This window comes from Nuphar pumila, chromosome 6 (assembly GCF_984573655.1).
Source record: "Nuphar pumila chromosome 6, dmNupPumi1.hap1.1, whole genome shotgun sequence".
Lineage (NCBI taxonomy): Eukaryota > Viridiplantae > Streptophyta > Magnoliopsida > Nymphaeales > Nymphaeaceae > Nuphar > Nuphar pumila.
The window spans coordinates 42326784-42398872 of NC_143254.1; the positions used below are offsets into that span (position 1 = coordinate 42326784).

At 35.4% G+C, this 72089-nt stretch overlaps 2 protein-coding genes and 1 long non-coding RNA gene across 4 annotated transcripts; 2 read left to right on the forward strand and 1 right to left on the reverse strand.

The window, feature by feature from the left end:
* Positions 1 to 19442: 19442 nt before the first annotated feature.
* LOC149834726 (calcium/calmodulin-regulated receptor-like kinase 1) lies at positions 19443 to 45044 on the forward strand. 2 transcript variants are annotated; one of them, XM_090010279.1, is made up of 8 exons: positions 19443 to 19573; positions 35356 to 35719; positions 35981 to 36131; positions 36912 to 37038; positions 42696 to 42781; positions 42866 to 42937; positions 43579 to 43782; positions 44326 to 45044. In XM_090010279.1, the coding sequence occupies exons 2-8, from the start codon at positions 35406 to 35408 to the stop codon at positions 44731 to 44733; spliced, it is 1362 nt and encodes a 453-aa protein (XP_089866405.1). In that variant the 5' UTR covers positions 19443 to 19573; positions 35356 to 35405; the 3' UTR covers positions 44734 to 45044. The 2 variants fall into 2 exon arrangements, with proteins under 2 accessions (XP_089866405.1, XP_089866404.1); XM_090010278.1 differs by lacking the exon at positions 19443 to 19573 and having other exon boundaries at positions 35594 to 35719; positions 36022 to 36131.
* LOC149834727 (uncharacterized) lies at positions 24522 to 26035 on the forward strand. The gene is made up of 2 exons (XR_016432562.1): positions 24522 to 24637; positions 25184 to 26035. It is a non-coding gene; the product is annotated as an uncharacterized LOC149834727 (long non-coding RNA).
* A 1215-nt stretch (positions 45045 to 46259) lies between the features above and the next one.
* On the reverse strand, positions 46260 to 51656 carry LOC149834728 (anthocyanidin reductase ((2S)-flavan-3-ol-forming)-like). The gene is made up of 6 exons (XM_090009438.1): positions 51521 to 51656; positions 49463 to 49632; positions 48249 to 48449; positions 47148 to 47307; positions 46639 to 46852; positions 46260 to 46404 (listed from the first exon to the last, which is right to left on the reverse strand). The coding sequence occupies exons 1-6, from the start codon at positions 51654 to 51656 to the stop codon at positions 46260 to 46262; spliced, it is 1026 nt and encodes a 341-aa protein (XP_089865564.1).
* Between the last annotated feature and the right edge of the window lie 20433 nt (positions 51657 to 72089).

The window sequence follows — 72089 nt, forward strand, 5'->3', positions numbered from 1 at the left end:
TGTAAAATAGTATTTGAACTCTTGACCATCCCAATATAAAACAAAACATTAACCACTACATCAAATAATCATTAATAAAAAAATTTAAAAACCAAATTTTATATAATTAACCATGTTAAAATTCCAGCAAACCAATCAATCCATTAATAACCCAACCCACTATTAGCACAATGAGGTCCATGTTTGGTATGCATGAAATTTAAAGTTTCAGACTTAGTTGTGCCATCAATGAGACAGGCCATTGTTATGTTGATTGGCTTTATGACAGTCAATGGGTAAGTACCCGATCTATCAGGGTATACTCGAACCTGATCAAATAATAATTTTTTGAGTTTAGGCTCTGTTGGGTCATAAAAATGGCATCCCAAACTCAGACCCACATAAATTTATTTCCATTACAAAATATATCTAAAATACTCAAGTCAAAATACTCAAGTCAGGTTAGGTACCTAAATAGTCATGTCTCAAACACAGGATGCATATTGCTTAGGTCGAGCTTGGGTCGGCTTGAATATTTTTGGGTTGGGGCTTTTCATACCCATACCCAAGAATTTGGGTTTGGGTTGGGTCGAATACCTTATACAAAATAGCTACAAATTGACTTGCTAAAATTTAAATATGGTTATATAATGTTTTTTCTAAAAATTGTCAATGACTAGTGATTTAGTGTATTAGTTAGTATTTTGTTTTATACTGAGGCGGTCAAGAGTTCGAGCATCATTGCAATCAATAATTTTTTTTATATTAAATACATTTTGTTGATAACCCTGCAGTCATACTTTGTTCAAACTTCTATTTGTTCAAACTTCTAGATCAAGGTAAATTAGTAAATCATCTCATGAGTTAAAGGGTAAAATGATAACTTTAAAATATGAGTTAGTGTTAATCTAAAATAAACCCAACCTTAATTCATGATTGCCAGAATCTGATTAGGGATGGCAGTGGACCGGGGCAAAGTGGGACCCCGCCCCGCCTCGTTTGGACCGGGGATTAAGGGTATGAAACGGGGATGGAGGCAGGGACGAAGGTTAAAATCCATCCCCGTCCGAGGGTGGAGGCGGGGAGCCCCGACCACTTTTCCCCACAATATCCCCGCCTCATCCCCGTTTGAACCGGGGATGGAGGACATGAAACGGGGATGAAGGTAGGGGTGGAGGATAAAATCTTGAGGTGGGGCGGGGGTGGAGACCTTGTCCCGTGCCCCGCCCCGCCCCACTGCCATCCCTAAATCTGATTAACTCAAGTAACAACTTTGGTGTGAATTTGGGAACTCTTAAACTTTTGGTGCTGAGTTAGACCCAAAGGGTATCTGAAAATTTCACTTTTTTATTTAAGGGTACATGGGCTTTGTTACGACAATGAAGCCATACATGATACTTCAAGTACAAGGTTTTGATGATGAGCAAGTGGAATCAACTGCATTTCAGCTAAGGCTATGAAGAAATTGAAGAATTCAGTGAAGAATCTTTGAAGACTAGTGTGCAAATTTTTAATTCATTAAAAGTCTTAGATTCTTGTAAGAGCCTTACTTAGAGTGCATATTTAGGTTGCATTTCACCTTAAAAGTCTTTAGAAAAACTTTTCTAAAAAGAACCCTCATGAAAATCTTTTTATAAAACTCTTTTCTTAAATTTTCATGTTTATTAGTCGACCAATAGACTTACCAGTCGACTAATCCTTTCGCGCCATATTTTCTAAAAAGTCATTTCTGTCAAATTAGTCGACCGAAGGTTTTATCAGTCGACTGGACAGAATGTTTGTTTTCTGGAAAATTAGCAGCAGGCGACTAATGGTTTTATCAGTCGACTGAACAGAACATGTGTTTTCTGAAAATTTAGCAGCAGTCGACTAATGCTTTTTATCAGTCGACCGAACAGAATGTTTGTTTTTTAGAAGATTTTAGCAGCAGTCGACTAAAAGGTTTTTCAGTCTACTGATGATATTATCAGTCGACTAACTTTTCTCAAGTCGACTAAGTTTCAAAAGTTCATATTTTCAAACGGCTCGATTAACAGATCAGTCGACCGACGATAATTGTCAGTCTACTAATAACTAACTATTAGTCGACTAACTGATGTTTCAGTCGACTAATTTTGCCGTTTTCCTGAAACTTCAAAAAGGCATGTCTTTTCATGTTTCAAACGTTTTGATCGTTCAAAATGGACAGTTTTGATACCCTTTCATACCCTCAACGTATGGAAAACTTTAACTATAAATATGAGTGCATTGTACACTAAAAAACAACAAGAATTCAATCGATTTGAATCATTTACTTATTGCTTTTCACTCCTATTCATTCAAGTATTTGTTTTCTCACTCACGTGATATTTTCACTTCAGTTTTTCACTTAAATCACTTTGAGAGATAGTGAATTCGTGAGTAGCGTATTTCAACAACCTCAAAAGCCAATTGCATCTCATTTGCATTCAAAAGGAAGGCTCATAGGTTGTTTTGTAAGTTGTTACTTATTTTCTGTAAAAAGAAGGACTCCTTGGTGTAAAGGAGTTGTTTGCTTTCAGTATGGTTGTTACTGAAAGTGGGACCAGTTATGGTCTGTGTGATCTTGTAGTTTACAAGGTTGATAGTGAATATCTCAAACGGGATTTGCTTGGGGACTGGATGTAGGTCGGGTTAGACCGAACCAAAATAAAATCTTGTGTTCTTTGTGTGTTTGCTTTGAGATTTGCAAAATCATTAAATATTCCGCATACAATTTTTTAAAAGCACTATTCACCCCCCCTCTAGTGCTCGTTGCCTAGATCCTAGTGCACTTTCATTTGATATCAAAGCACAGGTTTGCTATTACTTTGATTTGACCATCATCTAGCATGGCAATTACAACATCTCAGCACAAAGAAGGAAGCTTCTATGTTCGTCCTCTTCTCTTCGACGAAACAAACTATGGATACTGGAAAGTAAGAATGACAATATTCTTGCAATCCATGGATCTCGATATCTGGAGAGTTGTTTCATAAAAGTACCAAACTCCATCAACTGATTTTAGCCGATGGACCGATGATTTAAAGAAGATTGCTTCACTGAATGTCAAAGCCATGAATGCATTATATTGTGGCGTTGACAAGGTATTATTCAATCACATCTCTCAATGCTCTACAGCAAATGAAATTTGGCATACTCTTCTAGTAACCCACAAAGGTACGTCAAAGGTAAAGGAATCTAAAATTGCTTCTTTAGTTCATAAATTTGAATTGTTCAAAATGAAGCAAAATGAATCTATATCGGACATGGTAACTAGAATGACCAATATAACTAACACTTTGAAATCCCTTGGAAAAGAATATTCACAAGTGGATTTAGTCAGAAAGATTCTAAGGTGTTTAACTCCTGAATGGGAGAGAAAAACCACTGCTATTGAAGAAGCAAATGATCTCAATACTCTCACTCTTGAAGACTTAGTTGGTAACCTAATGGCATATGAGGTCCAACTTCAAGACAGACAAGAAGAAGAGCCTAAGAAGAAATCTCTTGCTTTTAAGGCTACTTCTGACTCAGAAAATTCAGAAGAAGATGAAGATATTGCCCTCATCACAAGGCAATTCAGAAGATTCATCAAAAAGGGAAGGTTTCAAAGAAAGGCAAAGAAAGCAGATTCTTCCATTCCCAATGAAGTAAAGTGCTTTAACTGCAAAAAGGCAGGACTTATCAAGAAAGATTGCCCTCTTCTCAAAATCAAGCCCAAGGACCAATTCAAGAAGAAAAAGGCATTTCAAGCATGTTGGGATGATAGTGACTCCTCTTCCGATGAAGAATCAAATGAAGAAGTCGTCAACATGTGTTTTATAGCACAAGAAGATTCGGTAAGTCAATTTGACTATGATGAGTTATTTGAAGCATTTAATGATTTATATGCTAAATTTAAGAGTCTTAGTTCTAAAAATAAAGAGTTAAAAACTGAAAATTTAACTCTTGACTCTCAAAATAAAGTGTTACTTCAAGAAATAGAAGATCTCAAGAAGGAAAATTCTTGCCAAGCACTTGAGATAAAAGAAATTGGAGTTAAAACCAATCTCTTACAAAAAGAAATATCTAGTCTTAAAGAAAAGTCAAATGATCTTCTTTCTATAGTAACCAAATTCACAAATGGTCAAGAGAATCTAAAAAAACTTCTTGGTTCTCAAAGATGCTCGGTTAATAAAACCGGATTAGGATATAGCTTCTTTGATACTCAAAATAGACCAAACTATGTGGTGAAAAATCAAAGACATTATTCTCAACCTTTTGTTCATAAAACTAAACTTTCTAGTTCTAATAGAAATGCATCTAGATATGATTATTCTAGACATGTTTATTCTAAATCCTTTTATAGAAAGAATATTTATTATCAAAGAAAACCAAAATCCAAATGGATATGGGTTCCTAAGACTAACTCTCATGGACCCGAAAATAGAAAGGGGTCAAATGCTCTGTTTTCTGATTTTGTTGTAGGTACACAACATAAGGAGCAAATGGATATTGGACAGCGGCTGTTCCAAACATATGACTGGAAGGCCAGAGTTATTTTCCACCTTCCAAAATAAGGATGGAGGAACCGTCACCTTTGGTGACAATAACAAGGGGAAAGTGATAGGTATTGGTAATCCAAAATTTCCCTTGATAGAAAATGTTCTTTTAGTAGATGGTTTAATGCATAATTTAATATCTATCAGTCAATTATGTGATAAAGGTTTTCATGTTTCTTTTGAAAATGATTTATGCTTAATTTCTGATTTTCAATCTAAAAAGATCATTTTTAAAGGTAAAAGAAGAAACAATGTGTATGAACTATATCTAGATAAATTACCCTTTTTTAATGAAAAATGTCTTATTGTTTCAAATGAAATTCAATGGTTATGGCACAAGAGACTTGGACATGTTAACTTTAAAATTATTTCAAAGTTATCCAAGAATGATCTTGTAAGAGGCCTACCTAGAATACCATATAAAAAGGATCACTTATGTGATGCTTGTCAAAGGGGTAAACAAATCAAGAGTTCTTTTAAAGCAAAAGATATAGTTTCAACAAAACGTCCTCTTGAACTTTTACATTTAGATCTATTTGGACCATCTAGAATTCAAAGTTTGAATGGTAGCAAGTATGCTTTTGTTATAGTAGATGATTATTCTCGGTTTACATGGGTGATTTTTCTAAAAAGTAAAAATGATGCTTTTTCAGAATTTTCTAAACTTTGTAGAAGAATTACAAATGAAAAATCTACATCTATTATTAAAATTCGTAGTGATCATGGTGGTGAATTTGAAAATGAATCTTTTCTAAAGTTTTGTGATTTACATGGTATATCTCACAACTTTGCTTTTCCTAGAGCGACTCCACAAAATGGAGTTGTTGAAAGAAAGAATAGAACTTTGCAAGAATGTGCTAGAGCCATGCTTCAAGATAAAAATTTACTAAAATACTTTTGGGCTGAAGCAATTAATACATCATGTTATGTCTTAAATCGTGTTCTTATTCGACCAATTTTACATAAAACATGTTTTGAATTGTATTATGATCGTATACCAAAGATCTCATATTTCAAAATTTTTGGTAGTAAATGTTTCTTGTTAAATACCAAAGATAATCTTGATAAGTTTGATTCAAAATCAGATGAATCAATATTTCTTGAATATTCTTCTAGAAGTAAAGCATATCGTATTTTCAATAAAAGAACATCTTGTATTGAACAATCTTTACATGTTGCATTTGATGAGAATTGTGAGCAGGTTATACCTCTAAGCGAAGGAGAAGAAATAATACTTCAAGAAGAACCCTTGATAGAGAGTACTTCTCAAGAAAATATTCCTCTTCAACCGGTTTGGAAAGAAGTTCCTAATCATCCACATGAACAAGTTATTGGTGAAATAAAGAGTGGTGTCCAAACTAGAAGGCAGTTAGAAAAATATATTACAAATGTTGCTTTCATATCTAAATTAGAACCAAAGAATATCAATGAGGCTTGTGTTGATGAATTTTGGCTTTTGGCCATGTCTGAAGAACTTAACCAATTTACTAGGAATGATGTTTGGGATCTAGTTGATAGACCAAAGGATCATCCGGTAATTGGAACAAGATGGGTCTTTCGAAATAAGTTGGATGAAAATGGTGAAGTCATTCGTAACAATGTGGTGTCCAACTCAAGAAATGTTGAGATGGATGGTCATCAGCAGTGGAGCTGCATGGTAAGCATGCAGCGGCACTGCATAAAAAATGACCTCTTACTAAAAATGTCGAAACAAACCTTTTAATCTGTTCTTGATTTTCATTTTTTTTTCAACAAAAACATGTAGAAGAAGATTATGCATAAGAAACTTGCACATTATTCATATCCAACGGGTATATGATATTTAGATTCTATTAGGATGTTGGACTGAAATTTTTTCAAGAAAAAATGATAAAATATAAAACACACACACACACACACACACACAAGATAAATGCCTGCTACTCCCATACATCTAAACAGGACAAGACTACAATTGTTTTCTTTAATAGCTTTCATGTAAGTTACATAACTATGTCCAAAGCTATGAAATAACAAAACTAGAGACAAGGATCACCACCATTCGGGACTAGGGAACTCCATCAGTGGGCCAAGTCTAAAGGATGGTATGGCTCGATTAGAGTCAATTCGAATGATGCTTGCTTTTGCTAGTTACATGAACTTCAAGTTATATCAAATTGATGTTAAGAGTGCATTCTTAAATGGACACATCAATGAAGAAGTTTATGTAGAGCAACCTCCAGGCTTTGAAAATGAGAAATATCCAGAAAAAGTCTACAAATTGAAAAGAGCTTTGTATGGACTCAAACAAGCACCAAGAGCGTGGTATGAAAGACTACGAAATTTTCTAGAACAATATGGTTTTTCCATTGGTCGGGTAGACTCCACTTTATTTATTAAAAATCTTAATTCAGATATTCTTATTGTGTAAATTTATGTTGATGACATAATATTTGGTTCTACTAATGATTTTCTCTGTAAAGAATTTGCTAAAGCTATGCAGGAAGAGTTTGAAATGAGCTTGATGGGCGAATTAAACTACTTCCTTGGACTTCAAATAAAGCAAACTGAAGAAGGAATCTTCATCAATCAGGCTAAGTATACAAAAGAACTTCTCAAGAGATTTGGGATGGACTCATCGAAATCAAGAAGGAATCCTATGAGTACAACTACTTCTCTTGCTAAAGATGAAAATGGTAAAAGTGTAGATACTAAGCTCTACAGAGGTATGATTGGATCTCTATTATACTTAACTGCTAGTCGACCTGATATTATGTTTAGTGTTTGTATGTGTGCAAGATTTCAAGCTAATCCAAAGGAATCTCATTTAACTGCAGTAAAACAAATTTTTCGTTATTTGAAAGATACTTCAGATTTCGGATTGTTTTACCCAAAATCATCTTCATTTGATTTGGTTTCATATAGTGATGCAGATTTTGCAGAAAGTAAATCTGATCGCAAGAGTACTAGTGGAACTTGTCGTTTCTTAGGAAATTCCTTAGTCTCTTGGTTTAGTAAAAAGCAAAATTCAGTATCACTCTCAACAACTTGAGCAGAATATATAGCGGCTAGTTTAGCATGTTCACAAGTACTTTGGATGAAACAGACCTTAAAAGATTTTGGTTTGAATTACTCCACAACAACTATTTATTGTGATAACACTAGTGATATAAATCTTTCGAAAAATCATATTCAGCACTCAAGAACTAAGCATATTGAAGTTAAACATCATTTTTTAAGAGATCATGTGTTAAAAGGAGATATTTTGTTAAATTTTATTTCCACTAAAGAACAACATGCCGATATCTTCACTAAACCTCTTAAAAATGAAGATTTTATGAGAATTAGGAGAGAACTAGGTATTTGCTCATTTTTGGATTTATAAAAATGCTGATTTTTGAACAAAATCTTAAAATCGCACTATATTAGTCGATCGATAAAATTCTAGTCGACTGGTGTTTTAAATTTTGGAATGTATCGCACTATATTAGTCGACCGATATATTTCTAGTCGACTGATGATATTTTTAGAATGAGTCGCACATTCTTAGTCGACCGATAAAGATTTAGTCAACTAATTTTTTTTTTAATTTTTAAATAAAGGGACCCGATACCCTTGGATTTTTTTAAAACACCCGTTCTTTTTAAAATAAGCATCGTTTCACTTCGTTTTCGTATCTTTTCGTTTTTCTTAAAAACGAAACCCTTAAAACCGAAAACCCTCTTTCTCTTTTGCCTCTCTTTCTTCCGAAAAACCCTCGGAGTGTCATTCGATCCCATTTTCGCTGGGATTTTCTTACCGTAACAAGGAGACACCGAAGTCTTCTGGTCGTAATCTTGAAACGCCGGAATCCTCCTGCAGTAACTGGCGCATCTTCAAAACACGTCAGAACCCTCTTGTGTGATAGTGCATTGCCGGAATCTCCTTGTGGCCGACTTCTCACTCATCGTCAGCCATTGTATCCTCCTCTGGTTCTGTTTCACATCGCCGGACAGCGTTCTACTTCTGCCGGAAATCATTTGGAAGCCGTCATTGTTTTTGATAACTCTATTTTTTTTAACCATGCCTCGTACGAAGTCTGCATCTGCAAAAGGTTTAGGTTCTCCTCCTCCTACACCTTCTTCAAGACATGGTTTTTCACTAAGATTACTTCGCAATCCTCTTCTCTATGATACTTTTGGATCAATTTCTGCACTACCTATTTTATCAGGCCGAAATGTTCTATTTCACTTATTTTCTTGTTACAATATAAGAGAATTATTTCCTGGAATTTTACATCTTTTTGATGCTTGTGCAGATACCCTTCACTATCTGTTTCTTATTCACTTGTTTTACACGAATTTACAAATGGATCATGAAACTGGAGTTTTGTCCTCTCTTGTTCGTGATGTTGAAATCGAGTTTGATTCGAAATTACTTGGAGAAATTCTTGAAATTTCACCTTTAAACACTCTTTTCAACACTATTGAATTGAATGATGAAAGAGTTTTTGAACAAATTCTTCTTCCAGGAGCACCTCACTGCCCTCCTTTCAAAAATACTAATCTTCAAACTCGTGCACGCATTGCTGGACGAATCCTTGCCCACAATGTTCTACCCAAAACTGGTTCTTTTGATTATTATTCCACAGATCTATCTATGACTCTTTATGTTTTATTTGGAAATATTTCTGTCAACTGGGCCAATGTGTATTTTACAAACTTGTGGAAACAAAAACCATTTCTTCCTTATGGTTGTCTTTTAACCCGTATTTTTAGACATTTCAAAGTTCCTTTAACAAATGAAAAATACATTAAGCAAAAAGAGTTCTTTGATCAAACAATTTTTAAAAGAATGAAAATTAAATATCTGCCTCCTTTAAATGTTGATCAAACTGAACCATCTGATCCTAATGAACCATCAATTTCTGAACCTTCACCTTCTGCGACACCTTCATCTCATGCAAAAGAAAGAAATTTTCGACAAGGCAAGACCATGATGAAGTTATGCAAAAACTGGAAGCTTTAGAGCTGCATCAACATACTTTTCGTGAAGATGTGACTCAACAACTATCTTCGATTCAGAAAGAGATTACTTCAATCAAGGATTTGCTCAACTCACTTTTCTAATCTTTGTTGTCTGAACTTTCATACTTTATGGGTTGTAATATTTTAAACTTGTATCTCTATTTTGCTTATGCTATTTTTGCCCTTACTCTTTTTTATTCTAACAAAGGGGGAGAAAAAGATTATAGCAATTACAGTGAAATTGAAAAAGATCTTGCATGAGAAATGCAAAATTAAGAGAAAAAGAAAGCTTTGAATGAATGTATTTCTAAATGCATGAAGAAATGATGAATGGAAATGCAAACCAATCAATATGTGATATATGTGCTTTAAATGTGCTAACTTTTAATGTTTTGCAGCATATTGATAGGGGGAGTAAAATCTCCATCTATGCATCTAAATGCTTCATCTTTGATTAAGTTTGTCATCATAAAAAAGGGGGAGATTGTTACGACAATGAAGCCATACATTATACTTCAAGTATAAGGTTTTGATGATGAGCAAGTGGAATCAACTGCATTTCAGCTAAGGCTATGAAGAAATTGAAGAATTCAGTGAAGAATCTTTGAAGACTAGTGTGCAAATTTTTAATTCATTAAAAGTCTTAGATTCTTGTAAGAGCCTTACTTAGAGTGCATATTTAGGTTGTATTTCACCTTAAAAGTCTTTAGAAAAACTTTTCTAAAAAGAACCCTCATGAAAATCTTTTTATAAAACTCTTTTCTTAAATTTTCATGTTTATTAGTCGACCAATAGACTTACCAGTCGACTAATCCTTTCGCGCCATATTTTCTAAAAAGTCATTTTTGTCAAATTAGTCGACCGAAGGTTTTATCAGTCGACTGGACAGAATGTCTGTTTTCTGGAAAATTAGCAGCAGTCGACTAATGGTTTTATCAGTCGACTGAACAGAACATGTGTTTTCTGAAAATTTAGCAGCAGTCGACTAATGCTTTTTATCAGTCGACCAAACAGAATGTTTGTTTTTTAGAAGATTTTAGCAGCAGTCGACTAAAAGGTTTTTCAGTCTACTGATGATATTATCAGTCGACTAACTTTTCTCAAGTCGACTAAGTTTCAAAAGTTCATATTTTCAAACGGCTTGATTAACAGATCAATCGACCGACGATAATTGTCAGTCTACTAATAACTAACTATTAGTCGACTAACTGATGTTTCAGTCGACTAATTTTGCCGTTTTCCTGAAACTTCAAAAAGGCGTGTCTTTTCATTTTTCAAACGTTTTGATCATTCAAAATGGACAGTTTTGATACTCTTTCATACCCTCAACGTATGGAAAACTTTAACTATAAATATGAGTGCATTGTACACTAAAAAACAACAAGAATTCAATCGATTTGAATCATTTACTTATTGCTTTTCACTCCTATTCATTCAAGTATTTGTTTTCTCACTCACGTGATATTTTCACTTCAGTTTTTCACTCAAATCACTTTGAGAGATAGTGAATTCGTGAGTAGAGTATTTCAACAACCTCAAAAGCCAATTGCATCTCATTTGCATTCAAAAGGAAGGCTCATAGGTTGTTTTGTAAGTTGTTACTTATTTTCTGTAAAAAGAAGGACTCCTTGGTGTAAAGGAGTTGTTTGCTTTCAGTAGGGTTGTTACTGAAAGTGAGACCAGTTATGGTCTGTGTGATCTTGTAGTTTACAAGGTTGATAGTGAATATCTCAAGCGGGTTTTGCTTGGGGACTGAATGTAGGTCGGGTTAGACCGAATCAGGATAAAATCTTGTGTTCTTTGTATGTTTGCTTTGAGATTTGCAAAATCATTAAATATTCCGCAGACAATTTTTTAAAAGCACTATTCACCCTCCCCCCCTCTAGTGCTCGTTGCCTAGATCCTAGTGCACTTTTAGGCTTGATCTGTTCTACCATTTCTGTCAGATCAATAATAGGTGTAGTTTTTTTTTTAATTTATAACCTGAACTAACCACACCCCAAAGCTAAGACCCCTGCCCCCGGTGCCTATGCTACACATTGACTTGCGCGGAGGGACAATACCCATGCATGAGAATCGAACCTTGACTGCTGGCAAACCGCCCATGCCCCCACCCCACTTGGGGTTTAGAAATTTGAGATCCCTGTTTGCATGAAGGCCGAATCTAGAGTGGGCACCATGTCTGATTTACCTCATACGGCAAATCCTTGAATCTTTGGTGGTATTCCAATAGCCACAAGAAGTCTTGGAAGTCCTAACTTTGGACCATCACATCATATGCGTCCAATCTCATATCCTCCAAAGCAATTTCTACATTCTATCTAGCATTTCCACATCGGACAATGTGATCTTTGGTCATACGTGATGGCCATGATCTCACCTCAAGCAAAATAATTTTATTGTGGGTAATAACATAAAATAGTGACTGGCCCGTAACTATTTTGGGGGGAAGCAGATCACATGAGCGTTTTTGCTCGTGTCGTCATCGTGGCCATCCGATTTGCATTTTAAAAAGTTAAAAAGTCAACAAAACCACGTGGCATTCATCCAAAATGCAAACAGACGGCCACGATGTTGGCCAGAGCAAAAACGCTCATGTTCAGCTGATCTGCTTCCATTTTTTGGTTGGTAAGTAACTAGCCAAAAATGGCCAGTCTTTTTTTTTAGGGGGGTTTGTATGCTTTTTGTTTTTATTTTTGGACATTTTCAGGTCATTTTCCGACCAGAAAATGGCTGGGGTAGTGCCTTCAAACTAGGGAAACACCAACCAGACCATTTTTTCAGCCAGTAGCTAGCTGCAAGAAAATGACCCGTCTTATTTTATTTTATTTTCCTTTTTTTTTTGGAATTTTCACGGCATTTTTCAGCCAGCCATCCACGTAAAAATGTCTGGGCTGGTGCCTCTCGATCGGCCAGTGGCTAGCCGAAAAATGGCTGGTTTATTTTTATTTTATTTTTTTCAAAATTTTGCATTGTTTTTAGTTTTTGGCATTTTCAAGCCACTTTTCTCTAGCTATCAGTAGAAAAATGGTTGGCTGAAAATGGTTAGTGTATTTCTTTCTTTTATTTTTATGATTTTTTTATTTTTTTAAGATTTTGGCATTTCCAGCTAGACTGGTGCCTCTCGAATAGGGCGGCATCAGCCCTGCCGTTTTTCGACCAATGGCTTGTTGTAAATTGTGGGCCTATTTTTTTATTCTTTTTTTTTTTTTAGCATTTCCAGTCATCTTTCAGCCAGGCTGGGCTGGGGACTCTAGGTCAGGGCAGCACCAGCTTGGCTATTTTCTGACCAATGATTGGAAGGAAAATAGCTAATCTATTTTCTCTTTTATTTTTTCAATTTTTTTTCCTTTTAATTTTTGGCATGACTAGGTGGAAAATGGTTGGCCTAGTGCTTCCCGGGTAGGGTTGCACCCGTACTGTTGCCATTTCCATCCCGTAGCTGGCCAAAAACCGGCAGCCTTTTTTTTTTTTTTTGTTTCTTGTTTTGAAGTTTTTGAGGACCCAAAACCTAGTTTTTGATATTTTTGATCTTGCAAACACTAACAAAACCTAGTTTTTCGCAGACCAGGTTTGCCCAAAAATCAGGTTTCAAAGCAAAAATAGGTTTTTAAGAAACCTGGTTTTGCCACTGTTGTCCAGACAAGGTCTTTGTCCCCCACGGGATCACCCAGTTGGTTAGGGTGAGCATCACAATGTTAAGAAGACCTAGATCCCACAAGTTGGATTCTACATGAAACCAAATCTGTGATAGGTATGGAGCAGTACTATAGAGCCAGTCATTCCACTCTTTGCAGGTTTACACTATAGAGAGTGGCCAATTAGTTGAACAAATTTGTCCACTATTTAGGGAATGACAACACTGATGTCCATGCAACTTCTTGAGTATCTTGTCCATACATTTAAATATGCAGATATGTTTAAAAGTGAGTTGCTGCAATTTTTATTGTGCACATAGCTCACTCGGTTTGCTGGCATTTTTTTTAAATGTTTTATCACAAAGAAACGAGCACGACCCAACACATGATGCACGTTCGACATGGAAATTCAAAAGTTTTCTGAATAACAGCACACAATGACACTGATTTTTTATTTTTTTAATCAATAAAAAAATGTTTTTGATATTTTAACATTTAAAAATATATTTTTGTTGCTATTATTAAGTACTACAAAATTATTGAAGATATTAAAATAACATCCTTACATGTCAATGTCTGTATGAGTGTCTCCAATCATGCCAGCATGCAGCCAAATAGCGTGTCCGTATGAGACAGATTTTAAGTTAGAGAATGTAAACTTGGATGAGATTCCCTTGTGGTTAGAAAACTAGAAAAGTTCGTTACCAATCTTAGCTTCATTCTTTTGTCTAATACCTTTCTTAGATTGGAGGCAAATCTTGTCTTGAGTTTGAAGGTGAGTAGGGTTGATATGATTCCACTCCATGGTGAAGTGTCGTGTGACTGTAAGGGTCATGATATGAGTAGAGGTGGACAATTAATCGAGCTAATCGAGCTTGGCTCAGGCCCACTTTTCTATATAATCGAGTCAAGCTGGAGCATAAGTCTAGGGTTATCTGTGTAAACCAATGGAATTGAACAAGTTTGGACATGTATTACTGTGCATATATACATGACTACTATATCACCCGTTTGGAACTCAACTAGATAAGTTTTCAGTATGGCCAAGATCACAAAGTCTCAATTCTACTGCAAATATTGGACTTTATGAACTTGGCACATCAAGTTGGAGCCAAACAGGCACATTCTGTAAGAGAAGCAATGCTAATTGGCGTTACCCACATGGCTTCATATGGTTAATTTTCTTGCCAATAAAGATAATATAACTTCTATTTTATGTTTTAGCTATCCTACCGACTTAAGGGATTGACTTTAGCTTGTTGGATGATACACTAGAGGATAGTCTCAACAAAATCTTGAGCTTCACCCTAGGTATGCTTTTGCTATCACCAACTATCATTTGACTTTGATAACAAATGGCTGTTTCAAGAAAATGAGGTCACTTATGCATTCATCTCCACAGTGCAAGAGATGGACACCACACCCATCTCGAGAAATGCCAAGATGGGTGGCCAGGATATCCGGTGGGTGAAGGGGGCGACTGAGGGGTTTTAGTTGCTTGAGATTGGACCATATCGAAGGGTGTCCTTTTCGTCTAAGGCTCCACTACTTGAACCCGTGTTTTTCTTCGTTAAATATCGCAAAAAGTTAGGTTGCATTTATCTCTTCTCTCTTTTCTACCCTTTCTTAGGAAAACTTTTTGAACACACACATATATTGTTTTTTTTTCAGGATTTCGAAAGCAAGAAACATCAGTCATTTAGCACCGTGCCCATTATATATATATATATATATATATATATATATATATATATATATATATATATATATATATATATATATATATATATATATATATATATATATATATATATTAACTATTAATGAAGGTACGAAACTAATGAGTAGAAATCAATGTTTTTCAAAAAATTCATTTTTTTACATCAAATGTTACTGAAGCCATATTGGCATAATTAATTTTAATCCCCTCTGGGTACGAGGCTTGGATTGCTTTAGAACAATCCTACCCATCTCACTCAAGCCTCAAGATCCTTTAGTTGAGACGTGACCTCCAAATTGTCAAGATAGAAGATAAGAACTTCTCGCAGACCCCCTATATGTAGTGGATGAATCAGTCTTCGATCAAGACTCAGTTCAATATACATTAAATAGTTTAACTTCATAATATGAGAGTTTTTATCACAAACGGTTACTACGTCTAATCTCAATAAGCTCCCATAGTTTAATGAAGTTTTTAATCTCTTACTAAATCAAGAGAAGAGACTCCAAATGTTGAACTCAAAACCTCCACAACACGTTGAGTCTTCTACAATAACCTTCTTCTCTCAGAGAGGTCATGAAGGTTGTGAAAGAGAGGGTGGATGGTTTAATTAAGCCCTTCTAAAATTATCAGAATAATAGTACTAAAAAAAAATCAGAACCAACGAAGAATGTCCTAATGTGAAGGTGGCAAGAGGAACGACCAGGTTGTGTGTTAGTTCTATGGGTGCAGGAATCACACGATCCCTGAACCTACTACGATATCTCGAAGGCCTTCACAACTACGGCCTTGAACAACATGCATAACAACTCATGGTACCTAGACATATAAACCACACGTTATGTAGCCACAGATGATCATGAGTATGGTAAACAAGTCTAAGTATCATAAATGATATGACATCACGATAGGTAATGATGCAAAATTTTCAATTGCAAATATAGGTAATATTCCTTTGCCTTTGTTTAAAAAACAATATATTCTCTTATATGCTCTACATGTGCCTACCATAAAGAAAAATCATATATCATTTGCCAAATTTACTCGAGACAATAATTGTGTTTGAATTCAATGTCGACAATTTGTATGTTAAGGATCGGAGGAACGAGACTATTCTCTTAAGATGTCCGAGTAGAGGAAGATTGTACCCTTAGCTCAATTGTCTACATGAAGGGAAAGAAAATTGGGTAGAGATGGTTGATGAAAATTGTGTAAGTATCTCTCATAAGTATTCTAAGGATGTTTGGCATTGTCATTTGAGATATGTTAATTTTTTAACATTAAATTTGTTTGGTCAAAATAATTTAATTTCATATGAAAATCTTAAATCGTATGATGATCAACTATGTTCTAGTTGCATTATAAACAATATTCATAAACTCTCCTTTGAAGCGGTTGATTTTTGTACTTTCTTCCAATTAGAAGTCATGCATGCAGATTTTTTGGGGTCCTCACCCTCTCCTTCATGAGAAGGATACTCATATATGCTTCTAGTTGATAATTACTCACAATTTTCATGATTTTTTTCTCTATTTAGAAAATACAACACTTCATCATGTATTGAGAATTTCAAAACTATAGTTGAAAACCAACTTGAAAAGAAAATTAAGTTTTTTACAATGATGTAGGTGGAGAATTTGTTAATAGTGCCTTCTTTGATTTTTTTAATAAACATGGGTTGTTCATACACCTCAATAAAATAATATTATTGAGCAAAAGCATAGAAATGTCCACGAGATGTGAATGAGCTTCTTGACACATGCTTGTCTGGATGAGAAATTTTGGGTTGATGCTCTTCATATTGTTGTCCACGTACCATATGAGCTCCTATCAAAACATGTGTCAAAATGTAAACGCCTAATTTTTTTTTAGGTGTACGTTATTTGTATCTGGGACCATATGTTAATTCAAAACTGATACCCAAATTGAGAGCATGTGTATTTATTGGTTATGATGCAAACTATAAAGATTATGTTTGCTACAATCCTACTACTCAAAAAACTTTTATTTTTAGACATGTTATATTTGATGAATCTAAATTTTTGTACAAAAAAAAATATTGCGTTTTTATCATGAACTTCTGACCAAACCCAAGTTCCTTGGAATGTTTATAGTAGTGGACCTCTAGAAGAACCCTTATCTATGGTCCTACCTAGTCTCAATCAAACCACACTACAAGAGCTTGAAAACAAAAACCAAGAGAGTCCAAACATTATCGTTAGTCCACCTTCACCTCCTACTAAGTCTCTCAGTGTGCCTCCAAATTTGTCTAACCCTATTCCTAGTCCTGAACCAGTGGAACTAACCCTTGTGAGTCAAGGCCTTGTCAGATCTCATCCTATAATAAAGGTTGCAAGATGGGATACTAAAACCAAGCCTGATTTTTGCCATGAAGTATGGCATCCATGTTGGTTTCTTAATTAAAGTCCTAAAAAAAAAAGAGTCACTTGATTTTAGCCAAGCTACCATAGAACCCAAATAGAAAATGCCATGCAAGAATAGAGAGACTTTACATAGAAATAAAACTTGGACCCTAATTCCTCTTACAACACCCCACAATCTAATAGGTTTAAGTGGATATATATGATAAAACAACATGTTGATGGGGCCATTACCATGTACAAGGGGTACAATTGGCAAGAAGGAATAGATTATTGTGAGACTTTTAGTCTAGTTGTCTAAACCATATATGTTAGAACAATTCTCTTTATTGTTGTCTCTGGTGATGGTTGGCAGATTTTTCAACTAGATGTTAATAATGCTTTCCTACGTGAATTTTTGAAAGAAGAAGTCTATATGGTACAATTTTTAGGCTTTATAAATAAGAATCACTATGCAAACTTAAAGCAAGCTCCTCATGCATGGTTTGAGAAGTTAAAGGTGCACTTAAATTTTTTTAACTTTGTTAAGTCTAAAGCATACTCGTATCTAGATTAATTTTTTTTTTTTGCATATTTTGATATATGTAGATGACATGGCAAGAAACTCTCGTCATGAAGTAAAAAATATCATTAAATCCTTTGGTCAAGGATTATCGATTAAAGACTTGGGCACTTCACTATTTTTTGGGTATTGAATTACTCCAAGACCTGTTAAGTGTTGTATTGACTTAGAAAAAATACATTACAGATCTCCTACTCAAGTCAAGCATAATAGATTACAAAAGTGTAGCCACTCTCGCAACTTTCAAGGTATTATGAAGAACTACTGAAAAATCCTACTCAATACAAAAGTATCATTGGGCACTATGAAGTATGTTATATTCACACTTCTGGACATTGCCTTGGCATTAAATAAGGCATGTCAGTTCATGCATGAGCGAACACAGAAACATTGGACTCATGTTAAATGTATCAGCATTTTCATATGCAGATTTGGCAGGTCGTTCTGATGATCAAAAGTTATATCACACTCTTAGGGCCCAACTTCTTGTCACGGAGTTCTTATGAACAATATACTGTTACCCAATCAAGTACAGAAGTAGAGTATAAAGCTATTGTTGAGACAACTTCTGAATTATTGTAGCGTAAACAACTTTTGAAGGATTTGTATGTAAGTTCTACTAATGTTACAGTTTTGTGGTGTGATAACATATTTCACCGTCAATCCGATATTTTATGCTAAAACAAATCAAATCAAAATTGACTATCATTTTGTTAACGACATAGGGTGATATTGAAGTGACTTTTGTTCCAACTGAAGAATAAATAGTTGCCGTCCTCACTAAAGACAAGACCAACAAATTTTCATGATTTATCTGGATTTTGACAACAAGAAAATTTCTCGAGATCATGTTCTTCATGATAAGATCACAAAAAATTGAAAATATTGGTGATATTTGTGACTGGCATTTAATTAAGCTTTAGTGTGGGATGAATATGAAACTGTGAGTTGATTTGTTTAGTAGAATCAGTACTTAAGTGAACCAGATATATATCTTTGTCTATCTGGGCACTCATGGTACGATCCATAATGGAACCATTCCCTATGGATCTTAACGTGTGATTCTGTATGGATGAATATGGGCAAATCCTGCTTATCCAGGTCCATATTGGCTCTACTTTGTTTCACCCCAATATCCAGCTGTGGTTCCCCATCGTCCCATCTTTGAAACATCTGGGATATTTTTTTAAATATCTCGAATTTATCGCCATATTTCCCAAAGTTGAAATTAATGTAACCAACAACTTTGAAGAATGTGACAACTAGATTTAAAAATATCACGAATTTATACCGATATTGATGCGATGTCAACGGTTTTCAGTTTAATTTTGACCGCTTTTATATTTTCTGTTATTATTTACGCGGTTTTCTACTGGGAAAGATGTCCTTTTTTTAATTGATCGCGAGATTTCCTTGCGATAAAATCCAGATAAGAGATGCTGTTGGAGGGCGGTCCAGTTGTTATGTAAATTGATCGGGGCATTTTCGTACTTATGCGGGCCTCATCTCCATTTCCCGGGTAAAGCATTACCGCCGCTCCGCGTTAATTAAAATATTAAAATATAATCCGAACGGCGTGGATTTCTTTTCTTTTTTTCTTTTTCTCTTTAAAGGAAATTAAAAATTTGCTTCTCCTGCGTAAGCGACCATTCTCTCTCTCTCTCTGAGAAAACGACGTCTCCTTCTAGAGTTCATTCCGTCGGATCTTCCGCCGCTCTCACGCCCTTCTCTGTAACTCACGCAGCACGCTCTCCGGCGCCTTTTCGGGTAAGATTCTGAGATTCCTAACGGAGTCATCATCTCGCTTCTTCTTTTTCTTCTTATTGTGGGTTTTTTTAGAGTTTTTGAGTTCTTTTTTTATACAGATCTGTTTTTTTACTTTGTTTCGGTGGATTCAGCTCGCCGGATTTGGGTTTGACTTGATATATACATCTTTTTGTCGTTTAGCTTGTTTTTCTGAAGTGATTATCGAGAAATCTAGTGATTCACTGGTTGAATTTGGTATGCTTTTTGTTATTTTGTGTAAATTTGTGTGATTTTGGAGTTGCGATGGACTGATGATGCACTGAAATAGTTAGCATTTCTTTGCAAAAGTGTGTTTTTTGAACGATTTTCTATTCTATCGGGTTATAGAAAAAAAGTCAGAATTCAGTTTTCGGGTCTGACTTCATGCATTTTGCTTTTTCCCTTCACCGCTGGAGTGTTTACCGTGAAACTTGGTGTTCTTTTAATTTGGTCTGATTTTGTTAGTTTTTGTGCATGTATGTGGTTTTAGAGTTTTAGTAGACTGATAATGAACTTCGGCTCAGATAATGAAAATTTCTTTTCCAAATTAAACGTCTCTCTTTCTGATAGGTTCTTTGTCGAGTTAGCAAAAAAAAAAAAAGGATTCATGTTTCGGTTTGACGATATTTTTTAGTTTTTAGCTTGACCTGTGTAGTGATTATCGTAAAATTTGGTAATTTTTAGTTGAATGTGGTTTCATTTCATATTTTTGACCGATTGGTGTGGTTTTGGGGTTTCAGTAGTCTAATGACGAACTTCGGCTGAAATAGTGAGAATTTCTTTTCCAGCTTAGGCCTATCTCCTCCCTTTTTCCTCTAGAGCTATCAAAAATTTGAAGATTGAGAGCAAGGTGGATCGAATCTTCTGTTTGTGATGTTTGTAATTCTTACTATGGATCATTAGTTGGTTAATCGTTACAAGATCTTTTCTTCTTCTCTCTGTTTCAACCACTTGTCCATATTGGCTCTACTCTGTTTCAACTAACTTGTTTTGGTTTATTGGAGAATGAGGTTGAAGCTTATATCAAGTTTTTGTTTTGGCAAATGTAATGATTCTTTGTACCTTAATGGAGCCATAAGGATGGTAATCTCCTGAGGAATGAATGCCACATTCTTTGCACTTACTGAAATTATGTGGAATTGTTTCTCTTTTGGTTTGTGTTTGGTTTTATATAAATTATGTGAGGCCTTTCTTATTTTTAGCTTGCAAGGTGGGATTTAGCAGTTCTCTATGAGTTCTTTCCACATAAAACAAGATTTGCAATCACAACAAGGTCCAGTTGGTGGTGATGTGGTGTGCTTCCTGGTCTAATGAATCGCAGATGAAACAAAAAACAGGGACTTCATGCCATCCTACACAAGAAACATACTTCATATAAATGATCCTGATGGAGACTGAGATGGTAGTCTTTTGGCTAAAATAATTTCATGTTGGTATTATTGTCCATTTTTGTGTGCTATAATGGTGAACTTCCAAACCAACCCTCTTCTGATACCATCACTAAGTTTTTCATAACCATTTCTTGTTGTCGGATGATCATATATGAATATTCAACCCATCAGTCTTTCCCAAAAATTGCTTGTGACGTTCATAACAACTCTTTTTCGCCAAGCCCAGGCAAGTTCCTCAGATCCACCTAACTGCTTACCTGAATAAGTTAGCTCTAGGGATCAATAACACATGCTCACTTGAAAAAAAATGGCTTGTTGTTACCCTTTCTCTCATACATCTTGGGCTTGTTCTGGGAGCAGGAGAAAGCTAGTATCTACTTGAATAACAGCAGGGGCCAAACACTAGTGAAAAGCTCATGAAGGACTTCGTCAATTTTGGATGCGTGCATATCATCTTTTCAGTGCATAGCATTGCTGTCTTATTGTGCTAACTGTCCTTTTAAGAAGCTGGACCATAAAGAAAGGTGAGCAGATGCCCACTAAGACTAGGTACTCCTCATGTGAAGAAATCCTAGGGTTACTCAGCTGGTGTTGCACCCTCCCCAAGATCTGGTTTTGAAGGTTCAGAACTTGGACCTAAAGGGTGTGAAAGTGTCTTCAACAAGATACTATGATCAAGACTTTAATATTCTTGATAAAAAATGGCACACATGCACAAGAAGAACACTTAGAACACTTGTGCATAAAAGCACAATTTCACAAACTGTCACAAATGCACAAAAAGCATAAAAATAAATAATCAAACTTTATTAGGAACTTAGGCTTTGACCCAAAGCCATGAGAAAACAAGGAGGGGAATACCCCTTTTTATAGAGGAGTGGATGCCTTGGAGGGGCTCCACTTCTAGCCGTTGGAGCCCCTCCAACGGTCACAAATGTGACCGTTGGAAGGGGCCCAACGACTAGATGGTGGGCCCCTCCAAGGTGTACACCACATTTTATAAAAAAAGAAGAGAAAAATAAAATAAAAGAAAAAGAAAAGAAAAAGAAAAGAAATTACAAACATATTCGAAAAATGAATGTGTAAAAAGACTAAACTACCTCTATGGCTAACAATAGAAAAATATATATTTTATATATATAATAAGTAGATACATATACATATCGCCGACCCCAATTGTTTTGGGATGAAGGCGTAGTTGTTGTTGTTGTTGTTATAATAAGTAGATACATATACATATATATAATATATGTATATGTATTACCTTATATATATAAAATATATATTGGGTTACATGAGCCCTTCTATTGTGATCCCCATGTCTTCTAGCAACTGATGGATCTATACAATTTCTATGGTAGTAGTCGTCATGACATCTAAGAGCCAAGATGTCTTACCGGGAGGTGAGGGTGTAAACATAGCGGCTCCAGAAATGCCTCCCTTGAGAAGAGGTTGTAAAGCTTCTACGATTTGTTGAAGAGAAAGAGACCCATTTGATGATGATGGTCGTTTCTCCGGTTGAGATGTCATAGCCATTGCAAGTAATTTCTTCCATTTTGGGCAAATAGGTTTAATGTGCCCCGACTCTTTACAAAAGTGGCATGTAAGCTTGCTATAGTCCCTCTTTGTTTCTTGACCACTTGAGTTTTAATTCTTGAAGTGAGGAGGCTTGTAGGTCCTTAAGTTGCTCCCCGGTCTTGAGATGACATTAACACCTTCATTTTCTTCATTGTTGGAAGGTGTAGCTAGAACACTTGGGTTGTTCTTGCTTATACCCATCCCAGTCTCTTCCCCACTAAGTTTAGTAATTACATCTTCAAGAGAGGGGGAAGTGAAGGCGGATAAAAGGGAAGACTGGATTTGTTCAAATTCGGGCATAAGCCCATTCAAAAAATTAAAAAATCTATCTTCTTCCAATTGTTTATGGTGAAGCTTTCTCCACTCCACTTAGGTTCAAGCATAGCAAGCTCGTCTCAAATAGAAGAGAGCTTGACAAAGTACTCTCTTATAGTCATCTTCCCTTGTTGAAGTGTTAGCACCTTTTTTTGGAGATAGTACTTATGGGACAAGTCCCTAGAGGTGTACATCTTCTCAAGATATTCCCATGCTTGAGAAGCCTTCTTGAACTTGATGATATTTGCATTAATTCTCGTTTCTACGAATGAAAAAATCCAAGAGAGGATTTTAAAATTCTTCATTTCTCATTCTTCATGCTTTTTCGTATATTCTTCAAGAGCCTTTGTTCTTTCATCATCTTCACGAATTTTTATCTCTCATTTCTCTAGCAAGGTTATCTTGGGTTCCGGTTTGGGAATCGAGCCTTGGACATAGCTCCAAGGCCCTTTTTATTTGATGTGAGCTTCCACGTTTCCGACCCAAACATGATAGTTGGATCCATTGAGTTTGAAACCAAGAGAAAAATGAGAGTCTTTTCACCCATTAGAGAGGAGAGATGATGAAAAACAATACGTACCTCAGGGGCTTTTCAAGTCTTTCTTGATAAAGGCGGCTTCTAAAATATTGCCCGAAGTAGATGATCCACTCCAAAATTCAATATCTTGAAGGTACATTTTTTGAGGTACTCAAAAATGAAGAAACACACGACCCTCTTTCTTCAAACGAGGCTCTGATACCATGTGAAAGTATCTTCAACAAGATACTACGATCAAGACTTCAATATTCTTGATAAAGAATGGCACACATGCACAATAAGAACACTTAGAACACTTTGTGCATAAAAGCACAAATTCACAAACTCTCACAAATGCACAAAAAACATAAAAATAAATAATCAAACTTTATTAGGAACTTGGACTTTGACTCAAAGCCATGAAAAAACAAGGAGGGGAATACCCCTTTTTATAGAGTAGTGGATGCCTTGGAGGGGCTCCACTTCTAATCGTTGGAGCCCCTCCAACGGTCATAAATGTGACCGTTGGAAGGGGCCCAACGACTAGATGGTGGGCCCCTCCAAGGTGTACACCACCTTTTACAAAAAAGAAACAAGAGAAAAATAAAATAAAAGAAAAAGAAAAGAAATTACAAACATATTCGAAAAATGAATGTGTAAAAAAACTAAACTACCCCTACGACTAACAATAGAAAAATATATATTCTACATATATAATAAGTAGATACATATACATATATATAATATATGTATATATATTACCTTATATATATAAAATATATATTGGGTTACATGAGATTGATTACATAATTTAACAAGGGGATCCCTAGGTTGGCAACAAACGGGTATTCTAGTTGGAATTCGACGAAGGCGGGAGGATCATGCATGTGGTTACGGGCCCTTTGGACTTGTGGCTGACGTGTCTGGGGTGTTGTGCCCTGATTGACATGGTGTGGTAAGGGTCTGAAGCCTCTAATGGTGACAATTTAGGAGATACGAGAAGCTATAGGTCCAGAACAACAAAATCAGGTAGGTCAAATCTATGCTTGGTAAGCGATTCGGGAAGGGAGTTCGGTCCATATCTGAAGGGACTGAACACAAGGGTCCTAAGGTCATCTAGCGGCGAGGAATAGGGTCTGCTATAGGTGTTGGGGTTTAGTAAGTCTTGCTGACTTGTTGGATGGGTTGGTGGGGTCAAAGAGGCTAAACAATGTGTTCTGTCGGGTCGGCATGGTATAATTTTGGGTTTCAGGCTATGTCACATGGGTGCGGGTGCGACACGGGTGCGGCACAATTTTAAATTTTTTGGACACGGGGACTCGGCAAAAAAAAAAAATATATATATATATATATATATATAATTTTATTTTATTTTTAAAATGCCACAGCACAGTCAGAGTCTGTGACTGTGCACAGTCCACAACACTGTGACTGTGCACAGTCACACAGTCACAGACTGTGCACTGTGCACACTGCATAGACTGTGCACTGTGCACACTGCACAGACTGTGCACAGTCTGTGACTGCAGCACAGTCACAGTCTGTGACTGCAACAGTCACTCTTTTTATATATATTTTTTTAAATAAAAAATATAAAAAAATGGTTTTTTAGGGACATTTTTGGACTCGGTCAAAGTTGATCGAGTCCAAAATGTGGACGGACTCGGCCTAGACTTGTTGACCGAGTCCGACTCGGCATTGACCGAGTCTGGTCCGAGTCCGAAGCCGCACCCGTGTCGGGGCGTGTCGACTCGGGTGCGGCACCTCCTTAGCCGAGTCCGTGTGACATAGGTTTCAGGATTCTAAAAAGGAATAAGGGCTTGGTTAAGGTTGCAGTTAGGATCAAGGATAAAGTAAAAGGTCTAGGAACATAAAATACTTGGGATCTATGTCACATAGGTGTGGGTGCAAATGCGGCACTTTAAAAAAACTTGGGTGGGTGAGTGGGTGGAGGGTGTATATATATATATATAATTTTTAACAGTTTTAAGTTAACATTACATGTATGTGTGTGCATTTATGTATTTAAATATATATTATAGATAAAAGTGGACTTGATTAGGGTTAACTGAATCTACTTTTGGATAGAAATGGACTTCAGCGTGGTTCACTTCACTTAACACAAAGGAAGTTGTGTCCAAGTGTCGCACCCTCCTGGGTGCAGGTGTGATGCGGGTGCGGTGCCCTATTAGAAGAGTCTATGTTACTTAGACTGAGATTAGTCTGAAGAGGTTGATAAGTAGAACCATGGCTGACAGGGTCCCCATACGATTTTCCGGGTAAGGGTGAATTCAATACGATAAGAGGGGTTCGTGAAGGGCTTGAGCCCTTTGATGATTCTAGACCATCAGCCAGGGATGTGCCAAACGTGCACCTGAGAGAGAGATAAAGATAGAGACATTTGGGAGAGAGAGAAGAGAAAGTAAGGGAAAGAGAGGGAGAAATAAATCCAAGATGGCATAGATATTATTCAATAATCTCTCAAAGTGTTTTTCAGCCTTCTTTTATAGAGTGGATGCTTGACCTAATGAATAACCAATATAACTAATCAAGAAACCAACCGGGAACAAGAAATAAGAAATTGGATAAGAGAGAGACTTACACTAACCATAACTCCCTACCTACCAAGAAACAAGATTAAAATACCTTAAAGAAAATAACAACTAACTAATCTAATTGGATAGGCTCTCTATAAGAGAGGAACTTCTCAATTCACACCCCTCATGGGGCCCACCTGGTAACTCAGCTTACTCCTTATGGTGATATGTGTCAAGCACTCAAGCTTCTCGTCTCCCTATGAAAGAGCCACCTCAACTGTAATGTCAGCTGTTTGGATCCTACCTGGTCTTGGACGACCCTCTTTGCTTGTTGGGTTGGGCGTGTGGATTCTAGAGCCTAGATCTAGATCCTTTATTGAAAGTAGGATCATAACAACTGGTGTCCATTAGTCAATATGATCAATGGTGCCAGCACACTGAAGATATCACTGGTGGAATATCAAGGGTGGGTGAATTGGGAAAGGAGTTAATAATGATTGAAGTGAAAGATAGGGATGGAAGGAGTACGAAGGATGAGGCAAAAGATGACTTTCCCAGTTAAGCTTGTTGGAAAGATAGGGATGGAAGGAGTACGAAGGATGAGGCAAAAGATGACTTTCCCAGTTAAAATTCTAGTGATTGTACTTTAGATAGTGGGATGGATGATATAGCTTGAAGGTTCATATGAAGAGTAATCCATAAAATTTGAATGACGTGTTGGTAGGAAAGATTATAGGGAATGGGTGGTCACGACCAGAGTTACCGGAAGCGCGAAACGTCGCGCTTCCGAAGCGTGAGGGGAAGCGTCCCCCTTTTTTGGGAAGCACGCTTCCCTTTTATGGGAAGCGCGTCCCCCTTTTATGGGAAACGCGCTTCCCATAAATGGGAAGCGCGCTTCCCCCACGCTTCCCCACGTTTCCCCCTCGCTTCCCCATTTTTTTCATTTTTTTTCGCTTCCCCTCGCTTCCGGTTCGCTTCCTAGGTCGTTTCCGAGACGGTTCGGAATTTTCTTCTAAGTGGTCCCACGCTTCCCCGCTTCCTAAATTTTTGAAAGTGCCTCGCTTCCCGCTCCCGCTTCCCGTATCGCTTCCCGCTCCCGCTTCCTCGACTGGTAACTCTGGTCACGACAAAGCACTTGAATTTTGCATAGTCAACAAAGCCACCTAGGTGAGGCAAATATGTAAGAAAATAGGCGGATGTATAACCCAAGAAAGTCCAATAATGGACAAACACTATGGCATTCAAACAAGAAGTCCACAAAAGGACAATATGAAAGCCTAAAAAGGCTACAAAGACAAGAAAAATAACGGAATATTTATTGGAATGGGCCTTCAAAGGCATACCAATACAAGGGGGAATGACCCCTATTTATACAACAAAAGGGAGCAAAAAGGGAGAGCCATTTGGGGCTCCCCATAGAAACGTTGGGAGCCCCTAACGGTCACATTTGTGATCGTTGGGAGTCCCAACGACTCTATGTGGGACTCCCAATGCGTGTTCCAAAAAGGGAGAAAAAAGAAAAAATACAAAAAAATGAAAAAGGTAAAATAACCTAAAAAATAAATAGTTGTTTCTATAAACAATTATGTAAAAAGACAAAAATACTCCTATCAAGTATTACAAATGAATTACATATTTATATATATAGACATGAATACAAAGAACAATATTCTAGCCCAAGAGTTGCAAAACAATATATTGTAAAGCAAGAATAAAATGGTTTGAACAAAATAGTAACCACTTTTTGAATCATTAAATATTAAGAAAGACAAGAGGAGTATCCCTCGAAGATGGAATTAAATTATAATCAACTTATTTTTCATAAGAAGATTTGATTATTTAAAGGACATATGATTCATTAAGAAGAGATAAACAATTATGCATAAAAATTATCTTAAATGAAATGATGGTCTTCCAAAAAAACATACAAATCTCTCAAAAGAATGTCTAGTAAAGACACTTCAAACAAAACCCATAAAAGGGTATAAGTGGAAGAGCACAATAAAAATAAGTAAATATTTATTTATGACAAAAATGCTTAAGAAGCATTGAATATGCACCATGTGAAAATGTCTTCAAGACTAAAAAAACATCAAGTTCGAAAAATGACTTTAATGTGAAAACATCTTCAATAAAATCAAGTCCAAAGATGACTTGGTTAACCCACAAGAATCACAAAGAGGCTAAGTGCACAAAGGCACAAGAAGAACACTTGGAACAAGTGTGCATAAAGGCACAACACATTCAATAGATCACAAATGCACAAAGGCATAAAAATAATATAAAATCTTTATTTAGAGAACTCAAAATCTTTAGAAAGAGCTAATGAACTTTATGCATGCAATTATGTGAATCATGCACATGAAACAACAAATGAAAAAATAACAACTTTTATCAAAGATGAGTTAATTAAATTTATGCATACTACAATGTGGACACAATAATCAATTAAAAGCATAATTCATTCACCCATTCTAGAGTGATTTTAAGTATAGAGGACCAAATATACATATATATATATATATTTATCAATGAAATACAAATACATGAATTTTATCGATAAATATTTTTCCATACAAGGAATAAGTAGTAAAGAATTTTAAAAGATTCATTAAAGAATTTTAAAAGATCCTACATGACAAAGGGAATGATATAATAAGCAAGCCAAACCAATTTGCGAAAGGTGACAAATTAAAAAAATCCCATAATATCAAGAAATTGTATTTTGCAAACTTTAATAATGCAATACAAGATGCATGGAATGATTTCAATCAATCATTTCTCATAGAAGAGAAGATGAGTTTGACAATTTTGAAAAAATTCTCAAACATTTGAATAAGTAAATTAGAGCATCGGTTTAACCATCACAAACAATCACCTCCTAGTCTTCCAAACCTCAAATATCAAGTGTATCAACGGCTAAACCAAGAACATAAACAATATGCCACTAAAGGGCAAAAAACACACACGAACACGAAGGTGTGTAAAAACCTCTTGTCTACATAATGACACTTGAAACGAGTGTATCAATGACTAGAACAAGAGCACAAAGCCAACAAAGGGCTAAATATCACACACAAAAGTATGAACAAATGTCTCTTGTTTACATATAGTGACACTTAAAATCAAGTGTGTCAATTACTAGAGCAAGAGTACAAAGCCAACAATGGGCTAAAAACACACACGAAGGTGTGAATCAACATCTCTTGTCTACATATAATGACACTTAAAATAAGTGTATCAGCTACTAGAGCAAGAGTACAAAACCAACAATGGACTAAAAACCACACACGAAGATGTGAATAAACATCTCTTGTTTACATATAATGAGACTTAGATAAGAGGCATAAAAAAGAGAAGACACCCGAGGTAAGAAGGCTTGTAATGAAAACACTAATGCAATTTAAAAAATATCAATTTAGAACACATTTCGAAACACTATGGTTTCAAAAAATAGATAGTCATCACAGATATACATAATTAAAAGCATCCATAATAAAGTCAATGGCCAAAGAACAAAGGAGTGATATAACACACTCACAATCAGAGATCTCATAACTGTCAGTTAAAGTCAAACTACAAGTTGACAATCTAAAATGACATAAAACCAACTCACCTCAACAAACATCTCCGATTCAACAATAATAAGGCCAAGAAGATTGATGCAACATATAAAAGTTTGTGATAGACAACGCAAATGTCATAAGAAGGCAATAAATACTCACGGAAATCATTTTCCAAATAGGTTAGTTCATAAAAGGAACCGATATGAAAAAATAATTTCAAATCGAAAAAACCAATAATGGTAGAAGACCAATCTTAGAAAAAGTGCAATTATATGCATAACAATACATCTCATGACAACCTTTTGAATAAACAAGAATCATGCTTAACATAATCAATTCTTCAAGATGAAGTCATAAATTCACCGATCAAGTAATAGATGCACTAAGGCTCGTTACATATAAAAGATTTAATAATTTTTAAAGAGAAGACAAGGACATATTGTCTTAAAAAGAAGTCTTTTAAAAAACAAAAGTCTACTATGAGACAAACAAAACATGTAATATTTAATGAAAAAATGCATATAAAGTTTTTAGGAGAACTTTTTATAATCTCAAAAGTAAGCATAATTACTACCAATCATGCAAATGATCTAATAATTCATAGTTATATAGAAGCTATGAAATTATACCAATCATTATTCATAATGCAATATATTTTGTGTGATTATGACACATTTTTAGAGAAAAATGAGTTAACATTATAAAATGTATTCAAAGCATCCAATGCAAGATTTATTTTCTATATAAAGGTCGAATAGAGATGAGCAGAAATATCGAAGATCATTCTCAAGCATAATCAATCGAGAATGTTTTTCAAGGAATTAGTTTTGCATAATGAGGAAAACATCTTAAAGTTAACCATTGTAATGAGATATACAAAAATACAAATTACAAGGGATAACACAAGAAGATTCAATAAAAAACCAAATATCACAAGCATATAAAGTGCAAAATAGACAAAAACCTACTAACGGTTAAATGCCAAAAAACAAAAGAATAATATTATTGAAGGGAAAAAGTGAGAGAAACGTTGAAATCACATGAGTATGCAAAAATACCCACGATATTACCAAAGAGTTAAGGAAAACATGATGGCATAAGATGTACATCATATAAGTTTCTAAAATTTTCATAAAATTCATATAATATTCCTAAAAATCATATTTTAACCTATGTCACAGGGATTCAGCCAGACAGGTGTCGCACCCACGTCGACGTGACGCGATGCGGGTGCGCGTGCGGCACCGGGTGCGGTCAACCCGACCTTGGGTGCGTTGACCGCACCCAGGGTCATTTTAGTCCAATTTTTTGATTTTTTTTTTTAAATTTTGCCCTGTGAAATGGGGTGTGGAATTTAAAAAAAAAATTCTGCTGACAGCTGACCGTGCAGCGGGACCCGCCTCTTGCTGGATTTTGATTTTGATTTTGGCCTTGATAGCTTCGGTCTCTTTAAAGTTGCCTATTCCCTGACGAGGACTTCCAGATTCTTCACCTCTCCCCACCCCTTGCTGGATCTCTGCAGGTAGTGATGAGAGAATGAAAGGATGGAACAACCGATGCTTGCTTGCTTGCTGCTGCTCTTGTTTTATAAAGGGGGCACTTGTGTCCACAACATCTGACGAACTTTGTTGGCATCCCATGCTATTCCTGCCTCCAAACAATGAATTCACCGCGTTGGAAAACATACTGTTAACTTGGAAATGATGATCCATCTTCCTCAAAAATTAAAACCAAAATTCAAGAGCCTTTTGAAGTCTTTATCCTTCAACCATCCAGATCTTTCTTCGTCAAGGATTTTCTCTCTCCATAATAAATGATAATGGTGGTGGTAGCTTTTGTGGCTATTAGTATTCACTTTTCTCCTGACGAGATGGGTGCTCTAGTCGTAGCATGGTGTAGACCTCTCTTTTCCACATGTCAAATCCAATAAATTTCTTTTAGCTGTCATCCAGAGTCCAGACTGAAGATCTGTGTGCAACTGTATATAAAATGAAATTTGAAGAACCCTAGGCAGTGGCGTGGCAGTGGCAGTGGAGCTGTAGGCCTCGTGAAGACTCTCTCTCCAACAAACCACATCAAACCTTTCGCTTATATTTTTTTGTGTGAAGACCAGGGAGTTTCAGACATGATTGAATCATGACAGTCAGCAGAATGCAGCAGGCTGGGTCAATCAGATTGCCAATCCTTTCAGTTCATCAATTTTGTCCCGTTGCGCCAAAGTATACAATAAGCAGAATGTGGGTAACAAGTCTTCAAACAAACACACCAGCAAAAAAAACTGGTTATAAGTCATATATATATATATATATATATTGGCGCATCCCCGCACCCGGGTTTTTTGGAAGTGTCGCATCCCCGCACCCGCACCCACACCCATGTGACATAGATTTTAACATATGCCTAGAACTATCAATTTCGATAAAAATCAAATGCATACAACAAAGGAATTAACCATATGAAAAGCACAATATTTAAGATTTTTAAAGGAAAATCATCTATTCTTATAAAATATAAATTTTTTTATGATGATATGTAAAATTAAAACCAATATTTTATGGAAATATGCTTATGTACGAGATTTAACAATTACTTTAAAAAACCTATTCATTTTTAACATATTTAGCAAGAAAAGTATCCATATATGTATATATATATATAATGATCAAGAAAATAAGTGTTTTCTCATGCATGAGATAAATAATACACGAGACACCTTTTAAAAAGTATGTGATACATACCGGATAACTTCTTTCTTTGAATCCAAACCTTGAGTGACACACTTTTCGAGGCAACCACCATGATTACGCAACACACGAGCTATTCTTCTAGAGACCTCGCTCTGATACCATGTAAGAAAATAGGCGGAAGTGTAACCTAAGAATGCTCAAGCATTCACAAAGTCTAATAATGGACAAGCACTATGGCATTCAAACGAGAAGTCCATAAAGGGGCAATATGAAAGCCTAAAAAGGCTACACAAACATGAAAAATAATGAAATATTTATTGGAATGGGCCTTCAAAGGCATACCAATACAAGGGGGAATGACCCCTATTTATACAACAAAAGGGAGCAAAAAGGGCGAGCCATTGGGGGCTCCCTATAGAAACGTTGGGAGCCCCCAACGACTCTATGTGGGACCCCCAACGCGTGTTCCAAAAAGGGAGAAAAAAAATACAAAAAAATGGAAAAGGTAAAATAACCTAAAAAATAAATAGTTGTTTCTATAAACAACTATGTAAAAAGACAAAAATACCCCTATCGGGTATTACAAATGAATTATATATATATATATATACATATGTATATATATTTTTAACAAAATCTAGCAAAGCTTGCCCAAGATGGTGCTTGTGTGGCTTTGTCATAATCATTTGATGGCTCAGATAAGCAAGACATTGTTACCATCTACAAGACCTTCATCTCATACAATGAACTATTGGTCATTAAACACTTGTTCTGTTGTTAAGGACTTGCTCGAGGTGAAGCATCAGTGTGCTTGACTGTGAGCCTCACTCAACAGAAAACCACTAGAGAATTAATTGTGACACTCATCTATTGGACTTGGTATTTTTTATTGAAGTTTTGTCAATACATGCATGTTAATGGTTGCTCTTAACTCCAATCTTTATGTGATGCAGTGAGTTTTCGCTGTATCAGATATTTGGCAAAATCGGGTCAGCTGGTTGTCGTTGTGGATCAAATCGGACCTTGGAGCGTCTCATGACCAGTGGCAACATAGTTATTTCAAATTTTGAAATAATGTAAATTCTGAAAAATTAATTTTCTAGAATGAAGTGATGTTTTGTATTTGCTTAGATTAGGATTATTTAAGTATTTTAATTGAGTATTTGTTTGATTATGGTTAGCTATTTACTATGTTAGTTGCTAGTTAATACAATTAGTTGGGTAAGTCTTAGGTAGTCAAAGTAGACGTTGGAAGCTTCTTGAAATAGGTTTAAAAGCATGCGGTTGGGAAGGTTTTAGTTAGGGTAGACATTGAATAAGGGAGACTCTTGAGGTGGGTTTTAAAGCAAGTACTTGGGTGGTCTTAAAAGTTAGTTGGGTGGTCTTAGGGAAGAGTCAAGTTGGAAGTAGGTAGGGTTTTTTAAATAGGTTTTTTATGAGGCTCACGCCTTTATGTCTCTTCTTCTATTTAAACCAACTCATGTAACATTCTAAAGTAGAGTGAGTTTACTGAAATCTCAATTTTTTTGGAATCCTCTTCTTTGGTGCGTGTTTTCTGTGTGAGAGATGCCTAAGAGAGAGAGCATTGATAAACCGAGGGTTGAGGTTCAGCCGTTTTGTTCTCGCTACCATGTGCTATGAGTGACGCCCGTCTTGGCTGGGCCCATGTTGGAGCTAAGTTGATGCGGAACCCCTGGTCGGTCTCCATCAAGCCGTGCACTGACAGGTTGCTGCGACAACCTGTTGACCGGTGTTTTGGCTGACGAAGGACCTTTGGGTGTTGATCAAGTTACGATCAGCATAGTCTTGCTGTGCGCTCTAACTCTGTCCGTCATGAGCTCCCGGCATCGCCATCATTATGTTGAAGAAACTGTTTACTTCAGGCATAGCTGAAGGGATTCAAACTTGGTTTCCTCTATTGGCATTCAGGAGCTACTCAGGGCTAGCACTTGATTTTTTGCTGGTTGTTTGAAATTTTGTTGTGTTGGACTTATATGCTTGAAACCTTCTACTAGTCGGACTCTTCTGATTGACCATCTTTCAGCTTTAGACCACTACAATGCTCAGAGTTTTGTGTCTATTTGTCTAGTGTGACTTATTTTCACCCGCGCAGTGTCCTGAAACTCAAGGGTTAATTATGACTTATGAGACTGTGCTAGCACCCTTATCTTTACTAGTAACTGATTAAGTCATAAAAATGTCCGGAAGCTTCATGAACAACCTGACATATCAGGTGTCTTCTAAATCTTTGACATCATCTGGCATTGGACTGGGAGGCCTTACATTAGGAATGCTGGTGTTTGTGGCGAAAGTATAATATTTATATCTTCATGAGGTGTTCATCATCATCCATGTCAATTCTAAATGATCCTTTTGAAACCTTGGAGGTTCACTTGCAAATCATTCTTGATGTCTGTTGGTGGACTAAGGGCAATTGAATTATATTAGCCGGCTTAATTTGCATTTGAATGTTTGGTTGCTGGGATTTAAGAACTTGTACCTGTCTGAACTGTTCTAAATTTTAAAAAATACTATGAAAATGAAAAAACACAAATCTACAAAAACAAGTGGAGAAATGTCAAAAACAACATGCCAATGTATGGGGAAAAACTTATGAAAATTTTCAGGGCCAGAATGAGTTGCATTAATTGCTGGGATTGGAGAAACCATATATGCTTATGTGGTGTGGAATCTTTTAATTTTAGTTTGTCTTTTGGAGGTTGTGGTTCCATCACCTTGAGCTTGTGTTACGGTAACTGGGTTCTTTCTCTTTTATATCTTGCCTATCATTTCTAATATTTGACTTCTTGCCAGAGATAAAGCTTTTCCTTTCCTGGTTTTGTTGCCACCACATTAGTATCTGACTCAAGTTAAAGCTTCAATACTGCATGTTACCACTTATCTGATTATAAACTATCATCCAAGGATTATCTCCCGTTGATTCTAAACTAGAAGAAAGCAGGATCACCAACTTGTGGAACTGTGATCAAGAAAAAACATTTGTTGGTTAACTTTCACCTTGTATTTTCCCTGTAAATGCGCGTTTATTGTTTAAATTTTAACCTTCTCTTAACTGTTTGCGACATAAAGATATTATTTAAGTTTTAAATGGTTTCGTTTGTGTATGGTCTTAATGCTTCAGGTTCTTGACTCATGATGGTTTTTGTCTGCAGGAATTTATATGGAGTAGAAGATATAACCAGAGTACTTCTCATGCATAGAGATGAAAGGTGCATCATGGGGATTGATAATTGGGATCTCCATAGGAGTTATAATTGGAGTGTTTTTGGCTGTGTTTGCTTTCGTTTGTATTCGCTTTCGCAAGAGACATGCAAAAATTGGTAGCAGCATTTCACGAAGGACTTCCAACATCCCGATTCGTGGCAATGGCCTGGATGCCAGTACAGTATTGTCTGATTCAACCATCAGTCAGGATTCACCAAAACATTCAGACGCAAATGTCTTGTCCTTTTGGTTTGATGGACCTAGAAGAAAGAGTATAGCTTCGATGTCTGGAATACCTAAATATTCTTACAAGTACACACTCAAACTACTATTGTTGTATAACTTACTTTACCTCAAAAACAAGTTATATAGCTGACTTACATCTAAAAACTATAAGAGTTTAATTTATTATTTTTTATGTATTTGCATTATCTAGTGCACAAGCACTTGGAACTATGCATTTGATTCTATTCATGCATCCATTTAGATATTCTTTCTATTAGGAACTTTTCATATATTTTAATTGTTCATTTCATTTCTTTAATTGATCCTCTCTGGGTAACATATTTACAGGGATCTTCAGAAATTCACTGATAATTTCACAATGTTAATAGGACAGGGGGCTTTTGGTCCTGTTTACAAAGCACAAATGCCAACAGGTGAAACAGTTGCTGTTAAAGTTGCAGAAAATTCCAAGCAGGGGGAAAAGGAGTTCCTGACAGAGGTAAGATGGTTAAAAGTTTCTGAATTTGAGTCTCACAATTTTTAGCAATAACTGTAATGTGTCTGTCATGATGTTTCAATGTCATTGTTCAAACATCTGCATGTTCGCCAATTTATGGCGCCCTATCCTCCCTTTTGTGGATCTTTATGCAGAATGTGTGATTCAACTATTCAAGTTTACTAGTCTCTCCTAAATGCCAGTTTTTGTGCATGAGTTCGTTGTGTGGTGCCCTATTTTTTGATAGCCAAGCTGGGGAATAGTTACTTTGGGTCTCAGACCTTGGATTCATCTGTTAAGATACTGCAGCCATACCTGGCCCTTATTTATTTACCCATTCTTCTCTACACAACAAATTCAATTCCTAGGAATTTAATAGCATGAAAGTATTTCATCAGATTGAAGTATCAAAATAGTGTCATGTTATTGTTGTGATAATGTTGGAATATACTCGATTAGGTGATATTTGAAATATCAAAATATTTTCCGGATTTCTTTTTTGTGTGGAAAATTCTTTCAGAAAATATGAAGATATTTATATAAAGGGATCATATGAGAAATATGAATTTTTACTGTTTTTATTTCTTTGATTTATTGCATTGTTATGCAAAATTCTTTAGGATTTAGTTCCAACTACTTACAAGGTAAATAGTCTTGGGAGATGATCTTAATGAGTTAAGCACACATTTATCTCTTTTTCCTTAATCTTGTTCTTATTTACTCTTGTTCATTACATGAGTACAAAGGTTTGGTATGAAAAGTCATTGAACCTTCTATTGGCAGGTTCGGCTCCTTGGGAGGTTGCATCATAGAAACCTTGTAAATTTGGTGGGATATTGTACTGAGAAGGGCCAGAACATGCTTGTATATGTCTACATGAGTAACGGCAGTCTTGCTTCTCATCTGTATGGTGAGTAGATCTATCCACCTGTAGATGTAGAATTATGAGAAATCTGGTCTCATCATGAAATCTACCTGTAGAACTTCTCTCTGGTCTCAATCATCTCATTATGAAATCTCTCTCTCTCTCTCTCTCTCTGAGGACTGAACTTCTGAAAGCAGAATGCTGCGATTTTACAGCCTTTCCATCATACAGCAAACTTACATATTGGTTTTAAGTTGAGTTTGCATGAACTCTTGCAGGTTTGTCTTTTCACCATTATTTGCCATTGTTTTGTGAACCAGGATACTTGATTCCAGTTCTTTTGTGTCCTTGTGGATTAGTCCATTCTATGAATGTTGGAACACCATGATCTAGTTCAGACACTGGATGCCATTTTTTTCATCTTAATTTACATTTCCCCTTTTATTTGTCTTTCATCATCAGTTCATATATTGTTGTCTTAATTCTGATTGTAGCATTTGGGTACCTGCACAATATGGAACATTAATTTGAGAAGGCCCTTTTGAACACTTGGCAAACAATCCCAGTGATCCTCAGTGAATAAGATAACAGCAAGATCACTTTTTTCCTTCTATAGGGTGTTCTAAGAACTTTTGAGCCAATGACACATTTAAGTAAATTGCTGGGTGATTTTAAAATGTCACCTCATTGTCATGATGACACATTTACTCCTCGATGATAACTCTGTTAAAAATATATATACATATCTATATATATACATACATATATATATATATAGAGAGAGAGAGAGATACATGTCTCTCTATATATAAATATGTAATTCATTTGTAATACCCGATAGGGGTATTTTTGTTTTTTTACATTTTTGTTTATAGAAACAACTATTTATTAATTAGGCTATTTTATCTTTTTTATTTTTTTGTAATTTTTCTTTTTAATCCCTTTTTTTGAACACGCATTGGGGGTCCTACATAGAGTCGTTGGGACCCCCAACGGTCACAAATGTGACCGTTGGGGGCTCCCAAGACCTATGAGGAGCCCCCAATGGCTCTCCCTTTTGCTCTTTTTTTTGTATAAATAGGGGTCATTCCTCCTTGTATTTGTAAGCCTTTTTCAAGGTTCATCTCAATAAATATTCCATTATATTTTTCATGCTTGTTAAGCCTTTTTAGGCTTTTATGTTGTCTCTTTGTAGACTTCTTGTTTGGTTGCCTTAGTGTGGACTTTGTGAATGCTTGCACATTCATGGGTTACACTTTCGCCTATTTCCTTACATGGTATTAGAGCTTGGTCTCTAGGAAAATAGATCGTGTGTTGCGATGGTTGTCTCAAAAAACGTGTCACTCAAAATTGTGTAGCTTGGATTCAAGAAAGGTTCTTATCGGGTATGTATTTCATATCTTCTTAATGTGTCTTTATGTATCTCATTTACGTATGTGTATCTCTATTTTAAATAGTAGCCTTTTGTTAAATAGGTTTAAAAAAAAGTAATTGTTAAAAATCGTACGTAAGCATATTTTCATAAAATATTTGTTTTAATTTTGCATATCGTCATAAAAATTATATTTTATAAGAATAGATGATTTTCCTTTAAAAATCTTAAATATTGTGCTTTTCATATGGCTAATTCCTTTGTTGTATGCATTTGTTTTTTTATCGAAATTGATAGTTCTAGGCATATGTTAAAATATGATTTTTAGGTATATTATATGAATTTTATGAAAATTTTAGAAACTTGTATGATGTATATCTTATGTCATCATGTTTTTCCTTAACTCTTTGGTAATATTGTGGATATTTTTGCATATTCATATGATGTCAACGATTCTCTCACTTTTTTTCTTCAATAATGTTCTTCTTTTGCTTTTTGGCATTTAACCCTTAGTGGGTTTTTGTGTATTTTGCACTTTATGTGCTTGTGATATTTGGTTCTTTATTGAATCCTCTTGTGTTATCCTTTGTAATTTGTATTTTCGCATATCTCATTGCAGTGATTAACTTTAAGATATTTTCCTCGTTATGCAAAACTAATTCTTTGAAAAACATTCTTGATTGATTATCCTTGAGAATGATCTTCGATATTTGTGTTCATCTCTATTCGACTTTTATATAGAAAATAAATCTTGCATTCGATGCTTTGAATATAATTTATAATGTTAACTCGTTTTTTCTCTAAAAATGTGTCATAGTCACACAAAATAGATTGCATTATAATGTTTGGTATAATTTTATAGCTTCTATATAACTATGAGTTATTAGATTATTTGCATGATTGGTAGTAATTATGCTTACTTTTGGGATTGTAAACTGTTCTCCTAAAAACTTTATATATATTATTTCCTTGATATTAGATGTTTTGTTTGTCTTATAGTAGACTTTTGTTTTTAAAAGACTTCTTTTTAAGACTGTTGAAGTCGGCTGGGGTTTTTGGAAAAAACAAAGAGAGAGAGAGAGAGAGAGAGAGAGAGAGAGAGAGAGAGAGAGAGAGAGAGAGAGAGAGAGAGAGAGAGAGAGGAAGAAAAATCGTGTTTTAAGCATTAGGCCCTAATCCCTTCTTAAAGGAATTAGTTAATAATAAGTTACAAAAGTACTCCATCTATTTTCCACTAATTACGTACTGCTACCCAAACTGAAAATATATTTCATTTTTCCTTTTTAACAAAGACAATATGCCCTTGTCTTCTCTTTAAAAAAGTTATTAAATCTTTTGTATGTAACATGCTCTAGTGCATCATTCCTTGATCGGTGAATTTATGACTTTATCTTTAAGAATTGATTATGTTAAGCATGATTCTTGTTTATTCAAAATATTGTCATGAGACATATTGCTATGAATATGATTGCAGTTTTTCTAAGATTGGTCATCTACTGTTATTGGTTTTTTCGATTTGAAATCGTCTTTTCATATCAGTTCCTTTTATGAACTCACCTATTTGGAAAATGATTTCCGTGAGTATTTATTGCCTTCTTATGAGATTTGTGTTGTCCATCAGAGACTTTTATATGATGCATCCATCCATCTTCTTGGCCTTATTATTGTTGAATAAGAGATGTTTGTTGGGGTGTATTGTGTGCACCTCGTTTTATGTCATTCTAGATTGTCTAACTTGTAGTTTGACTCTAACTAACAGTTATGTGATCTCTGATTGCGAGTGTATTGAATCACTCATTTGTTTTTTGCCATTGTTTTTATTTTGGATGTTTTTAATTATGTATCTGTGATGGATATCTAATTTTTGAAACTATGGTGTTTCGAAATGTGGTATAAATTGATATTTTTTAAATTATATTAGTATTTCTATTACAAGCCTTTTTACCTCAGTCGTCTTTTCCTTTTTATGCCTCTTATCTAAATGTTATTATATGTAGACAAGAAATGTTTATTCACACCTTCGTGTGTCATTTTTAGCCTATTGTTGGTTTTATACTCTTGTTCTAGTTGTTGATACACTTGATTTTTTGTGTCATTATATGTAGACTAGAGATATTTATTTACAACTTCATGTGTGATTTTTTGCCCTTCGTTGGCATTATGTTCTTGTTCTAGTCGTTGATACACTCGTTTCAAGTGTCATTATATATAGACAAGAGGTGTTTTTACACACCTTCATGTGTGTCTTTGGCTCTTTAGTGGCATATTGTTTATGCTCTTGGTCTAGTCGTTGATACACTTAATATTTGAGGTTTAGAGGATCATGAAGTGATTGCTTATGATAGTTAAACCAATGTTTTAATTTGAAAAATTGTCTAAACCCTTCTTCTCTTCTATGAGAAATGATTGGTAAAACAGCATCTTGCATTGTATTATTAAAGTTTGCTCTTGATATTTGTGAGTGTAATTTTTCACAAATTGGTGTTGATTTGCAAATATCAAATTTTCTTTATTATATAAGATTTTTAAAATCTCTCTGAAATTTCTAAACTTTTACTAGTTTCTATGGAAGATGTTTATAGATAAAGTTCTTTCGAATACTCATGATAATATTATTCTTTATATTATGAGTCTTTTGTGTACCCCTTGAGGGTTTCGAAAGTATCTTCCTTACATCAACACTTGTGTATTGTTATGATAGGGACGATTGGTTCATAATTAAAGGAACTTGATGCATTATATTAAATTCATGCTTGTTATATGCATTTTTATTGATACAAATAGTTATTAAGAATGCTTTTAATTGTATGATGCATGTATAGTTTCACACAATTGTATGCATGAAGTTAATTAGCTCTTTCTAAATCTTTTGTAGTGCTTACTCTCTTTCAATAAAGAACTTTTTATGCATTTGTGCATGTTCGCTCCTTTGTGAGCAATCTCTTGTGCCTTTATGCACATACCTTTTTTTAAAGAATATAGTAAGTTTATCAAGTTGTATTTGAGCTTGATTCTTTTGACGACATTTTCACATGATGATTGATTGAAATGCGTAGAATATTTTTTATGCATCATTGTTTTATCTCTTTTTGATGAATCATATGCTCTTTAAATAATAAAAAAATTTCATGATCAATGCTTCTTAAGCATTTTGGTTATAAATAAAGATTTATTATTTCATTTGGTGTTCTTTCATTTATACCCTTTTATGGGTTTTGTTTGAAGTGTCTCTAATGGACACTCTTTTGAGAGATTCGTATGTTTTTTGGAAGACCACCATTTCATTTAAGATATTTTTTATGCATAATTGTTTATCTCTTCTTAGTGAATCATGATATTTAAATAATCAAATCTACTTATAACCAATGTTATGATTTCTTGAAAAATAAGTTGATTATGATCTTTGAGGGATGCTCCTCTTGTCCTTAAAATCTAATGATTCGAAAAATTGTTACTATTTTGTTCAAATCATTTTATTCTTGCTTTACAATGTATTGTTTTGCAACTCTTGGGTTAGAATATTTTTCTTGTGTACTTGGAGTCTTCTTTTGGTTTGTTCTTTCTATGCAGGATTTTCAAGATGTGATACCTTCAATACATCATGGAGATAACCAATGAAGGTGCTTGGGGATGATCACCAATAAAGGCATTTTGAAGACTTATATTTGCAAGAATTTTCTGAGATGCCATAAAGATGAAGATTTTCCTTGAAGACTTGGACTTCTTTCCATGATTCGATTTGTTTTTCCAAACTTTCGGGATAACTTTCCCTGTCAAGTTTGAGGGGTAGTGTTAAATATATATATATATATATATATATATATATATATATATATATATATATATATATATATAATTCATTTGTAATACCTGATAGGGGTATTTTTTTTTCTTTTTACATAGTTGTTTATAGAAACAACTATTTATTAATTAAGTTATTTTATCTTTTTTATTTTTTTATAATTTTCCTTTTTTAATCCTTTTTTTTTAACACGCATTGGGGGTCCCACATAAAGTCGTTGGGACCCCAACGTCTCTATGGGGAGCCCCCGATGGCTCTCCCTTTTGCTTTTTTTTGTTGTATAAATAGGGGTCATTCCCCGTTGTATTTGTAAGCCTTTTTTAAGGCTCATCTCAATAAATATTCCATTATATTTTTCATGCTTGTGTAGCTTTTTTAGGCTTTTATGTTGTCCCTTCGTGGACTTCTTATTTGGTTGCCTTAGTGCTTGTCCATTATTGGACTTTGTGAAATGCTTGTGTATTCTTGGGTTACACTTCCGCCTATTTCCTTACAAACTCTACTTTCTGGCTACTGTTGCACATGCAGATGAAAAACACAAACCCTTGAACTGGGATGTGAGAGTACTCATAGCACAGGATGTTGCAAGGGGTTTGGAGTATCTTCATGATGGGGTGAGCATGTGCCTTTATCAGTGATTGAATTCATATCAGGGTTTTAAGTTTATTTGTTTCTTTATTTCTTTCATTTTTGTACAGGCTGTTCCTCCAATTCTGCATCGAGATATAAAGTCTGCTAACATACTTTTGGATGGGTCCATGAGAGCCAGAGTACGAAGCTTCTCCTAATCCTAATGGACTCTCATTTTGTACTCTTTATTGATCTTGTGGATTGACATTGTAAATGTTTGACAAAGATCAAGATTGTTGTAGATTTCAAGTTGGCCCCTAAACTGGGACGTAGCTAAGGATCATTTCAATCTTATCAAACTCACTGTTTATATGCAAAATGATCTACTATTGCTTGGTCACTTATGCCTGTTGATAGCATTGGTCATTTTAGGAGAATTTAAATGGTTTTTATTGAGAAATTCTTGGGGATTTCTTAAAATAAATAATACAAATGTAAACATAAAAAATTTCTAGACTAAATAGAACAAACGTCAAAAGAAAAAAATAAAATAACTGAATTTCTCAGGAACTATTACAAACATCATATTTTCATTTTTATTGAATTCTTTTTCTTTTTTACAAGTATCATGCAGCAGTAAAACAATCTTGATCTCCAGGGACTACCAAATATTCCTGCGTTAGAGGATTTTGCTTCTACTTCATCCTCTATTCATTCCTTAGTGATCTTCCTTACTGCCTATGCCTACAGCTTGTGAATCGGTTTAAAATTTGGATTGTGGAGATTTGATTTTTCATTTGTTTAAGTAGTCTTGACATATTAACTTTGCACTCCTGACCAGGTGGCTGATTTCGGGCTTTCAAGGGAGGAAGTGGCCAGTCAACGTGGCTCTAATATCCGGGGAACTTTTGGGTATCTTGACCCTGATTACATATCAACAAGGTCCTTCACCAAGAAGAGTAATGTTTACAGTTTTGGAGTGTTGCTCTTTGAATTGATCACAGGCAAAACCCCCAAACAAGGCCTCCTCGAATTAGTAGACCTTGTAATGCTGCTTTCATCTTCATTGCATTTTTTTTAATGTCATCTCATGTGTGGCGCTCATTTAAAACTTAAATTGTCTAATTTACATTTGAAGCCAAAGTTTAATTTTGTCATCTCATAATCGTCAGTTGGCCTCTCAGATTGACCTTGGCAAACCTAACTTCCATTCTGTTTGAGGACCATTTAATTATAGAACTTTGTATACATTGGAATTTGTTTGCTTCAGGCGTAGTCGACTTCAATCAATTGATTTGATGCCAAGTTTCTGAAAAAATACACTTCAGAATGAAGAATGAGCCACTCCATCACCATGTATGGAGATTCTGATGCAACAAATTCCGCATGCTATTTGGAAAAATCACTCGTCCTAGTTGCATTATTTAGTTATCTTATATTTTACTTTAATTCTTCATTTCTTCTGTCAGAAGCATCCTGGAGATTCTTGCAATTCCTTTGTGGTTCAATTAGTTGGGTTTGTAATCGCTGACGATAGTCTTAATCAACTGTTTGTACAATTTCTTTATGATGATTTTTCCATGCACAGGCTGCGTTAAATACTGAAGGAAAAGGTGGCTGGGAGGAAATTGTTGATCCTCGACTTGACGGTGATTATGATCTCGAAGAGTTGAATGGCATGGCAACGGTTGCATACAAATGCATGAACCCGTCGCCAAGGAAGCGACCATTTATGAGGGACGTAGTTCTGGCTATAGCACGGATCTACAAATCGACTTGCAGCAAGAAGCATAGGCCAACATCGTCTCTTGCGATGGAAGAAGCTGCTGTATATACAATCAAACTAGAATCACATGGCCCTGCAACGGAACTGCACAGAGAAGGATCTTTTGATGAAGCTTCTGTAGATCTGAGCCGGTTAGAATCTCAGACCCCTGACATGGAACTGCACAGAGACGAATCTATGGACAGCACAGCAGACTCTGCAAAAGTTTGAGACCTCAGCATGTTCTTGCATATGCATGTGGGACATTGTGCAAAGTAGAAGAAAATCTGAAGCTAACTTGTGCCTTCTAGCGTTTCCAGGTCTCTTATGTATGCTCTCAATTGTAACAGTCGTTTTTGGGTTTTCATTTTTTATTTCTTTATTAAATTTCTGGGGTCTGTCCATGTGTTGGAACTATTACTGGTAGTTTGACCCACAAATCTGTAAAAATTCGTTTTGGTCATCCTGGTCTGTTAAAGTGTGTTTGTTGTACTTCATGTTTTGGAATTGATAGAGAAATTGCATCAACTTTCTTTGGGTGATTCTGATACAGGCACAACCATTTCTTCTTCTTCTTCTTTTGGAATTGTTGAATGCTAGGAAGAGCATATGCCCTACCCTAGATAGCAAGAGCTGATAGAAGAATCATCTTTTGTAGGGCATGTGGTCTTTGCACAACTCTTATGTTAACTAGAAGGCATTGGATACCTATGTCTACGGCTGGTAAACGAGCCGAACAAACCAAACATGGCATGTTTGGGCTCAGCTCATTTACCAGTGGATTGAGCTTTTGGCTCGGCTAATGTAAAAACATTTCATGTTATTTATGCATGGAATATATATTTTTATCTATGACACTTAATATATATATATATATATATTATATTATATTATATTACTCCTAATAGTTCATATTTTATGCATTCTTCTTTTTATATATTACACTTAAAATATATACCATACATAAAAAATGCATAAGCACTTGATTCAGGGCACTTTGTGCGCGTAGTGCAACTGCTGCAACAATCTCCTAGTTTGGGCTGGGCTTGCTGATTGATTGGATTTACTTGGTCTTGGTGTGAGTTTGGATTGAGCCACACCAAACCATGACCAAGAAAACCTAGGTTTGGGCCAATCCATCTTGATCACGTACCAGTCTAGAGCTAGAGAAATCCTAAAGGGGCTTTCTCGGAATCAAACTTGCAAAAATCTGCTAAAAACCTGGGCACAAGGGCTCTGCTCATCTGGTAGGGGCGACTTGTAAATATCACAAAGTTGATGGGATGTCACAAGTTTGAAACCCATGGGTGGTGTCCCTTGCCACAAGGTTGAAGCTGGGTGTACTCCCTGATAGGCAGGGGAGACCTCAAGGGTTTTACCAACTGGAGGCCTGCTAATGTGCGATTGGTGATGAGGGGTTTTCCCATTGGATTATCCAAAAAAAACATCAATGCTTACACAAATCTATCACACAGACTATTACACCAAACTTGGCAAGGTAATTGCACAAGAAAAGCATATATATATATATATATATATATATATATATTGGATAGCCAACATAAAGCCGGTGTTACACTAAGTAGCTTCAACAGATTTCTTCTATGCTGATTGCAAAGAGATGAGCTGGAAATACTTGGACATGCCACACCCTGATCCAACTGCAAATATCTTGTCTAAAGAGGACTTATTTTAGCGGATATCTTCTTCAAAGAGTGACTATTTCAGGTGAGGGAATCAGCAAACCAAAGTGAGCATTAATTCTGTAACAACCCAGCAGACTTGAGATATTCCATTGATTCATCAAATAAACTTTCAATACCATGCTTGAAGCTGAACCCTGCTCCAACCAACTTCTTTGAGGATATACTAAGCTTGGCTTTTACAGGAAAATCGCCAAATCTGCATTCACAAGTATTTATTAAAGATCAGTAATCCATCTAGAAAATTGTATGGATGCAAACATATCACCCAGAACCTGGAGAAGATGTTAGTACCATTGTAGTGGCGAACTTACTCTGTATTAATATTTAATTTATAAATGACAAGTTCATTATCCTCCTATATGACTGAAGTGCAGACCAAGATAAAAAAAATGCAAACCTTATCTGTTACCAGATCAATTCAAGCACTTACTCTATTGGGATTTTATACTCTGGGTATCGTTTCAACAGAAAATTTGCAAGCTCAACAACGCTTGTATTGTGAGCACAACATATATATCTTCCCGAAACTGATTCTTCCTCTGCTAAGAATATATGAGCACTGCATACATCATCCACATGAGCAAGCGAAATTGAGCCCGAAAGCAGTTGCATGCCCTTTAAGCTATTTATCAGGAAGTCATTTCCTACAAAGCCACAAACATTTTGGTTTAGTAAGCCTGACATCTTCTTATACACATCAATCAGATCAGTCATGAATAACTGTACAAGTCATGGTGATTATGGACTTGATTGTGAAGGCTTGAACTCATGCTCTTTTACATATATATTTCAAGTAATTTATGTAATCATACAAATAAAAAGATAATATATACACTGGATGCGTCCATGATCATATGTCCACACACACACTTGCCAAATATTTTTCTTGAGAAATATTAAATTTCTTGAAACATGTAATGAGGAGTTTTGCATGTTCACCTGTAATCAAGGCAGTAGCAAGTTTGACACTGCTGGGGACTTCTGGGGTAAGAGAAGGCCCGGTCATTAAAACAGGAATGATTGAGACAAGGTTAATGTTATTCTCTTCAGCAAACTTCCATGCTGCTTGTTCTGCTAATGTCTTAGAAACTGGGTATCCCTGCCAATTCATTAACTTGAAAATGAGCATTCTGCTGCTGATGGATGATATTTAAGTAGAATATAGTTTTCCATGAGCAAACAAAAACCAAATCGGCTGCCATTTGGTTTGAGTTACTGTATGGCTTTGCTGGACTCAGCATGGACTTGGTTCATGCTGGATCGTGTCATTCAAACGTCTTGTTGAAAATGAATCTGTATCCCCAAGATGCAGTTAGCTATTCAAACTCCTTCAGGCCTAAAGCATCCAATTCCTTGGTTATGTTATCAGGCCTCTGTACAATGGCTTCAAGTTGCCAAGACTTTGGTAATTCCCTAATTTTTCTTGGATTTATGATGTTATTGAACAATCTAAATCGAGAAAAATCCATGAGGTATATATTTTCTAGGGCTGGGAAAAGGGACAAGCCTCTTGCAGTTTCATTTCATGCTTGGCTAGTAAATTGCTTGTCCACACTCGTAAAATAGGCTCGGTGAGCCAAGCACGAATTCGGCTCAATTCAGCTCTTATATGCTAATTAAGCATTAATAAGTATACCTTATATCATATAACATAGTATAGAGTAAATAGTCAAAGTGTTTGGCTTGCAAGTGCTAAATTTAAAGTTCAAATCCTATTGCTTCTAGATTTTGAAACAATGTAGTATTTCTGTAAACAAGTTAGTTTGAGCTTTGATCAATAGATTTAGAATTCAAATCTATTATTTCCAGCTAAACAACATATACATACATACATACATACATACATACATACATACATACATACATACATACATACATACATACATACATACATACATACATACATACATACATACATACATACATACATACATACATACATACATACATACATACAGTGTATGAGCAGCTCAAGCTCAACTCATTAGCTCAGGAGCTCGGCTCGCCCTAGTGTTTACTAGTTTTGAGGAGGAGTTCTACCCAAGCAGGTGGCTTCTCAGAGTACAGGAAATCAAGATCGGTCCAGCATGTTTCATCCATGACCATGCTTGGTTCCTCGCACCGGTTGAGTGATACAGTAGAAGCAGAAGAAGTGAGCACCACACGCTTCACCGATTTCATCTTTAAGCATGCCTTCAGAATGTTTAACGTCCCTTGAACAGCAGGCTCGATCATGTCCTTCTGCAAAGTTGCAAGAGAATTAGAACAGTGTGTTCAGCCCTATACATGATTTTGGTGACCAGTACATGGCCCGTGCATTTTTCAAAGACCAATGGACCAACTTGGTTGGTGAGACCTATCAATCATGTCTGGTGCCATAAGTTTTTTACAGCTGAACACCTGGATTGCAGCAGCCTTATGTGAGCCAGCAATAGGCTGTCCCATGCTAACTTGCATGATATGATCTAGACTGGTTGTTCTTAGAAATCAGTGGTGATTCCTCAAAGTATTATTGTTGCTAGTCTTCATTATAATAAGATATTAGTTACAATAGATTCGTGATTTTACAATGGATCTTCCACCAGAAGAATTATGAAACACCCAACAATTTTCTAGTTGGTTTGTGCTTGTTCCATGGAATGCTGCATGCCATTTTGTATGGAAGCTCCAGAAAGTTGCTTCCAACTAACCAGCAGTGCATGGATTGATTAAAATGCACTGTTGGATTAGGCAATTTGGTAAACTATATTTGATTAGGCAATTTGATTAGATACAATTTGGTTAACTAAATCATGATAGGGATGTATTTGGATTTTTGGCATTTGGACTACGTCACATGGAGTCATGGATATGGCTGAGGATATGGAGACATGGCTATTTTTATGAAGTTCCCAACATGACTTGTATATAAGGATATACGAATGGGAGTCAAAATGGAGTATCCATGTGAAATAGCATTTGGCAGAGTTGAGAACTCGTTCCACAGCCTTGCAAATCACTTGTTTGATTTGTGGGAAATTGGGTACCTATGAGTCAAACTTTTGGCAACAGTTTCAGGCAAAGTTGATGTCACTTTTACCATCTATGGCTTTCAGATATTGATGGCAAACATTTATAATGCAGAATGTGTATAGGTGAACAGTTTTGTGCCATGGTTTCACACTGTTTGGCTGTACTATTTGCATCGTTCATGCATACACTGGAAAATCATCAACAGAGATTTACAGATCATGGAAGCTGATTTTCTTTGTTACCTCTGGGTTTGTAGAATCAAATCGCACCGGTGTGGCGGTGTGGAAGACAATGTCACAGCCTGAAACAGCATCATCAAAACTACCTTCTTCTGTAATGTCTGCTGAGAAAAGTCTGAGTTTCTCTTTAGCACCCGGTAGTCCTAACAGATGAGCGACCTTGGCTTGATTTTCTGCAAATGTAAAACAACGAGAAACTGACTTTTCAATAATACTTAAGTATAAATTCATATTTTTGCAACAAGAAAAAAATATTTACTCTGTGATATGTTTGCAAGTGTGTTTCCATGCATAGCCAACTAACTTTTTTTGTTTGTGGATAATAGAGAAAAACCACCTCGCTCAATGAACTCATGGTATAAAATCCCAGGTCTCCCTAGCTCACCACAGGGTACACCCAGCTTGGGCATGTGGGTTTTGAACTTGAGACATCTCATCAACTTGGTGACATTCACAAGTTGCCCTTACCAGATGAGCAGAGCCGTCTGTGGGCCATGTATGGTGAACTGAGGGCTAGGCCAATTGAAACTCAATATGTCCAGGGTTTGCATTCTTCTCACAGCTCCATAATCAATATGTCCATCTCAAGGTTCCATTGGAAAAAAAAAAGCAAAACAAAAACAGACAAACAAAGTCCACCTCAAGGGCTAAAACAATGTGCAACCATAATCAATCCATGTCGAGAAGGATGTTTGATTATGCACTGTTATATACACCACCTTTCCGTGCATGGAGCAGAACTTATGAAATCTCTCCTTGAATTCAGGTCACTAGCAGCGTTAAAATGATCACAACTAAGAAGCTTATAGAAGGAAAATTTATTTAACAGATTTAAACTTTTGAACAATCGATAATTGGTAGTAGCTCCATGACTACTAATGGATCTGAAAGAGCATCCAAAATTAGTGGCTACAAGCCTAGAACAGTAAGCATCACATGACTTCTCTGCATCTTAGTGTTTTTGCCATCAGAGTACAGCAGCTACAGCTTTTGCCAAACCAATGAAGTACAGATTTCACTGAACCGGTAAACACGTATCTCAGTGACGGAAGGATACAAAAAGCTACTAGAAGGACTAGGGACCAAAAGGTACTGTTTGCCAAGATGCAGACCAGGGAAAAGTTCACCCTATTAACCAGTAGACAACTTCAAGTTCATGATCTTGGTCACACTATTTTGCAAGAAAGCCAACTGAAAAGTTTCTGAAACTTGGGGAACAGGTTCAGCAATAACAAAAAGAAAACGCGACTGAGAACTGCTTTAAGTCATCCAGAAGCAGGCTTAGTAACAAGGCATAGCTAGAGAAAAGATATCAAGGTGAGCGGAAAACCCCCACTGTGCTCCATAATGAAAATTTCCAAACTTATCCCTGTTTTCTAGATAAGTGGTCACATCCAAATATCCACTCACTGTGCAAAAAATGAACTGTTTCTACCTAAGTACTTGCTAATTCTCATGTGTCAAGTTGGTTGGAGGTCAATGACTTTTTTATTACACAGAAAAACCACCCCCGTGAACAGAGACCTAGTCACACTGGCTCCACCTGATGTACTTCAAGAGTCTGTGATATAAAACTCCGTGGGCTTACTTCTTGCCGTCAGACAGTTGCCTTGCTTGGACTTGTGCAAGGGGATCACGCTCATGGAATTTTCCTAGGCCCCATCCCACTAGGCCAAATGGGGTCTATGACTAAAGGGAAGGGAAAGGATCAAGAAATGTGCTTGTCATATTCAAGGTAACTATTGGATGGTGTGCTTTATAGTCCTCTAAAACCCTCCAAAATTCCACAAAACAATATTTTCAGGAAAAGGAGGCATCATGAGTTCAAATGAATTGGGTGAAATGGGACATCTGTAGAGAAATGCAGACGATGCTTGGCCGTCTGCTGGCAGTTAGTTGGGTAAACAAATAAAGCATCACTTTCTGATGTCCTCAGAGAAACGCATGTTTCAACTTTTGAGATTCTGTTTCTTTTTTCACTCAAAACAAGTTTGGCATCATTTAACTAATGCGTCGAGGCTTAAAATCTCTAAAAAAAAAAAAATTAATTGAAAAATGTACCAGAGTCTCTAACGGTTGCGTGGACGGAGTATCCTTTCTCCAGTAATTGCCTAACAAGGGTTGAGGCCATGTAACCAGCTGCTCCAGTGATGCATGCCCTCTTGTGGGGGATGGCACCGTTGGGTGGTGGTGTCATCTTCAATGGAAATAGTGGGCTGGAACTTGGGCCCTCTAGCTCTTTGATGGATCTTAATCCCTTCCTCTTGTGGGGGAGGGGGGGCTTAATAAAGGAGCCTTTGGGCTGTTCGATGGGAAGTGCAGGTGAGAATGTGATTTAGACGGTTTGGAGTAGTTGGTGTGAGGGAGTAGATCAGCACGTTTGTTCCCTTCAAAGGTTTTGTACTCTCTCTCTCTCTCTCTCTCATCACGGGGAGGATGTAATGATCGTTTTCACGTTAAAAAGTGGGTCCCACTTCCACAAAGGTTTCACATTAAAGGGTAGTTCAGAACATGAGATAACGGCTTTCAATGCTTCCTTTATTTAAATCATAGGCTATGTCACAAAGACACGTGACACAAAGACGCATTCGGCTTGCAAGTTTCAAATTTTTTGTAAAATAGGATACGAGGGCACGTATTTTTTTTTTAATTTTAATAAAAAACTGTTTTTTGATATTTTAATGTTAAAATGAAATTTTAATAAAATAAAACATTAAAATATTTTCTGTACGTATCAGTTCCGTGTCTGAGCCTATTCGCTCACTATAATACGCCATCAGGTCTCTCTCTCTCTCTCTCTCTCTCTCTCTCTCTCTCTCTCTCTCTCTCTCTCTCTCTCAGGTGTTACTTGAGCTTCCTTAATTTCTTTTCAAATTAAAATTAGAGTTTGTTTTAGCTTGCATTAGCATCATAATAAGTCAAGCTCAAAAGGAACTTTTTAACAAGTGAATTCTGAGTTGCCTCAAGTAGCTTGCAACCAGTAGTACGTTTAATAACTGGTAGGGGTCTGCCTAACCCCAGCTTTCCTTAAAAAAAAAAAAAAACTGTTTGCAAGTATAATTTGCAAGTATAAAGGTAATTTACATATATGTGCCTAATATATGCAGATTTACCTATTGCCACTTCAAGTTTCATTATTCAAGATAGATGCCTAACATTTCAAAGGGTTTCCTCATGTGACTGCTCATTCTGTTTTCTTTAAAATTACTTATTTACCCTTAGGTGTAGCTGCAACAGTCGAAGTCTACAAACTGCATTCAATAATATAAAAAAGGTTAAAATTATCATTTCAAAAGTTAACTGGAATTTGGCCTATAAAAAAGTAACTCAACTTCAGCAATTTTTCTAATGGTTAAGTGTCTATTACCAATATTTGTAAACTGAGGTGGCTAAATATAAATTTGCTATACTTTAACCTCCATAACACATTGCCTAGAAGCATTTTCAATTGCTTTAAAGTTTGTATTTTACCTCTATTCATTAAAATGTAGGTTTTTTCTCAAATTGGCTCCTGCCTTATAGTCGATTTGTAAAATAGTCTTTGCTTTTTAATTTTTGCAAACAAATCAGTATATATATATAATTTTTTCATCTATATTTATTCACAGGCCTCATATACAAGTGTGGTATACCTCCAGTATTGAGATTGTCTCATCTCCATATAATTCATGAAGTTTATTTTTTTGTTATATGACATTGTTTATACATATGAATATTTTCATATTGGTTTGAATATATGCATGAACTTTCAGACTATCTCTTTTTTATGGATGAATTTTTTCATAACAGGTTGAATATGTGCATGGTAGAGTTATGGAGGGTTGAAGTTATATGTGTATATATGAATATTAGAATTGTGTGTGTATGCTTTAAATATTATGTTTCTTATATGGTTTCAAATGAAAATATTAGAATTATAAAAGTTCAAATGTGAATGTTGGAGTTATGGATGATTGAAGGAAGAAATATATAAACTTGTATATATGTATGCTTTAAATGTTATGTTTCCTGTAAGGATTCAAATATAAATGTTGAAGTTATAGAGGTTAATTATTGAATTAATGAAATGAATAAAAAGTATGATTTATAATGAATGAAATGATTAAGAATTATTATTTAGAATGAATGAAATAAATGAATGTATAAACTTTATCAAGTTAAATAAGTGAATAAAATGAATGAGCATGTTCATTTAGATTGTAAGTATAATTGTAAGAGTTGGTTCATATTGAATGCAAAAAGTGAAGGGATGAGCATGTTCATTTATGAATGAATAAACAGTTTTATTTCAAATGAACGAAATGAAGGAAATGCATGAATGAATGTATGAACTGATTTATTTTTAAATGAATGAATGTATGAACTGATTTATTTTTAAATGAATGAATGAATATATGTATGTATGAATGAGTTTATTTTAGAATGAATGAAATGAATGCTAAGGATCATTTTGAATTAATGAAATAAATGAGTAGTTTCATTTCAAATGAATGAATGTATGAATTGATTAATAATTTATTAAATGAATGCATGCATGTATAAGCAAGTTCATTTTAGAATGAATGAATGAATGGATGAATGTCTCAGTAGGCTTATTATTGAATGAATGCATAAGCAAATTATGAGAAAAAAATTAAATTAATAAAAAAAACTATTAATGATGACAAAATAGAGATAAAAAATCCTTTTTTGATGCTAAAAATTGCCAAAAAAGAATTTTTTCTAGTTCTAAATTTTCTAGCGCTATTTTAGTGCTAGAAATGATATTTTTTCTGGCATTATTTTAGCATCAGAAAAGGCATTTTTTTGGTGTTATTTTAGCACCAGAAAAGATATTTTTTTCTGACACTATTTTAGTAGGAAAGATTTTTTTTATGCTTTTTTAGTGCCATAATAGACCTAATTTTTTTGGTACTGTGCATTAGCGCTAATAAATGTATTACTAATAGCACTTTTACTGGAGAAACTACTGGTGCTAGGCAGACTTTTAGGGTTAGTAAAGGTCAAATTTTTTCTTATAGTAACACCAATTGTTATTTATTTATTTATTTGAAAGGCAAGCTAAGGGTTAGGCAAACCCCTACCAATTTCCATTAGGTATAAGTATCATATTCTTATATTTGTTGTATATTTTCCCTTATGGAAAGCCAATTAGGAGGGTGGTCCTTCCAAGATTTGTGGATCACCCCTTAGCTAATTTGGCTAAATGACAAGGAATTTGATTAGAGTAATTATCAGTTTTCTGGACAAAAATTCTAAAAGGAAATTACTTTCCCAAGAATGTCTGATCCCTGTGATCTTTCGTCTAAGAATTTACAAAGGCTACTCACCAGTTTCAGTCTGTCTGATTCAATGATTACCTTTGATCTTGGATGTGTGAGAGATAAAATAGTTGGCCAGCCCTTCCATTCTCTTGCTGACATGGGAGACTTCTATATATATATATATATATATACATATATATATATATAGAGAGAGAGAGAGAAAGAGAGAGAGAGAGAGAGAGAGAGAGATGCTTAATGATGGGTGTTTGTTCGTTTTTCTGCTCTTCGAGTGTTTTTTTACAACTTTGACCTCATAAATGTGTTGGACATAGTCGATTTATGAAGAATCCACATCTGGATCATGTATTTTTGATAAAAAAATGATATTTGGAGCCTCAATAATTTATAAAGATTTTGGACCGTTGATTTTTTGAACCTTATAAAAACCTACACATGTGTTGGAATCGAACACTTCAAGAGCTGATCTCTATAAAATCAAGTTCATAGGTCACATATGTACGATCATAATCTAAAAATAAAACAAAAAACCTAAAAACCCCATTAAACACCTATCATTAAGCACCTACTCTCTCTCTCTCTCTCTCTCTCTCTCTCTATATATATATATATATATATATATATATATATATATATATATATATATGTGTGTGTGTGTGTGTGTGTGTGTGTGTGTGTGTTAGTATCCTAATCTATCTAATTATCTTCACGCTTCCTACCCATATCCATTAATTTCAAATCAACATTTTCTAATTTGCCTATAACATTAACATGATTTCTTAATAAGCCTATCCTTTTTTCTTTGAAAGGCAAACTAGGGTTAGGTGGAACCCTACTACTAATAACTGTGTATAATTCACCCCGTGTACAATTCACCCATTAACCAATGGGTGTCAATTAGGTGGTTTATCTTTTTATGCTTTGTGCATCCCCCTCTAGCTAATCTAACTAGGTTTCTACCCAAAAAAACAGAATTACAATAGTTGAGATTAATTTTGAACCTCATAAAATTGTACAATGTATTCAAAAGATGTATAGGGATCTCCGAATTTGGACCCTTTCCATAAAAAAAAGAAACTTTCCAATTTCCCAGCTAAATATGTTTATCCGATCTCGATAATCAACATACCTGTGATTTGAAAAGTCTTAAAGATGTTGGACTGGGCGTACCATTCTTTTTTTGACAAAATTCCTTCCTTTATGAAACAACCCACTTCTATAATGTTGGCTCCATGGGCTCGCAATGTATGTGTTACATGCCATCCATTATCAAATTCTCTATATATGTTATGCTTCTTCCAACCCCCCACTATGCCTTGTGATAGTTCTACGACCCACCTTCTCCCCAGCCTCCTAATGTACCAATATAAAATCCGCATGGATATAGTCTTGTTGAGTGTGGGCATGGTCCTGACCAGCCTGACTGATCTCATTTTCAGTAAGGTGTTTTTGAGTACTGCAAGCATCGATGCAGTCTTTGGCTTCCTTGATATTATTCAATTTTTCACTAAAACCATGTTCGTCAGAATCCGTGACCTCCTCATTCCTTCTAACTTCCATCACCTCTAGGCAACATGGGGTTCCCTTCTTAACGTAAGGTTGATATCCTCTCAAAAGTCCCCTATTTTCCCTACCCACATACAATTTTTTTTTTGTTTTTATTATTAGAATAATCAGAGCAGGACTTTGAAATCTAGAACCTAGATATGACCTGAGTCCAAGCCATATTGTAAAAGCAAAGGCATAGAGGGGAAACTAGGGGTGTTTCACGGATTTCATCACCCTCAAAAGGTAGGCTAGTTGCTTTAACTAAATGAGAAAGTAACAAGGAAGTGTGGTGTACCTGTCTTGGTTGAGAGTTGGCCATGCTGATGTCATGGTCCTCCTTAGATAGAATGTTGCAAGCTGGCCTTCCCACCATGTTACCAGCTGTATTGGCAGGTGTAAGACCAACAACAACTTTTTGCAAGGCCGCAACTTTGCTTTCTTCTTTGTCAAGGTGGGTTACCGTAGAGGTTGTAATGCCTTAAAATTTTAACCAAAAAATACATGAATATTTTTTTCTAATTCTAATATGTAATTATCCAACAGTTTTGCAAATAAATAAGTTTCAATCGTGCCAAGCACTAAACAAACTGCCTGAGAGTAAGTGTAAGCGTATCTTAGCCTCCTAGTGTCAGATCCAGTACAAAACACCATTATCAACTGATTGGACACACTACATAAAAGAATAATTAAATTAAGTATCTTATCAAGGACATCACCTTAATCGAATCGAGCTCCAAGGAGTCAACTTTCACAAGCATTGATGTTTACTAACTCCCTAGAATAATATTCGAGATAAGACAATCAATTAATAAAACTTGTTTGGTTCGAAATCACAACAAAAATAATATTTGAAATCGGTTAAACAATTTGAGCGAGTTGCAGGTATGTCAAAACATCTTTACCAAACCAAGCCATTGATTTAATAAATCAAATATCTAAAAGTGCCAATTAACTGAAATAAATAATTAAAAGTCATAACATGTCTTCCAGAGATCAATAGTTGGTTCACATGGTACCCCTGCAATATTCTGCAACCGTTTTAGTTCAACTATATGTATATGTTAATTTTAAAATTTATAGGGTCAGACTTCTACCGTCTCAGTAGGAATCACATAAACAAGGCATATATACATAATATGAAGTATGCATGCACACTCTATCAATAGTCATAAGCATTCAATTAAATAGTCAATTTTAGGAAACATAATATTCAGTTATATCGCACTTAATCATTATATAATCAAGAGCATGCTTTAAATACAATTGCAACTATAAACATGCATGTAATATTTATAAAGTGTTCATATATAACTAATGCATTATTTCACTTTTAACGACTTAATAGGTACGTCAAAGAGTCACATAACCCAATCTAAATCACTCAGGGTATATTATTTAATGTGTTTTAATTAAAACCAAGTGACCAATTGAGCTAAAACCACCTGAGAGTGGTTTAATGTCTAGAGAAACTCACTAGTGACTACAAATAAGATCAATCCTTACTTTATAGAGACAGAGACACACCTAGGACAAGTTTAGGTAATCCGGCCCCCTAACTTCATGGACTGAGGATCAATGAGACCTTTTGCCAACAAAATAAAATAGGATCCATGCAAGTTGTATCGTTGCCTTCTCACTACAAGAAAACAGTGTATTAGCGATGGACGCCAGTTGTCGCTAAGCCATCACAAATCCATTGCTAAAGATGTTAACGATGGATTTTGCGATGGATTAGCGACAGATAGCGTCCGTCGCATAACCCTAGTCACTAAACTGCGGCAGAATTTATCTGTCGACATTCTGTCGCTAAGTAGCGATGGATTAGCGGTGGATCATGTCCCTCGTTAATCCGTCACTAAATAGAGACTGATTTGGTTTTGCGATGAAATTTAATCCGTTGCTACTATTTAATAAGAGATATGTATCTGTCGCTAATGTTCGTCGCCAATTTGGCAACGACCATTAGTGACAGATTAAATTTTGTCGCAAATCGACGACTGCTTCAAATTGATAACGGATAATAGCCGTCGTTAATTTAAAAAAATATATATTTTTTTTAAATTTTCTGAAACTCTAGAAAAATTTCTCTTTATACAATTCATATAACTTGCTTATAAAAAACAAAATACACATAAAAAATATATATACAAGTGGAACAAATTTAACACAAGTTCTAAGTTAAGCAAACTTTAACAACCAAATACAGTCCTTGCCAAGCTATAATTTGTTACAAGTACGTCAAAAAAATTAAACAAATGAATCTAATCCTCGCCAAGATTTTGGGCATCATCCTCTTCATTTTATCGATATGCCCCTCCCTCCATGCCTCCACCAGCTCCTCTATGCTGATCATTTCTAGCATCCTACAGGAGAACAAAAATGTTAGTATTTATAAACAAAATATAATGAAATAAATTATATGCAATGCACCTAATCTAATGCAACAAAGTAAATGACTGAATGACACAGAGAATAGCAATAAATTGAAGGACATTAACAGAATTCAAATATGTGTTCTAAGACTGAAAAAAATGTATAGTGACTCAATCATGCAGATATATGTTCTAAGTTTGTCAAAGAATTTTACAGTGATTCACGCATGCATATATAGTTTATAAGGTTGTCAAATAAATGTGTTATGTATCACAATCATGCACATATGTGTTACAAGACAGTAAAAAAACTTTCATAGTGATGAAATCATGCTTATATGTGTTCTAATGTTGTCAACAAACTTTCATAGTGATTCAATCATGCTCATATGTGTTCTACAACAGTCAAAAAACTTTTATTTTGATTCAATCATGGATAAATATGTTCCAAGGAAAATTTATAGTAATTTAATCATGCATATGTGTGTTCTATGGTAGTAAAACAATTTCATAGTGATGAAAGCATGCTTGTATGTGTTCTAAGGATGTCAGAAAACTTTCATAGTGATTCAATCATGCATATATGTGTTCTAAGGTTGTCAAAAAACTTTCATATCGATTCAATCATGCATATATGTGTTCTAAGGTTGTCAAAAAACTTTCATATATGCTAATATCATGCTCATATGAATTATAAGGCAGTTAAAAAACTTTCATAGTGATTCAATCATGCTCATAATTGTTCTAAGGCAGTTAAAAAACTTTATATGTGATTCAATCATGTCTATCATGTTCTAAGGCAATCAAAAAACCTCATAGTGATTCAATCATGGTCATATGTGTTCTAATGCAGTAAAAAAACTTTATATGTGATTCAATCATGCGTATCATGCTCTAAAGTAGTCAAATTTTTTTATAGTGATTCAATCATGCATATATATGTTATAATGCATTAAAAAACTATCATATATGCTAATATCAGGCTCATATGTGTTCTAAGGTTGTCATAGTAATGAAAGCATACTTGTATGTGTTCTAAGGTTGTCAAAAAACTTTTATAGTGATTAAATCATGCTTATATGTGTTATAAGGCACTAAGAAAATTTTATAGTGATGAATTCATGTATATGTGTTGTAAGGTTGTAAAAAAACTTTCATAGTGATTCAATCATGCATATATGTATTATAAGGGTATCATAAAAATTGTATAGTGAATCAATCATGCATATATGTGTTATAAGGTGTCAAAAAAATTCATAGTGAGGCAATCATGCATATATGTATTCAATCATGCATATACTAGCTTGAAATCTAACAACATGAAACAAATGACATGAATCTTTATACCTGACGAGCACTAGAGCTCATGTTGAATGTAGATGAAGTTCTCCTATCCTAAAAAAAGTTTCATAACTCATTACGGACAATGTTGGGAATGACTTCATTTAAAAAGTACTGCATTTTGTCCTCAAGACGCTGATAGACATAGCAGGGTCAATCGGACGTTGGGAGTTGATGCTGGCGGTAGAACTCTGAGAGTCATGGCTGCAGGAGGCAACGACTGGTGTGGTGTTCATGTTACTCCCAAACTAGAATACATGACCCTTTTTAGGTTCACCAGTTGCAGTCACCCATGTTGTAGGATCAAAAGGCAGATGCTGAGTAGAGTCATCGCCATATCGTTGTACCATTTGTTGCTCGTATGACTTCTATAAAGTAATGATTAGAATATGAATTAATAATTTAGAATTATAATATTTATGATAATGTAATTCAAAGTAACTTATATATTACAATATTTATTAATACAATAAATACATACCGATGTCGTTCTTGCCTTCTCTGATACGAAATCTCTCAGGCTTTTACGTTTATGTGTTTCAACAAACACATCCTTGTAAGGCATAATGTCTCTTTTTTCTGCTTCCTGCAATGTTAAATGATAAAAAAATGATTAATAAGTATGCAGAAATACTTACAAATTTGACAATATATATATATATATTGATGAGTTACCATTTTCTTCTGGTGGCTCCCAAAAGTCTTAGATCCACCTGTGTGTAGATGGGCATCAGGCATCTTCGTTTAGTTTTGTATAGCCTTTGCTGAGCGGTTTCGAAATTCATTGCTCGCCCACTTGTCGCACATGCTCTCCCAATAATCTCTCCTAAGAGTAGAAGGCCAATGACTTTTCCACTGCAGTTGATCATCTATCCCACCAGCTGCTTTTTTTGCTACAATCTTCATATTGTGCAGCATGTCGGCAAATTGATTGGTTGCCACATTTTGCCACACTATCCTCGCGTCTTTCTCCCCGTTCGCAGTCGCGAAGCAATGAGAAGCCTACAAATACTTTCAGAAAGTTAATACACATAAATATGAAATACATTAGTTATGATAAACGATTACATACCAAGAATGAGGACATTAATCTGTCCAACACCTTCATCAGGTACTCTTTCCATTGCGCTACCGGTCCTAAAAGATGCTGCAGTAGTGACTTTCTAATTTTTCGTATTACTTCTTGCTGCTCAAACCTCGCATTACACATGAATTGATACACATTAACAATCGACTGCCGATATGCACTATTTATAAGATAAGTATTGGACAAGTGACAATGAAATAATTACAATCGACTATCGATATACACTATTTGAATTAGTCATCGTGTGTCACACTAAGAAGACCCTGCATCCAACGTTGTCTCATGATGTGTATGCGTAGCTGGTGTAGGTGGGTGTGATCATCGCAAAATTTTTCCTCTCTTGTGGTTTCTCTCTCTTCTTTCTCTTTTCCTTTTCTAACCTCTATTTTCCTCCTTTTTGAAGGGAGAAAAAATAAAAGAGAGAAAAGAAGAAAGAAGAGAAAAAGAAAGAAGAGAAGAGGAACTCTTTTTCAGGGTCTCACTTGACCTTGATTTGAAAATATTTAGAAAATTACTCGCCTCCGTTTTGAAATATTTGCAGAAAAAATGGAGAGACGGGATTCGCTCGTCGGTACGAGGTTCGACCGTTCCTGGCGCCTTTACCAGGGGTAATCGAACCAAGGATCGAATTTATGTCTTTTGCTTTGCCTAAATATAATCTAAGAATTTATCCTAAGTCTAAAAATGCACAAAGAATCATGCTTGTGCAATGAAGAATGTATGCTCTTTTGGAAAATATTTTGAAAATCTCCAAGTTTTTCTGAGATAGGCTTGATAATACAATGAAGAAATGATTTCTGAATGATTGAATCAAATTTAGAACTTGAGATGGATCAAAGGAGTTCTAAGTCTTTGAAGTAAATCAGAGATGGAAGAATAAATCTGGATTTTTGAGAAAGAATGATTTGAAGCTTTGAGATGAAAGGAAATGAAGTTTCAAAGTCAGAAATGAATTTTGAATTTGAATTTTGAATCTAGAGAAGGAGAAGAAGATGAAATTTTTGAAGTGATATTGAATTCAAATCTTAGAATGGATCTGAGAAAATCAATTGGCATTTGAAAAATAGAAATGGACTTAGGAGATTCAGATTAGATCGAAAATGGAATTTGATTCGAAATCTAGACTTGGGAATGTAGTTGGATTCTGGATCCTAAAATGGAATTGGATCTGAGGTCCGAGATCCAAAGTAGAATTGAGTTCTGGATCCTAAAATGGAATTGGATCTGAAGATGGGTTTAGGATCTGAAATTTTGAGATCCAAGATAGAGTTGGACTCTGGATCCTAAGATGGATTTTAGATCTGAAGTCTGAGATCCAATGTAGAATTGGGTTCTGGATCCTAGAATGGAGTGGATCTGAAGTCTGAGACCCAAAGTGGAATTGGATTCTGGACCCTAAATGAAATTGGATTTGAAGTCTGAGACCCAAAGTGGAATTGGATTCTGGGTCCTAAAATGGATTGGATTCAAAGTCTGAGATCCAGAGTAGAATTGGATTTTGGATCCTAAAATAGAGTGGATCTGAAGTCTGAGGTCCAGAGTAGAATTGGGTTTTAGATCCTAGAATGGATTTTGGATCTGTAATATGAGATCCAAAGAGTGAAGATTTATACTTGGAAATACGGATCCAAGTTGAGGTTAGGATCTAACTTTGGACTTGGAATTTGATTCGAGATTTTGAACTCTGAAATATATATATATGAATTTCAAAGTCAAATTGGACTTTGGATTTAAAGTTAGAATCTGAAAATGATATTTGAATTTACAAGAGTTGAAAATTGATTTGAGAAGTGAAGAAGATATCTGAAGGAAACCACTTGGATTTTATGAAAAGAATTTTGAAAATATGATGTAATTTTATCCTAAATGATGAATGAATTTAAAGAATTTTTGAAATTGAATTTTGAAAATCATAAATCATTCTTTACATGAATTGAAATAAGATTGAAAATATAATACATCCTTGACTATGGTCATTGAATGTATTATATAATGATCTATATTTAAATTCAGGTGAAGAATAAAACATATTTTTGTGCTTTTATAGAGTTTAAAATGAAATTAACTCTCAATATACCCTGACTATGGCCATTGGTATATATTTTGAGCCAATTTTAAGTTAAACTCTAATAAAAGAGGGAAATATTTGAAAGTATGATGATTTTTGAAGAGGATCCAGTGTGGATCCAATGTTATTTTATAAAAGATAAAAATCCTAAGTTTTGTTTACATCCTGACTATGGCTATTGATGTAAATTATCAACTTAGGATTAATTACCTCTTACGAAATGGTGCGCGTGCCATTCGTGGTTCACCATTAGTGTATTTATGCAAAAAATGAGGAAAATGCTATGAAAGCAAGCATTCCTAGAAATGTGCATTTTTTTATACATTCTAATTTACTGCATGAAATGGAAATTTTCATTATATCTAATGATGAAATTCTAAATCTAAAAGGAATTCAACGATTTCTACATATTTCCTGCAAAATTCTAATTAACACAAGCGATATGGAAAAGAGGTATCAAAGACCAAAAAGCACATGGTCATATCTAGGCTAAAAATGTGAATATCCTACCTGAATGTGATGCTTATATTAAATGAATGAGACTATAACACATATAACATGGAACTAAGATACTAAAAACATTAACAAAGAGGAAATGGGGAATGGAATGAAGATGGCATATATAAAGGACACAATGAATGAGATAAATACATTTATCGCCTATAAGATGAATGTCACATGATTTTGCAGAAATATTGCTAAAATTATATTAATATATTGAAAAAGGTTTACATATGGATGGTTTTATATGCCTAAATAGATGATGATCGGGCAAACTGCGTGATTCATATATATTTGTGCAAGCAATATGTAAGAAAAGATAGGAAAGGATGCTATAAACCTATATTGAGTCACAACAATGTGAGCATGAATACAGTGTTACAATATATACACTGAGGGTAAATACAGGAATTGAATAACTACAGCAGTGGTGGTTCATAACAGTGATTGAGGTAGGTAGTTATGCTAAAACTATTTACAGGTGGATACAGCAGGGGATTTTCAGCTATGTGAATGGAAGTGCATGTGGTAAGAGCAAGGGTTGTATATTATTGGTGAGATGCACAAAGATGGCTAATAGATGCAAAGGGAAGCAGAGTATGGACATTACCTGCCGTGGTAGGATATGCAACCTAGGCGGGATCTGGTGTAGGGATTGCTGAAAGTGAAGCATATGTGTTGATGCTGGTGAGATGTTGAAGATATAACTAGCTTCAATCATCATTCATATGTTGACAGCTATATAAATTCCACTTCCTTTTTGTTTATGACCATGAGGTTCATTCCCATTAACCGTAGAACATGAATAGCAGTGGTCTGAAGTTGGCAACGATCAGGTCCCATGGAGAATGTGAAACCACAGCTGCCAAGAGCAGCTGATAATTCTATCTTTCACTGTAGGCTGCCAACTGCTTGCCGATTTGGGAGCAAAATCTGATTTTAACACAGCCATAAATGTTGTTTTGCATTTAAACTAAGGTCTGGCGCCTGAACTCTTCGTCAACTGTTTGAATGGTTTGGTCCGTCTAAGTGTTGCACATCTGACATTATACCTCTAATAGAACAACAAACCAACAAGTCTTGGCATAAGCCAAGAGATTCCTTCTGTCAAGACTCTGATAGACATCCAGCCAGTCATAACATCTGCAAGCATGTCACTAAAATTGACCATAATGATGGTGACCGAAAACCTTCACATGGGCTTATATGTCCATCTAAACCCTACAGGATCATGGGACTGCTGGAACTAACAGCCAAAGAACCAAAATGAACAAGATGCACACCCCACAAAGCAGCAAGAAGACAATAGTGAAAGCAAAAGGAAAATGAACAACAGTCATTTAGTGGGTGAATACTCGTGGCTTGGGGTAAGGCAATAACAGACAACTTACAAAAATTGGAAAGGCAATCAGCTATTTAAAAGCACACTCGGCCGTTAGCAGACTTCTCTGCCATCACCAGTTCATGGAGATCATTAACTATCTTAGATGTACCTGGATGTATAAGCTTCTGTGCATTCTGAGACATGGTTCTTAGCTCATCAAATTTTGAACCAAAACATTGAGCAACAATCTTTTCTATCTCTTTTGGTGATTTTTAGAGAGTCTTCCAATTCCATCATCTATAACATAAGGCACATTACCAGCCTCCTGACCAGCAATGTAATCATTTAGAATAATGGGAAGCCCCCTTTATCACGGCTTCAGCAATGGTCCCAGGTCTTTCTCATTATCGAACTTTGCTGAATGAACTCCAATAACAACAAATGGTTCATCCTTGCACTTCTTTTCCAAGAAGTCCAAATCCGACAAGACATGCATACAATTTATACAACAAAATGTCCAAGGTCTAATAGAACCAACCTACCTTTCAGATCCAGAGAAAATTGAAATGGAGCAGGAATCAACCAATCCGGCTTAGATGGGAACTCTGACAACCTATTTTCAGCAGATTCAGGCTGAGCATCAGTCTGAGCCACAAAGAAGAGATCAAAACTCCCAAGAGCATTTCTTGCAAAAGCATACTCTTTTGCAGTTATGATATTGATTTCAGCAATAATTCCATCTAAAAACCTGAAACGTAACATCACCAAAATATTCTTTCTAATAATAAGGAAATTTGGATCTTCTTTAATGTATATAACAATTGTACACTGGGCAAGGAATGTTGCCAAATAAAGGATACAGGAGAGCTCTCTCAATAGCAGGATTTTCAAGAAACTTCATGGTTTGGCAAAGGGGCTGGAAAGGTTGGCTGGTACCGACGTTGGAGCCCAAAATCATTGTATTTCGGCATCTGAATCATATCTTCCTGAATGGATCCCCGAAGGTTATTTACTGAAGTATCTCTTCAAAATCCTGGGACATTTGTAGTAGATTCCACTGCAGCGAGATGGCTTCTGCTAATATTTCGGTCGCACTAGTGAACAAGGTGCCATCCAGTTTCATTTCCGTCAGTGCATACATGTACTCTGTTGTTGTTCTATAGAGCACCCGCCCCTCATGGAATGATTTTTGCAATATGAATAATTATAAAATATCATGTGATTGCCATAAACCCTTTTACTCCCAAAGGCAATAGTTCATACTGAAGCCCAAAGCCATATGGTGCTTACAGTCAAAATTTTACAGTAAAGGTAAGGATAAACCTCATATCGGATTCCATGGGTGGATTCACAGTGAAATCAAGAATAGATGGGCTTCAACGTGGATTTGATTCAAGCAATGTTGAATCATATTGAGAGTTAACAGGTCGATGATCCACGATAATGCAGATAAAAGAATAATAAAACAAAAGGAATTCATATCAAGCCATCAAATAAACAAATGAAAAAAAATTAACCAGAACATGGATTGCATCATCTGATGTATATACACCACCAAATAACAGTCATAGTTTGTAGTTTGAGCAATTTTCCTTTTAGATTGTTTATAACGTATCACAACTGATGTAGTGCCACAAAAGGAGATGTCATTGAATATATAAAACATCTAGGGAACTAACTGGATCTTCCATAAGGCGCAAGGAACAATACATAGATTTTCAGTTAACATAATTAATGATGACCATGACATATACTACAATGACACCAGTTTACTAATATTCATGTTAATTGTGGTTGAAAAACATTGTTCTCACTGTTTTAGTTTCATCACTACTGATCTCAATTTTCAGTTAATGTAACTCATAACGTGAGCCAAATTGTCTTTTGGACTGCTAGTCACCGACACCATGAAGATATAATAGGTCGAGACGTGATAAAAATGAGTGAGATGAAGCATAAAATAAAAAAAAAGAATCAAATATGAACTATAATGAGGAATAGAAAGCAGATTGGAAAATGAAATTGGCTACCACTAACCTACGATAACAAATATGATATGAATGTGAAAAATCAAAGCATATAAATCTACAACAAGGGGTGTGGCCGACAAAGAGGGGCAAATTTTTATCGCAAAACACGAGTCGATGCTGCCATAAACAGATTGACGCCGTGTATCTTGCTTTTACCGAAAGAGAGAAAAAAAAAGAAAGAAAATGGTGATAGTAAAAAAAAAATGGAAGAGAAGATCCGAAGTAAAGAGGCAAAACGGAGGTAAACTTATAAAAAGAAAACAAAAAGAGGAAAAAGAAAAAAAAAATCAGAGAGCAGACTACTTACCTGAAATTTCAGAGGTTTCAGAATGATTGGCTTCAAGATGGCTTCGATATTTATGGATTGGTGTTCCTTTCATTGATGGGAAACACCCGTAAGAGGGGATCAGAGGGAAAGGAAAGGGGAAGAAGAAGGATGAAGAGAAGGGTTGAGAACGGATTGATGCGTGAAGGAAAGAGGAGGCTGTGTACAGGAAAGGGGAGGGGTGAAGGCGGTCGTATGAAGAACAGGGGGATGTTGGGGTGAAGACGGATGCTTCAGACTTCTCTTGCGCTCCTTTTTAAAGAGAAAAGGGGAGATTCTCGAAGATGAGGAATCCGTTGAAGATGGATGGGGGAGAAAATGTTCTTGGTGATGAAGGGTTTTGGGGGGAATAGGCCGCACATGGAGGGTTTTGCCATGGAGAGTTTTGGGCGAGAGAGGGGGTTTCGGTGAGAGAGAGAGAGAGAGAGAGAGAGAGAGAGAGAGAGAGAGAGAGAGAGAGAGAGAGAGAGAGAGCCCGAGTTCGAGAAACCCTAACTTTGGTTAAAAGGGGATTTTTCTCAAAATTTTCCAAAAAGAGGTTTCTTAAAGAAGATTTTTCCAAAATAGGTTTCTTCTCTTTTTTTTAAAAAAAAAAACTATTTTTCTTTTATTATTTTGATTTTTTTGTTTCTTTTTTTCGGGTATTTTCTGATTTTTTTTATTTTGGAAATAAAACCCTAAAAACCCAAGTAATACGAGAGACAAGACTATTTTTTTTATTTTTTTGAGAAATATTTACAAAAAGAGAGGTTTTCTGAAAATCCGGGTTTGAACTTTAGAATTTTCTTCAGAAAGTGGGTTTGGATCCAGATTTTGAGAAAATGTTCGAGTTTTGAAACTCGAATTGAGAAATACAATGTGATGGATCCACATGGATGTCGGATGGACTGTCTGAGCTATTTAAAAACTATTTTTGGTATTTTCTGTAATTTTAATTTAAGAGTTGGGCAATGAGACTCAGATTTGGATCTGGACAATGGATCTGGATCCGAAATCGAGTCAGACATATAAAATGAATTTAATTTCAGTAAAACTTGAGAAATAAACTAAAATTTAGATTTAAACGCGACTCAATTGCTTAGAAAGTGAAATCAAGGGCAAAAAGGGAATATTTAAAAGATTTTGAAAATTTTGGGGTGTTCACAGTGGGTCATGTGTAGGCGAAACATCACCTGCAAAACAATGAGTTAAAAATTCACACAATGCATATTTAAACTAATCAAATATATAATTATTTAAATAATATACCTATCGAAGCAGCTCGTGAAGATGAAGGTTGAGATTGGCTACCACTGGGTATTCGACGACTACGACCTCCACGAACCATATTCTAACAAATAAAAAATGTTATGCATTACATTCGAACATTGCAATACCTTCAAATTATTCAAATCATTATAATATATTTCAATACATTCAAATCATTCACATCAAATATTGCAATACATTAAAACATAAGATATAAAATCACTTGCTAATCATGGATAACTTATCCTTAACTTGCAATACAATTGGATCAGTTACACAACTCTATATCTTCATGGATACATAATCAAATAAAAAAAACTTCATGTAAGACATTCAAATATTGCAATACATTCAAATAATTCTAACACGTTACAATACATTCAAATCATAACTCTATACTTATCGAAGATACATAATCAAATCAAAAATAAGTTCATGCAATACATTCAAACATTGTAATACCTTCAAATAATTCAAATCATTGTAATACATTTCAATACATTCAAATCATTCAGATCAAATGCAAGTATGTATTACAAGATGTATTTCGCTAGCTCGAGAATGCTTCCTCATCACTTGTTTGACTTTCATATTCTTCTTCTTTTTCGTCCTCCTCTTCGTCATCTACTTCTTCATTGAGCACCCATCCACTTGGTATATCATTTGGATCACATTTTTTCATACATGTGCCATCAAACAATGGAGATATGACATGCATACCATGTGCGACATCGTGACCATAAGAGAAGTCATACATATCATCTGATTGATAGTAATCACCCTCTGCAGCAATCTTGTCTTCCTGTAACTGATCATACTCGGGGGTATAGTTTAGACTTCACCTTACAAACTGCCTATCATTCGTTTCTATCTGACTTTCTTGTACTTTGATATGAAGTATAGTAAACTTGTTGAGCTTGCGAGGCTAATATGAATGGTTCATATGTTCCAAACCTTGATTTATGATTCACCTCCACAATGCCTGAGGCATTGTCGACTCTTGTTGCTGTGGGATCAAACCAATGACACTTGAATAAAGTTACACTATTATTTGTGCCTAAGTAAGTCCATTATTTCTTCTATAACACTGTAGTAGTCATGTTCATTTTCACCGTAGCTGCTATCCTTGACTCACATGCCACTATTCATCATTGACTTGTTGACACCGTAGTCTTTTGTATAAAATCGATAACCATTTACGATGTACCCATTGTAACATTGCATAACTTTGGTTGGACCATTTTGTAGATCACATATTCCTTGATCTTTAACATCACTATGGCAGACCTACAAGCATAAACAATGACTGTGACTAATTAAGTACCTTATTGTTGTTTACACATAAAGAATGTATACCATCGTCCTTACCAACTCTTTCAACCATGCCACAAACTTATTTTCACATTGTTTTTGTACTTCTGCATTAGTGAGATATGGAATTTTCTTCGCAACTCCAGCTCAAATCGTTTGTACTTAACAAATACTTATATTATTGAACCATGTACGCACATATAGAACTTAGTGTTACATATTAAGTATACTTACTCGATGTATGGGTCGATTGCTGAGCAATTAAAAAGGATATAGATTTGTGTTGCGTCTTACTCACGATGTTCCAAGAGTCTTGACCGACAACTGCCAAATGCATGCCCAAGTGGTTGAAATATAGACAATTTGTCAGTTACAGTAAATTGCTCTCCATTATCATTACGAGGTAGGCATGTGTAACGTGTTAGAATATGAGGTTCAAAGTATATATATGAGAAATTTGAAATTTCTTCTAAAGTGTACGCCTCACAAATAGAGCCCTCTACTCTTGCTTTGTTCTGAACCTTTTTTTTAAGGTCAAACATGCATCTGTCAATAATATACATCTCAGATTACAATAAATTTCTCAATAGCATTGAAAAGAAAAATATAAAAAAATATATATCTTTCAAATGGGTACATCTACCGATATTGCATAGGTCCACCAACCCTAAGTTTATATGGCAAATGTATGATCACATATTACATAACATCGAAAAATGCTGGTGAAAAAAGCTTCTCTAGCTGACAAATAGTAGTGACGACAGAATCCTCAAGATTCTTTACCTTAGATACTACAACTTCTGATGCACACAATGTTCTAAAAAATCTCCTCAACTCAGATAATACCCCCATATAGGTTTGTCTAACATATCATGAAATGCTAGTAGTATCAACCGTTGCATAATGACATGACAATCATGGCTCTTCAACCCATATAACTGTCACTCGTTTATCTCCACAGCTCGAGTAATGTTAGAAACGTATCCATCTGAAAATCTCAATTGTCTCAACTATTGACATACCAACTTTACTTGATCTGGTCCAAGCGCGTACCTTGCTTTTGGTTTCAGTAATTTGCCATTGTACTCTTTGAGTTTCAATTCTGGTCTTTTACATATTACTTTTAAATCCATACGGGCCTTTGGATTATCCTTCATTTTTCCTTTCATATTCATTACCGCATTAAACATATTATCAAACATATTTTCTCTACATGCATGACATTCAAATTATATCGTATCAATAAGGTCGGCCAATATAGTAGTTCCCAAAATATAGATTTCTTTGTCCAATTGTGATCCTTCCCAAATCTAAGGAAGGGCGTTGGCCTACGAGCATCTGACAATCCACATGGAAAGTATTGCAATCTTCTTAAAATCTCTATATATGCCAGAAAACCTTGTGGGTGAACCTTCCATTTCAGTTGTGCCTGCTAGAAACACATTCATTTATCGTCGGAATGGATGATCGCTGAGTAAAAATCGATGGTGACAATCAAACCAGTACGACTTCCTTCTATGAGTCAATCTAAAAGATTTTGTATCCTCCATACAGTACGGGCATGCCAACCTCCTATGTGTGCTCCAACCAGATAACATACTATATGTAGGGAAGTCACTGATTGTCCATAGAATAACAACCTTCATATTGAAGTTTTGTTTTTTGTGGGCATCGTACGTGAGAACACCGTCATCCCACAATATTTTTAGTTCATCAATCAATGACCTTAAATATACATCAAGATTTTGGCCCGGAGAAGTGGGACCAGGGATCAATAGAGACAAGAAAAGATTTTGACGCTTCATACACAAGCTTGGAGGAAGATTGTATGGGGTGACAAATGCCGTCCAACACGAGTATAGGGTTGATCTACCCCCAAATGGATTAAATTCATCTGTACATAAACCTAGCCTAACATTTTTCACTTCCATTGCGAAGTTCTGATGAGTACAATCAAAGTGCCTCCAAGCTTCTGCGTCAACAAGATGTGTGATTTTGTCCTCATCATGTCGCACTTTATTTGCATGCCATATCATTTGTTTAGTTGTCCTCGAAGACATATACAGTTGTTGCAATCTAAAGGTGAGAGGGAAGTAGCAAAGTGACTTATATGACACTTCTTTTAACCTTGTGCTACCATTTTCCCTTGTCTTTGGCTTGAACCGAGGATGTCTACATGATGGACATAATCTG

Bases quoted from the DNA above. Each gene is read 5' to 3' on its own strand.
- LOC149834726 (XM_090010279.1), top strand. From the start codon at position 35,406: ATGAAAGGTGCATCATGGGGATTGATAATTGGGATCTCCATAGGAGTT. The intron at 37,039-42,695 runs GTGAGTAGATCT...TTGCACATGCAG, and splicing joins TCTTGCTTCTCATCTGTATG to ATGAAAAACACAAACCCTTG. The intron at 42,782-42,865 runs GTGAGCATGTGC...ATTTTTGTACAG, and splicing joins TGGAGTATCTTCATGATGGG to GCTGTTCCTCCAATTCTGCA.
- LOC149834728 (XM_090009438.1), bottom strand. From the start codon at position 51,656: ATGACACCACCACCCAACGGTGCCATCCCCCACAAGAGGGCATGCATC. The intron at 47,308-48,248 runs GTAGAACTCCTC...ATGAATTGGCAG, and splicing joins CTGAGAAGCCACCTGCTTGG to GGATACCCAGTTTCTAAGAC. The intron at 46,853-47,147 runs GTGAACATGCAA...GTGGCTTTGTAG, and splicing joins TGCTACTGCCTTGATTACAG to GAAATGACTTCCTGATAAAT.